The 72,089-nt window shown below is 38.4% G+C and overlaps 2 protein-coding genes across 3 annotated transcripts in view; one reads left to right on the plus strand and one right to left on the minus strand.

Moving 5' to 3' along the window:
- The first annotated feature begins 11,104 nt into the window (after window positions 1-11,104).
- On the plus strand, window positions 11,105-36,794 carry dos (daughter of sevenless). Of its 2 annotated transcripts, none has more exons than XM_071683176.1 (4): window positions 11,105-11,301; window positions 19,702-19,827; window positions 24,408-26,159; window positions 31,716-36,794. In XM_071683176.1, exons 1-4 carry the CDS (start codon window positions 11,224-11,226, stop codon window positions 31,929-31,931), a joined length of 2,172 nt encoding a protein of 723 aa, XP_071539277.1. In that variant the 5' UTR covers window positions 11,105-11,223; the 3' UTR covers window positions 31,932-36,794. The 2 variants fall into 2 exon arrangements, with proteins under 2 accessions (XP_071539277.1, XP_071539276.1); XM_071683175.1 differs by having other exon boundaries at window positions 31,698-32,351.
- A 15,585-nt stretch (window positions 36,795-52,379) lies between these two features.
- The window catches only part of LOC139760251 (ras-related protein Rab-33B-like), a 33,507-nt gene continuing 13,797 nt past the window's right edge, over window positions 52,380-72,089 (minus strand). Inside the window, exons 4-6 of the mRNA XM_071683177.1 lie at window positions 69,332-69,451; window positions 67,710-67,859; window positions 52,380-64,249 (exon numbers count right to left, since the gene is read on the minus strand). Coding sequence (XP_071539278.1) covers window positions 64,037-64,249; window positions 67,710-67,859; window positions 69,332-69,451 — 483 coding nt within the window. The 3' untranslated portion in view covers window positions 52,380-64,036. The remainder of the gene's footprint in view (window positions 64,250-67,709; window positions 67,860-69,331; window positions 69,452-72,089) is intronic.

The raw sequence follows: 72,089 nt of genomic DNA on the forward strand, positions 1-72,089 counted from the left end.
TGACATGGATTGGTAAGGGGCTTCGATTGGCCTGTTAAAACAATAGAGCATCAGTAAGGGACGCCAGAGTGCAGATACAGGGTGGTAGTTAACCTGAAAAAGGTAACGGATGCAACTCATTTGACGGCTATGATGTTATTTTCTTTGCACTCATACTATATCTTCTCAAAGTCTTCTTAAATACCCACTGGATAGTTCATTGGGAATTGGAGATATCCGAGATTTCCCTCTGAAGGGGTCGAAGGCCGGGGACGTGACATCTGCCGGATTCTGATAACCCGCCACACACACACTCATATGTGTCAGAAGATCTTGTACCCGAAAGAACGGGACGTGGATGGCTGCAAAAGTGATCACAAAAATAAAGGAGATCCTCGCCACCCGATATACTTAAGTGGAACTCTGTTTGCCACTGGTCAAAGATTTGTCGTAGCTACTTCTACAACTGAAGACTTCAGAATGATGGGAATTCTTGAGTCAGGCTTTACGAGTTTTGTTACGTCAGAAACATCGATAAGGCCCCCCCAAGTTCTTAACGGGTACTACTTACATTGGCGGTGCCACATTGACTGGAGTGGCTACATTTCACTAAGATCCCGTTGCAAGGTTGGGAGGTTACGTGCCAGTGAGGAAACACCGGGAGACATCAGAGTCGTGATGCTCAGCCCAACCCCCGGTCATGAAGTTCAGGGATCCCAAGAGAAACGCTGGGTCTCATAAAGAGATTCACAATCAGATTGGTCAGGGGTGGATGCTGGCCACAGTGAGCGTGAGGCATCAATGATAGGGTGGAGGAGGGAGGGAGGGAAATGAACCTTTGGTTACTCTGATCTACAACGATGAGATGAACGACCCGGACCACAACGAGAGATTACTTACTGGAAGACGACCTTGTTGTTGGCATGACTCGAGGGTCATGTGGTCCCGACGCGTGACTGGATCTCCCCGTGTTTGCGTCCTTGGTCAGGGTCAACTGGAGATTAAGAAAGGCTTCCTGGACTTCGCCTCAATGGCGAGTATCTATCGATGTACTGTGACACCATCACAGTCATCTGTCGACTCGATGGAATACCCATAAAGTTGAGTAAGTACTCTGAACACACTTGGGGACATCGGTGAGAAACATCTGACCGTCATACCATTAGGTCTAGGGTATGTATGAGTTCGTAGCGTTAACGGTACTTGGAAGATCTATCCTGCTGACCATCTGTTCGTCATTTGATAACCACTGTTTTACAACATGAACCTGTGACGTAGTCGGTGGGTAGTTGCTGACGAAAGAGGTGAATGAAGGCTCTGGAATTAATCGTTTTCTTCGGGCGAAATCACGATTCCATGCTCTCGTGGAGATGCGGTCCATGAGGTTGTGAAGACGAGTCCAAGATCTGGATAATGTCACACCTCCGGATGGTGGCTGGTCCCCTCACACTGGTGGCTGGTCCGTCCATTGCGATCAGATTCTTTAATAATCAAGATATTCACACGAGGTCACTGGAGGAGTAAGGGAAAGGATGGAGTTAGTTGAGTGAGTACGTCGAAAAGTCGATCGCCCTGCGAAACCGGCATGACGCTTGTCATAACACTTATCTCAAAGCACCCACCTTGGCCGAGACACACGACAGCCAGAAGCATCCTCATCCTCCCTAGAGGTTGATCATGGAAGAAGTTTTAACATCTTAGACTGGTAACCCTGATTGTAGGCGACGAAGGGGACGACCAGGAAGGTCTGAATCCAGGAGACCAAGAGCAGATCTTGAGTGGAGGAGATCAGGGACCAAGGAGATGATCAGGAAGGTCTGAATCCAGGAGACCAAAAGGAGACCTTGAATGGAGGGGACCAGAGACCAAGGAAATGATCAGGAAGGTCTGAATCAAGGAGACCAAGTGTAGAAGGAGTGAAGGAGGCCAAAGGTCCCATTGAGACGACGAGGAAGGCATGATGGAGGAGACCAGAGGGACAACCATGTTGGTCTTGATGCCAGAGGATCAGAAGTCAAAAAAGTTTTGGACCAAACAATGGTCTGATGGTCACCTCAGGAGGCACTAGTAACGGGGGACTTGGGGGGCCTTATCTGAGACGAAAACCTTTGCCCTTCAAGTACGACCGACACTTAGTTCAAGAAATTTCGTAAAGATGTCTCAAGCGGTTCAGGTGAATTAACAGAAACCGAGAAAGTATATTAGTAAACAGACCAACTGGAAAATGTACATTTCTTAATATGAAATGGGAGGTCACAGGGAGTCTCAGGTAAATAGGATGTTAAGAAACTTAACGAAAGTTCAAGGGGAAGATAAAATAACTACCCGGGTTTACAGTCGAGAAATATATGTGTTCAGCGTTAGCTGACTCTTGAGAACCGTCGACACTGCCTGTCCTTCTCGATGTAGTCGTGAGGTGAAGGAGAGACCATAAGATATGAACTGGGATGACCACCTGTGCTGGGCCTCGAGGTGGCGTTTGAGAGCACGATGAAGGAATTTATCATCCACCACTGTTCAAGGACGCAGGGGCTGAAGCACTTCATCATTCCAAAGACCTTAACGGCAAGGCCATTCAAAGCTAACGATTCCTGGACCTTGAAGCTGAGGTTTTGGATATGATCTCCGGCAGGAGTGAGCACTGGAGTGGCTAATGCGGAAGAGTCCTTAAAGCTCCTTGACTAAAGCTTACTAAGAGTGCATCTGACGGTGGCCAAAAACTGCTTCTAGCCTAGCTCAGTGCAGGCGAACGACAAATTCTCCCCAGCCAACAAACATTTAACTAACGCTTTACTTTCTTTTGACTTCGGCGGGGACGAAGCTGATCGACATTGGAGAAAAATAGAATCGTATCCTTCTACAGAAAGGCCAGCCACGATCTGAAGCAATAGAGTTACACAAAATATAAGAGAGGCTTAATGTCAGCGGCAGCGGAGGATGGTGAGTCAGGTGGTGAGGACGGATGGCGCAACAAACATCAGGAACGAACGCGGACACAACATGATAACGGGACACTACTGTCCTGCCCGCGAGCCCGCTACCCTCTAACTGCACATATTGTGTTGTCGAATGTTAGGGATAGAATGGTTGCTTTAATTATATATATATATATATATATATATATATATATATATATATATATATATATATATATATATATATATATATATATATTTTTTTTTTTCTTTTTTTGTCGCTGTCTCCCGCGTTTGCGAGGTAGCGCAAGGAAACAGACGAAAGAAATGGCCCAACCCACCCCCATACACATGTATATCCATACGTCCACACACGCAAATATACATACCTACACAGCTTTCCATGGTTTACCCCAGACGCTTCTCATGCCCTGATTCAATCCACTGACAGCACGTCAACCCCGGTATACCACATCGATCCAATTCACTCTATTCACGTCTCTTCGTTGTATATCAACTGACTCATATCTCTTTCTTGTATCTTCCCTGATGATGTGATTATTGTGATTATTACACGAAAGTGCACTTGGGAACTTATCGTGTTTTATTTCCCCGTGGAGGTTTATATGCTCTGTGGAGGTGCACATTCATATGCACTTTGTTCGTATATATATATATATATATATATATATATATATATATATATATATATATATATATATATATATATATATGTATATATATACATATATATATATATATATATATATATATATATATATATATATATATATATATATATATATGTTATCCCTGGGGATAGGGGAGAAAGAATACTTCCCGCGTATTCCCTGCGTTTCGTAGAAGGCGACTAAAAGGGGAGGGAGCGGGGGGCTGGAAATCCTCCCCTCCCGTTTTCCTTTTTCCAAAAGAAGGAACAAGGAAGGGGGCCAAGTGAGGATATTCCCTCTAAGGCTCAGTCCTCTGTTCTTAACGCTACCTCGCTATCGCGGGAAATTGCGAATATGTATATATGTGTTTATTTATGTATATTATTTATTTATTATACTTATTCGCCTTCAACCGCATTAGCGAGGTAGCGCAAGGCAACAGACGAGGAATGGCCCAACCCACCCACATACACATGTATATACATAAACGTCCCATACACGCACATATACATACCTATACATTTCAACGTATACATACATATACATACACAGACATATACATACATACATATGCACATATTCATACTTGCTGCCTTCATCCATTCTAGTCGCCACCCCGCCACACATGAAATAGCATCCCCCCCTCCAGTATGTATATGTGTGTGTGTGTGTGTGTGTGTGTGTGTGTGTGTTCAAGTAGATTACTTGCTAAATTGTACGAATATATACCATGATAGAATCAATATTTTAGGAATCTATTTTTTCCATTTACAAGAGGGGTTACTTACTGTAAGTCGAGTTGACAGCTGAAATTAAATGGCTTCATTATTTACGCTTCATTGCCACAGCCTGCTTCAGTATAGCCATTTATCACCGTTCTTGATCGTTCCTTTATATATAGAAGCATTTTAGACTATTTTTCGTTAAGTGTACCAAAAACATTAGGCAGATGATGTGTTTCCTACCCTTCCCCTCCCCTCCCCCAACACACACACACACACACACACACACACACACACACCATAAGAATGAAATGTAGTGGTCAAAAGGTACGAAAGATTGTGAACTAAAGGACTTGTTGAGCAACTTTGTCCCCTCGTCTCGAAAGGAAGACGAATGACGTCACGGCGTTATCAGGCCAGACAGGGCCGGGGAACGTTACTCCCGTTTCATCAGATCCAACAACAGCAACAAACAACATTAACAAGCGCTGATACAATCTCTCCATGTTTCCAAAAGATAAGATTCCATAAAGTTAAATTCATAGAAATATACGACGATTAAGGACGTATTTGCCTATCTTACTTCTTACGATGCTGGGAAAGGAGACAGGATTGAGTGGAGCAAAGATTAAAAGTAGTTTGATGAAAATCAGTAAATGATTCTAAAACACCAACAAAGGTCAAGATAGTGTTGTGTAATTTCCTCGAGTTAGCCACTTAATTTTGCTTGCGTCGAAAGATCTCCACAACATCAGCATTGCCTTATCGTTTCAGAAACTTTTAAGGTTATAAACATAACTCACCTTAATTTCAATATATACAAACTCACCTTCGTTATTTCTTTCCTCCTCTCGTTAGCTCTACCGGATCTGCGTAATGCTGCAAGTGAAGTGACGAATAAGGTTATCCATTTTCCTAATTCAGTTGCCATAAACATTTTTTTCCTGACTATCTTTGCCACACACACACACACACACACACACACACACACACACATGCATATATATACCGCACACAAAGATATCTTTGAATATGCTGCACACAATGTTTATGAGAGTTTGACATCAGCTAACATATGACACCGTAAATATTATCTTAATGTGTTGTTTTCTTTTCTCGGGGGTGGGAGGCAAAAGTACCTTATCAACCGTAAAACAAATCGAGTTTATTCTTTTAAAATCCTGCAGTTTCTACCCAGTAATAAAGCAGGTTTGACCTTCGTATCATCTTCAAACAAATTCAGGTATGATGCAAATGCATCTAACAAGTTCTTTATAACTATATCAAGATTAACACCGGCCCTAAGACTGAGCCCTGAGGGATATCGTTTGCCACACACACACACACACACACACACACACACACACACATGCATATATATGTATATACCGCACACAAAGAGATCTTTGAATACGCTGCACACAATGCCGACTTAGGAAACTAATAAATACACAAAAAGATGGGAAAGACACAAGGCAGACCGAGGCAAGGTTGTCTGTAGGTGTACGTGGTCTCGCACACATACACAGACACACACATGCCCGACTGTAGGAAGGATGTTCATCTGCATACGTACTTACTTCATCTCCAGCCTTGGAGGGGCAGAAATATCGACAAAGTTGGCATCTATCTTTAAATCATTGTGTTTTCTTAACTAGTTTACGTCTGAGACGAAAGATGTAACTAACTTCAAGCCACAGAGAGAGAAAGATAGAGCAACCGTAAGAGGACAAAGGGCCGAGTGTAAGCTAGGCATATGCCCGCCGAATACAACAACAAGAGCCGAGCAGTCACATCGCCTACTGTAAATAGCTCGTAACAACGGAACATATCACATTCCACGGATTATTTTTAACCAGCACCACGGCAGCAGCAGCAACTGCTTCTCAACAGTGTATAAGTAGCCACTCCCGATGTCGCCTTCGTCCACGGCTGATGACTTTAGGTTGAGAGATTCGCCTGGGATGATTGGATTGGCATAGGATCCTTCCTTGTCTTATCGAAGGGCCCCGTTCTTTACTGCTTGTGCATGCAAGTTAGTCTTCGTTTTTGTAAACTGTGGGAGCACATCAGTTTCCTTATAGCAATCCACATCCCGGGTACGTTTGAATGTCAGGTGGTAAACCTAACTTATTCACCATCATCATATATGATCATTGTTATCCATAACAAATGTGAAAATAGCAAAAGTGTAACGCTTCGTGATGAGATAGTAGAATTCATTTATCGTTTCTCTTGGTTAGCGTGACTATTTTGTAGCCAGACTGTGTGCTGACCACTTCCTAAATAACCTGACCCCAGCACCAGGGCCTGCATGTATATAGTGTTCTAACCTTGTATAGCACCCCAATTTATACTAGAAATACATTTACTGATTAGTCTCAACGGAGGAGATGAGCATCTAGGGTGGATGTTGGGCCTGTTGCCCTGTCTAGGCTCGAACCTGAATCTCGTGAGACTCTTGGTCCGCAACGATTACGATATGTTGTTTTCTCTCATTTGTTGCCCTCTTTCCTTACAGTATTACTTCAAAACATTTCTTTAACCTTTTCTGACTCTTATCTTGTTCATTTTATTGTGTTCACCGTTGTCTTTGCCATTCCATTGAGGAGTTTGAAACTTAGAATCTTTTTTCTTTCTCTTTATGCAGAAAAAAATGTAGTTTGAGTCTGATATAAACTCTAAATATTTTTCTGAGCGGCGTATTGTCTACCTTATCACTTCTCGCTGTGTTGTCTTCAGATGCCAGAATGTGTTTCGTCAATCATTACATCCTCTTTCAGAGAGAAACTCCAGTACTTTGCTATCTGCGAGATGAAAATTATGGCCTGATAGTCATGTACGTCTGCAGTGGCTTGAGCTGAATGTCATTAATCAAGTATCTTAACCAATGCTCGAGTCTGCCAGAATGCCCCTCATTTCTAAGTTTAACGTTATTTAGGTATTATCTGCCTCCCTTTGGCAAATTACCGACATAGATCCGCTTTTAGGGTCACTTCTATCCCTGAACTTCGTCAATGAGTTGCCAGGACTCGGATCATATGGTGAATGCGTTCACGGAACATGGTAAACTCATATTCTATAATGATACTGTCCTTCCTTCCACTCACTTTGTTTCATCCACGTAAGGATCCTTCTTCCCATGTCTTTTTGTATTTCATTTTTTTTTCTACACCAGCGCTTACTCTCTTGTACGAGTCGGGGTTGTTGTAGCGTATGATCTGTGCCTTACTTATGTAATTTCTTTGTCGCAAATTCTCATCTGTTTGCATGTTGATTTATATTTCCTGGTGGTTTACAGACCTTGCTTTACTGGCCTTTCGATTAGCGCATTTCTCCATCCCCCTTCTTAGAAAATAGGTACAACATTCACTCACTTATACTTCCTTGGCAACCGATCCTTCTGTTGAGTTACCCTCACGAGGTTCCCTTAGCCTCTGTCTACCATTCTCAGCAGTTACCCTTGGCCTCTCCGTTCCTGTCTCGCCACTTTCCCTCGCTTTCTGATCTTTTCCTCTGCAGATTCTCTTGGTCTCTGTCCCTGCCTCAGCACCTTCTCTGGGTTTCCGATCTTCCTTAGCAGATTCTCCTCGTCTGTTCCTCATTTCCGGCAATTCTGCTTGACCTCAGTCTCTTGGAACCCGTCTCGGACCCCGTAACTTCTCGATTTGCTTTTTTTTCTGAGCTATTCCAGCTAGTCTCCCTTGACTTCTCTTCGTAAATGTCTAATTCTCGTGATGTGCATATATTCTCTTCTCTATGTCTGCTCTTTATTCTCCCTACTTCCCTAAGTCACTTCAAACTCGCTAACATATTCTTTTTATCCGTTTTTAAATTCCCTCTATCTAGTTGTCCTATTAACATTTCATTTGTTCCTGTTTCTGATTAATTATTATCAGTCTGCATACCTTCGGTCCCTTCATTGTCCCGGTACGATTTGCCAAACAGTCCCTCTCCGCTGTCTTCTCTTACGACCAAATCTTATCAAATTTTCTGCTCATTAAGCTTCTTTTGGGGGGTCGTTAGGACCCAGGGCCCGATATATATATATATATATATATATATATATATATATATATATATATATATATATATATATATATATATATATTGGGGAGGAAAACAAGAAAATTCTATTTTCCTTGTGTCATTACAGGGTCTGAAAACCTAAGAGGACCATGAAAATAAGAAAATTCAAATCATTTCAGGCATCGATAGTTTAAGGGTTTCTGAAAATGAGAGGATTCGACTTTTGTTGAATTTATCCCAGGGAGTGTGGTTCGAAAACGACCGTAGTCTTTTCCAGGGAGGCGATAATATTTTGGACCTATGGCCCGAAAATCCCTCATATGCCACCGGTGTGCACAATTATCCATATGTAATCACATGATTTACAGCATGGAAAGAGAGTTCTACACTTGGGTGATCCTTCATCTAAACCTTCATTGCCTAGCAACTATAAGAAATGTTGTATATTAGGTCAACGCTGGAGTGCCAAAGTGCTCTTTTCTGGAATCATTGCTCTTCTTGGTCTATATAAATGACTTCCCAAAAGGACTGGACACCTAACAATATGTTTGTAAGTAATCGGGATCTCAACGTCATGAGTGAGGTAGAGATAGAGCCTGTATAAACTTACAAAAAGATCTCCACAAACTCGAAATTTGGACACGTACTTTGGTTGAAAAGTCATTTCGAGTAATAAGGAGATATGTTGCAGGAATCTGTACGTGAGACAGATTTGGACGTGACATATTACCAATCCCATCGCAAACGCTCCACCTGAGATGGACTTTGGAGACAAACTGCCTTGAAGCAGGATATATTCAGTAGACTATAATGTTTCTTAAGCATGGTCACCGCAGCTAAGGAAAACGGAAAGATTTGATTGAGAAGGTCCAGAGGAGAATAGGAAAGATGCTACCCAAACTCATAGGGCCGGGTTTTAATGAGAGGTTAGAGGTGCAGGAATTTACCCACCACGCTAAAATGAGGGTAAGGAATAATTCCTCAACACTCCCTTCAAGTTTCTAAACCAGTTTGATGGTCCTTGAGAAATGTAAAGATAGGGCAACCAGAGGCTATGGCAAGAAACCAAGTAAAGAAAAAATCTTAGAAAAGACAAGATATAAAGAATCTGTCTTCATAATGATCAAAGCAGTGGACGAATAGAATAAACTGTGATGAAACTGTAAGATAGCGCCTAAGATACGAGTCCTTTAATTCTTTCCACGAAAAGAATCGTCTGTTCATCGGAAGTTTCCCATTATTTCGTGCCCGAAGATCTAGCGGCTTTACAAGCCTCGTACGGGAGTACAATGTTGAAAGTCTTGTGTTTGACCAAATGCGTAATCACAATATTTGTAATCAATTTCCCTTGTCTCTTCTTTTTCCATTTTCAGTAACCTCTCTATATATCATTTAAGGCCCGGCCTTGATGTGGACTTTTGTCCGTGACTGGAGCCTCCAACATATAAAAAAGTAATTATGCACATAGCGTAAAACTTTTTAGCTCCTATTTGTAATGTGCAGTGAGGGAGTTTCACACCCGTGGGACCCCATCTCTACAGTCTTCACTATCATACAACTTATTGAACTTCTGTATACTTTCCGCACTCACTTTATTCCATTCGTCTACCACTCATTCTAAAATAAGAATACTTCTTTACACTCTCTCTTACGAGTTTCATCATAAATGTCATCTTATTGCCTATGGTTGTCCTCTCCTTCCATCTTTCTAGGACCATTCACTGTCTTCATCAACATGCTTATTCAAAAACTTAATGGTTGTGAACAGGTCACCCCTCACTCTTCTCTCTTCCATGGCGGGTAAATTTTAGGCATTTATCATTTTTGTAAAAATTCGGCTTTCGTAATTCCGATAACGTCTGTGTTGTCCCCCCTTTGGAACTCCGCTGATAGTTCTTTTGTGATTCTTATGCACGTTGACCAAACTTGAGAAGTGTTTCTCCTTTTGGCCTAAAGTAGAATGTAAAGTAGCTTGCTGTTTATTCCCTTATCCGGATAAATGAACGCTGTTCTAATATTTACCAACATACAGTTTGTCTCCTTTACTATCTTCCTAGTAATGGAGGGACGATGTCAACTCTTAAAGTCTCTCGCACTCAGATTCATGTAACTTATAGCCTTGCTAGATATGTCTCTCTGTCTGCCTGTCTGTATGTCTGCCTGCCAGCCTGTGTGGTGGTTGAGTTGTCTACCTGCTTGTCCACTCGCTTGCTTATATTTCTGCCACCTCTTCTGCATGCTTGCTTACATGCCACCCCTCCCTGCCTCTCTCTCTCTCTTGCTTGTGTCTCGAGAAATCAAGTATCTGCCATTTCTTCGCTTGTTAATCGACAATTAGTTTCTTGCAAGGATTTTTAAAAAGAATGATTTAGAGTTCCTTCATATGAATCGTAGGAACCTTACTGTCATCCACTAAACTGCAGTTAGGTTAAATTCTTGACGTGTAGATGTAGACATATCTTTTGCATGAGTGAAATGAATGATAAGTTGATAACACGTAATCCTAAGATAATCGCCAAATGAATTAAACCAACAAAAAAGTTTCACAGCGACCCTCAGTTTTGACGATGTAACATAGTTTTCTTCGATCTACAAACATTGGGGTATTCTGCCTTAATGAATTAAGTAATGAGATGGGGGTGCAACATAGCGAATTATAATTATTTACTAAAATAAAAGTTTTACGCTCGTCTGTTTCCATAGAACGATCTCATTGGTAAAAGTTTCGTGTTTGGCCAATCAGTGCCGGCGTTACTCGCGGCTTAGGTGCACTCCAGCCAATCCCTGCAGGCCTTGAGCGTAGTCATCGTGTCTGTAAACTGAGTGTGGGGATGGTCTGTGATAGTCAGTGTACAAGCCTTATTTGACGGAGGGGAATATGTTTCTTCACGTCACCAGCCGGCAGAGATGGTTCATGGCAGTATGGAGATAGTTCATGAAGGAATGCTCAAGAAATCGCCGCCGCCGAAGCGGCTCTGGCGAGCGGTAAGTATTGGCTGGTGTGGAGCACTAACTTGACAGACCCAGCCAGCGACGTAACCTCAACCAGTCTGTCTTCACTTACTTCAATTTTGATACCCAGGGTAACGGCTGTCTGTCAGAGAGGTTGATATATAACATTGAACAGGAGAGAATTTCTTATAAGTTCAATTATTTTGATGATTGAAGCTTTATTAATCACCTGTTTGCGTTTGTATTTAAAATACTCGTGGATGTTTATCCTTCTGAATCATCTGTGTTGACCTTCATGTACAGCTGAGATCTACTGGAAGTTGCAGTCATACACAGATTTGTTATAGAATGACTAGCCAGGTTGCTTCTGGTGTGTCTTTTAATAAATTTTTGGGTGTCAGATAGCTTAAAGGACCACCGCCACTCAAAATATTTCATGGAATTAGGCGAAATTTGTCAGTTTATTCCTTGAACTTTGTAGAAGTGATTTAGAGGATGGGAAATGATGCATAACAAGAAACACTCACAAGGTTAAGTTGCCACTAAGCGGGCTGAGCCTTGAAGCAGAGGGAAAGTGTGGGGTAGAGACACATGGGACCTCCTAACCCAACAACCTCAACAGATTTAGCTTAATTTGATATATCCTGGATACAGTGAATTCAGACAAACATAATATAAGCATAACATTAATTTTGTTTATATATATATATATATATATATATATATATATATATATTATTGTCACAAATGCGATCTAGAAACTTAAAAGCCCTCTTTTCTCAAGGTATCAATATTCTAAGCTAACAGGAGAAATAGAACTAACAAGCTTGATATTATATTTTGGTGTGTATTCACATCATCATAAAGACCTGTATATCTCATGACACAGTCTTGTGGTCAATAGTAACAAATTAAACATCTCTATTATAAATCATCATTGACTCCTATGATAACGTGAGATTTTCTATGGTTCTTTCTGCATGTGTTTCTTCTTAATTTTACATTTTATACGAAACTGTGTATACCAAAGCTGTTTGAGTGGCAGTGCTAAACTGTTATATGACTTATAGTGAGACTGTTAGCTTTGTTTGGCATGTTTAGTTTTATCACATGATGCTCATTAAGATAATGTGAAGATCAGGGAAAATGTGGAGTTAAGATGGTAAACAGCAAATTGTATGAAAACCTTGCCTGGTTTCCCCTAGCAGCCAAGATTTACCAAATATTCAATGTTAGAAAATTAGTTGATATGGTCTTCATTGTCAAATGTTTTGTGCAGTTATGGCATGTGTTTTCTCCCACATGTTGAAGAATGTTTGTTAGAACTAACTGCATAAGCTAGGTTATGGTGTGTGTGGAAGTAAATGCATGTGTCATACAAAACTACTAACTAATAATCACTGAACACGAGACTATGATAATTTCTTATACCTAAAATCAGTGAATGTAAGGTAAATCTTCGATGCTAGGGGAATTAAGGTTAGGTTTTCATAGATTTTGTTGATTTTTATGAATGATTCATCTGATCTTTGCAGTAACTCCTCTCATTTATGTCTTATCCATTATTGGTCCGGAACATGTGTTTCTTTGGTATAGATTGCTTCTTCAGAGGGTCAGTTGTCTGGTCATACTGGGGGTATGGTTTTCTTCCATATTTGGAAGTTACTTTGAAACTTTATAGATACCAGATTATTTCCTTATTGATTAGTGCAATCTCTAGTTGACACTTATAACTACTTTTCTTTCACGTATAATTGTCGGTAAAGATTTATTGATAAATTATGGTGTGATTAATCACTTGCGCCACTTTTTTTTTTCATACACTTTGATATTTCAGCTGGAACTCTTTATATATATACACACACACACATATATATATATATATATATATATATATATATTGTTGAATGTGTTTGATGATAGAGTGGCAGATATAGGGTGTTTTGGTCGAGGTGGTGTGCAAAGTTAGAGGGTTAGGGAAAATGATTTGGTAAACAGAGAAGAGGTAGTAAAAGCTTTGCGGAAGATGAAAGCCGGCAAGGCAGCAGGTTTGGATGGTATTGCAGTGGAATTTATTAAAAAAGGGGGTGACTGTATTGTTGACTGGTTGGTAAGGTTATTTAATGTATGTATGACTTATGGTGAGGTGCCTGAGGATTGGCGGAATGCGTGCATAGTGCCATTGTACAAAGGCAAAGGGGATAAGAGTGAGTGCTCAAATTACAGAGGTATAAGTTTGTTGAGTATCCCTGGTAAATTATATGGGAGGGTATTGATTGAGAGGGTGAAGGCATGTACAGAGCATCAGATTGGGGAAGAGCAGTGTGGTTTCAGAAGTGGTAGAGGGTGTGTGGATCAGGTCTTTGCTTTGAAGAATGTTTGTGAGAAATACTTAGAAAAGCAAATGGATTTGTATGTAGCATTTATGGATCTGGAGAAGGCATATGATAGAGTTGATAGAGATGCTCTGTGGAAGGTATTAAGAATATATGGTGTGGGAAGCAAGTTGTTAGAAGCAGTGAAAAGTTTTTATCGAGGATGTAAGGCATGTGTACGTGTAGGAAGAGAGGAAAGTGATTGGTTCTCAGTGAATGTAGGTTTGCAGCAGGGGTGTGTGATGTCTCCATGGTGGTTTAATTTGTTTATGGATGGGGTTGTTAGGGAGGTGAATGCAAGAGTTTTGGAAAGAGGGGCAAGTATGAAGTCTGTTGGGGATGAGAGAGCTTGGGAAGTGAGTCAGTTGTTGTTCGCTGATGATACAGCGCTGGTGGCTGATTCATGTGAGAAACTGCAGAAGCTGGTGACTGAGTTTGGTAAAGTGTGTGAAAGAAGAAAGTTAAGAGGAAATGTGAATAAGAGCAAGGTTATTAGGGTACTACAGTAGGGTTGAGGGTCAAGTCAATTGGGAGGTGAGTTTGAATGGAGAAAAACTGGAGGAAGTGAAGTGTTTTAGATATCTGGGAGTGGATCTGGCAGCGGATGGAACCATGGAAGCGGAAGTGGATCATAGGGTGGGGGAGGGGGCGAAAATTCTGGGGGCCTTGAAGAATGTGTGGAAGTCGAGAACATTATCTCGGAAAGCAAAAATGGGTATGTTTGAAGGAATAGTGGTTCCAACAATGTTGTATGGTTGCGAGGCGTGGGCTATGGATAGAGTTGTGCGCAGGAGGATGGATGTGCTGGAAATGAGATGTTTGAGGACAATGTGTGGTGTGAGGTGGTTTGATCGAGTGAGTAACCTAAGGGTAAGAGAGATGTGTGGAAATAAAAAGAGCGTGGTTGAGAGAGCAGAAGAGGGTGTTTTGAAGTGGTTTGGGCACATGGAGAGGATGAGTGAGGAAAGATTGACCAAGAGGATATATGTGTTGGAGGTGGAGGGAACAAGGAGAAGAGGGAGACCAAATTGGAGGTGGAAAGATGGAGTGAAAAAGATTTTGTGTGATCGGGGCCTGAACATGCAGGAGGGTGAAAGGAGGGCAAGGAACAGAGTGAATTGGAGCGATGTGGTATACCGGGGCTGACGTGCTGTCAGTGGATTGAATCAAGGCATGTGAAGCGTCTGGGGTAAACCATGGAAAGCTGTGTAGGTATGTATATTTGCGTGTGTGGACGTATGTATATACATGTGTATGGGGGGGGGGGTTGGGCCATTTCTTTCGTCTGTTTCCTTGCGTTACCTCGCAAATGCGGGAGACAGCGACAAAGTATAAAAAAAAAATATAAATATAAAAAAAATATTCCTGGTAAATTATATGGGAGGGTATTGATTGAAAGGGTGAAGGCATGTACAGAGCATCAGATTGGGGAAGAGCAGTGTGGTTTCAGAAGTGGTAGAGGATGTGTGGATCAGGTGTTTGCTTTGAAGAATGTATGTGAGAAATACTTAGAAAAGCAAATGGATTTGTATGTAGCATTTATGGATCTGGAGAAGGCATATGATAGAGTTGATAGAGATGCTCTGTGGAAGGTATTAAAAATATATGGTGTGGGAGGCAAGTTGTTAGAAGCAGTGAAAAGTTTTTATCGAGGATGTAAGGCATGTGTACGTGTAGGAAGAGAGGAAAGTGATTGGTTCTCAGTGAATGTAGGTTTGCGGCAGGGGTGTGTGATGTCTCCATGGTTGTTTAATTTGTTTATGGATGGGGTTGTTAGGGAGGTAAATGCAAGAGTCTTGGAAAGAGGGGCAAGTATGAAGTCTGTTGGGGATGAGAGAGCTTGGGAAGTGAGTCAGTTGTTGTTCGCTGATGATACAGCGCTGGTGGCGGATTCATGTGAGAAACTGCAGAAGCTGGTGACGGAGTTTGGTAAAGTGTGTGGAAGAAGAAAGTTAAGAGTAAATGTGAATAAGAGCAAGGTTATTAGGTACAGTAGGGTTGAGGGTCAAGTCAATTGGGAGGTGAGTTTGAATGGTGAAAAACTGGAGGAAGTGAAGTGTTTTAGATATCTGGGAGTGGATCTGTCAGCGGATGGAACCATGGAAGCGGAAGTGGATCATAGGGTGGGGGAGGGGGCGAAAATTTTGGGAGCCTTGAAAAATGTGTGGAAGTCGAGAACATTATCCCGGAAAGCAAAAATGGGTATGTTTGAAGGAATAGTAGTTCCAACAATGTTGTATGGTTGCGAGGCGTGGGCTATGGATAGAGTTGTGCGCAGGAGGATAGATGTGCTGGAAATGAGATGTTTGAGGACAATGTGTGGTGTGAGGTGGTTTGATCGAGTAAGTAACGTAAGGGTAAGAGAGATGTGTGGAAATAAAAAGAGCGTGGTTGAGAGAGCAGAAGAGGGTGTTTTAAAATGGTTTGGGCACATGGAGAGAATGAGTGAGGAAAGATTGACCAAGAGGATATATGTGTCGGAGGTGGAGGGAACGAGGAGAAGAGGGAGACCAAATTGGAGGTGGAAAGATGGAGTGAAAAAGATTTTGTGTGATCGGGGCCTGAACATGCAGGAGGGTGAAAGGAAGGCAAGGAATAGAGTGAATTGGAGCGATGTGGTATACAGGGGTTGACGTGCTGTCAGTGGATTGAATCAAGGCATGTGAAGCGTCTGGGGTAAACCATGGAAAGCTGTGTAGGTATGTATATTTGTGTGTGTGGACGTGTGTATGTACATGTGTATGGGGGGGGGTTGGGCCATTTCTTTCGTCTGTTTCCTTGCGCTACCTCGCAAACGCGGGAGACAGCGACAAAGTATAAAAAAAAAAAAAAAAATATATATATATATATATATATATATATATATATATATATATATATATATATATATATATATATATATATATTTTCCTATGAGTCCATGGGGAAAATGAAATACAATAAGTTCTCAAGTGCACTTTCGTGTAATAATCACATCATCAGGGTAGACACGAGAAATATAAGTCAGTTGATATACAACGAAGACACATAGCTAGGACACCATTTGGTAAACATGCAATTGTCCAAGACAATCACATGTTTACCAAATAGCGTCCTAGCTGCGTCTCTTTGTTGCATATCAACTGACTTATATTTCTCTCGTGTCTCCTCTGATGATGTGATTGTTACGCAAAAGTGCACCTGGGAACTTATAGTGTTTCATTTTCCACATGGAATCATGGGAATATATCTTTCTTTCTTTCAAACTATTCGCCATTTCCCGCATTAGCGAGGTAACGTTAAGAACAGAGGACTGGGTCTTTGAGGGAATATCCTCACCTGGCCCCCTTCTCTGTTCCTTCTTTTGAAAAAAAAAAAATGAAAGGGGAGGATTTCCAGCCCCCCGCTCCCTCCCCTTTTAGTCGCCTTCTACGATACGCAGGGAATACGTGGGAAGTATTCTTTCTCCCCTATCCCCAGGGATATATATATATGTATATATATATTCCACAAACCTCCAACAGCCAGGATCAAACCTGGGACCCCTGTGTAGCAGGTGGTATGTATGTGTGTGTATGAGGGGTTGGGTCATTCTTCATCTGTTTCCTTGTGTTAACTCGCTGACAAGGGAAACGGCGATTAAGTATTATAAAGTGAAAATGAATATATTTGTGTGTGTGTGTTGTGTGTTGGGTGGAGGGAACAGGGAGAAACGGGAGACCAAATTGGAGGTGGAAGGATGGAGTGAAAATGATTTTGAGCGATCAGGGCCTGAACATACAGGAGGATGAGATGCATGCAAGGAATACAGTGGATTGGAATGATGTGGTATACCATGGTCGATGTGTTTTCAATGGACTGAACCAGGGCATGTGAAACGTCTGGGGTAAACCATGGAAAGGTCTGTGGGGCCTGGATGTGGATAGGGAGCTATGGTTTCGGTGCATTAAACATGACAGCTAGAGACTGAGTGTGAACGAATGTAGACTTTTTTGTCTGTTTTCCTAGTGCTCCCTCGCTGAAGCAGGAGGTAGCAATGCTGTTTCCTGTGGGGCGGGGTGGCACCAGGAATGGATAAAGGCAAGCAAGTATGAATATGTACATTTATATGTATGTAATGTCTGCATATGTGAGTGTATATGTATATATATGTTGATATGTATACGTATGTATATATGTGTATGTGGGCGTTTATGTATATATATGTGTATATGAGTGGGTGGGTTATTCTTCGTCTGTTTGCTGGCACTACCTCGTTGATGTGGGAAACAGCGATTATGTATAATGAATATAAATGATATGGTTGTTTATGTATACATGTGTGTATATAGGTGGATAGGCCATTCTTTATCTGTTTCCTGGCAGATGGCAATCTAGTATAAAGAATGATAAATATACATATAGGTAAGAGTAGGAGTTTTATGCATCTCACACTACTTTTTCCCTCATAGGGCTAGGCCTCACAGAAGTCTTTATTCTGTAACTTGAGCCCACAGTGTTAGAGAAAAAATGAACTTGTTTTAGTCTTACAGAAAAAAAACCGTTTCATCTGCAGGCCATTCAGGTTCAGTGATATAAGAAAAATCATTTTGCACCAGTTATTCTTCATTTATGTTACAAGTTGGAGTGAAAAATCCTGTTATTCCTTTCTCAAAGAAGATGAGGAGGAATCTATACTTGTAATAACAACAATGATGTAAAGATGTAGGATACTGTTGTGAAAGATACTAATCCTGACAAGGAAGTGAAGAGAAGGAAGCCAGTTTAGAATAGAGGATCCAAACTTTGTGTAGAATTAACCCTTCAAACCAGAATTCTTTTTAATGAAAAATTTGTGGTTGGGACATGTTAATTTTCAGTTTTGTAAAACCTCAGTATTATCAGAAACACTACAACGGATGATGAGGCTTTTGGCAGCATCTACACTTTCATTGTTTCTACAATCCGTTCCTACATAATTATTTTAGTTGTAAGTTCTTCAGTTTTCTTCAACACTTTTCCTTCAGCCTCATTTGCTAGGATCACTCCAATACTTGTTTCATGTAGATGATAGACGAATATGAAAATATTTTTATTGTTCAAACAGTAGTAAATATACCATGTTCTATATCATGAGGAGAGTCAAAGTTTGAAGCAGCATTGATGTTGCAGGTACTTTTGAGATTTGGAAGTCCATATTTCCTTTTAAAATGCTAGGTAAGGATTGAGGCTATGTATGACCACTTTGAGAGTCTCATATGTACCTGCTACACCTTGTGGAATTAGAAGGGTAATTGATGATGGTAGATGAACAGAAGAATATTTACTGATATGCATTCTGTTCCTCTAACGTTTGTGAATATTGACTGGTTGATGGGATGGGAAGAGAAACTTGCTTGGACCATAAAAATTGGTATTCCAGATAATCCTTGTTCTTTAGAATACCTGTACTAAGCTGGTTACAGCTCACATACCAAACAATCACTCTCAAGGTGGGGTGAAAATGGAATTAATTATTTTTACTTTAAAAACTGGAAGTAAATCCAATAATGGTAATGATCAGAGCACTTATAGTCACTTGATTAGATTATTGATTTATAGTAATATCACTTTTATGTATTTTTACTTTACATAATCCTTAATATTATTCTGGGAGCTTATTTTCCCCTCCACGTTGTGGTCAAGGATGAGTGTGTGGTTTATCCTTCGTGATCATTCAGGCTGTCACTGGCTGCATCCCACCGGGTTTTGAGTGTGGTGCAAGACCCCAGGAAACCACCTGGAATGCTTTGTCTTCTCACAGTTTGGTTTGTTTGAATTGTTGATAGGGTCTTACAGTTAGCAAGCATGAAATCCAAGGCATTGTTGAAGAGAAAGCTTTGGACCAAGTGTCAAGGTGGCCAGGTTCTTCCACAAAAGAATTAGTTCTTACATAACCTGCATAGCATCAGAAAAATGAACAGGTTAACTTTCAGTGAACAGGGAACAATTTAAAAGGTTTTCAGAATAACTTTTCTTACTTTTTGAATAGGAAACATTCTGTATTTTTTAGATTGACAAGCACAGTGCTTTAACTAATTTAAGAAACTCATATTTGTAGAAATGGCGCATGCGGTGGTTTGTGCTGCGATCTGGAGAACTACCAGGTCAGTACTTCCTAGAGTACTACACAGACCACACCCGTCGAAAACTGAAAGGCAAAATAGACCTCGACCAGTGTGACCAGGTGAGTAATGAAAGAATAATGTGAGCTTGTTGGGTTAAAATGGGGAAATGTGAATGAGATAACCAAACTAATACTCAAGATTATTTCAAAAGATAGAACAATCAAGAAAGTATATAAGACTTGCAAAAGGCAGGCAAAAGCTGAATCCTTAAGGAAAGCTATGAAAAATCATTATGAAGGAATGATTGAGCCCACTTCAGGATATTGAAATTTAATACATTGGTACTTAGAGGATGATACTTTGTCGAATGCACAGAGATGTGTGTTTTTAGAAGTTGGATGAGGAATTCGGAGGAAAGTGAAGAATGAGGAAATGAAGGAAGAAAGTAATGTGGAAGGGAGTGATAAAAAGATAGGGAGTGTGCCTCTAGACACACTGACTGTGGAGAGAAGCATTAGAAAAGTATAGCTGAAGTGGATGGATTTAGTGGGGTATCACATGTAAAATTTTTGGTTTAGATGGATATCAGGAACTAAACACTATAATGCTGTGGTTGATGGAGAGTCTGTTTCGGTTTCATTGCTGTGTAATGGAAGTAGAATATATGATGAGCATAGTGGATCTACATTATATATAAGTCTTCATTTGATTACTGTTTGATGAAGAAAAAAATTAGCAGACATCTGTAGACCATGTGAATCATGATGTGCAAAGTAATGAGAATATTTCATGACATACAGAACAAGCTTGTGCCAACAAAATCTCAAGAGCTGTGTGGTGGGCCTTCAAGTATTGAAAACTGAATAGAAATGCCTGAAACATGCACAGGTACTCTACAAATTAGTATAGATTTGGTATACATGAAGCAGATGCAAGATTCTAATATTAAGAAAAAAAAGTGTTTGAAGGCACGAAGGTTTCCTTAGCTGTCATACACAATAGTGGGAGTTTTATCTAAGATGTAGGAAAATACAAGAGAGCAAAATTAAGGGAGATAACAGTAAAGAGAAAATTGAAAAATGGAATATTTGTTGTGTAGCTTAGCATTTGAGAAGTTGACAGAACAGCAGATGATGTGTGTAAGAGAAGGCAATCCCTTTACTATCTTAGCCCAGTAGTACTTAGGTGATCTAATGAGGCCAGCTGGCATGTTCCTACTAAAATCTAGACACATTAAGTTATTTTGAAAGAGAAAGTAGCTTTATCTCTGGACAAAACAGAGTCAGCAAAGAAAAGAGAAATGTATAACACTCTGTGCAATTTCTTCTTACTAAGCGCTGCAACAAATTTGAATGGTTTCATCTTAGGTTGTTTTAAGTCGAAGAATCAGAGTTGTACCATTCATTATATCTGTTAAGTGAGCAGAAATTCCAGCTGTACCCCATTTATACTATTCCTTACCATGTTATAGTCGAACATTTCAAAGTTGGCAACATTGGCAGTTCGTTAGGTTCATGGAACAGAATTTCATCTTATTCCAAGAGATGAAGACTGTTTACAGGATTCTTGAAAGATTAAGTAAAGAAATGAAAATTACATAAAGCAGGTGCTTCTGGAAGAAGTTTTTAAAAAGTTATCAAAACTTTGTAGATGCCCAGGTACAGCAACTCCAACCCTTTCACCAATCCTCTTGCCCAATTCTCCTTAGCCTAAGCTGAGTTTTGGTCATTCCCCTAGCACATCTGCAGAAGCTTCTATGATAGTTGAAATGCAAGACATGCCTCCTGCCTCTCCTGAGGTATCATCTATATGAAAGCAAGATGATACTCGTCATCATGCACCTTCAAAGCTCAGTTGGGCCAGATGCCAAACCTGGCACTTGATAAGTAATCACATGTAGCTACTTTAGTATTTGTGGGATAAGAAACGAGGAAAAACTTTTAATAGATAATGTCGATAATTGCTGTTATGATGTTTAATAAATGTTATGAAAAGTTTGAACTGCTATTTGGTCCCCTTGGCATAATAGGTGTCCAAAATCTTAAAATTCCAGAATCCATAAGGTGATTGACCCCATGATTGCCAGATTTGAGATTTTTTACTATAGCAAAATATGCTTGTTATTAGAAAAGTCTGTATTTGGCAAAATATGATTTTTTTAATGCAGTGGATTCATCACAGTTTTGCATTTTAACTACACCCAATCCTTGAAAAATGCTCTGTTTCTGTTCCTGAAAGGGTCCTAGTATGTGGAACATGCATAATTGGAATTGGTTATAACATGATTCCAGTGGAGATATGCACCAGCACCCTTTGACAAACCCCTGTATGACTCAAAAAAATATTTTTTGAATAGTTTCTAATAGGATTATGTGAATGTTTTCCACTACAATAGTGACTTTTTCATACGTATTCACCTTATCCCATGTTAGCGAGGTAGTTTTAAAAACAGAGGACTGGGCCGTAGAGGGAATATCCTCACTTGGCCCCCCTTCTCTGTTCTTTCTTTTGGAAAATCAAAAACTAATATTGCTTGTACTGCCTTCACATCCAGTTTGTTGTAAGGGTGGGAAATTATTTTATTATTATTATTATTTTGCTTTGTCGCGTTAGCGAGGTAGCGCAAGGAAACAGACGAAAGAATGGCCCAACTCACCCACATACACATGTATATACATACACATCCACACAAGCAAATATACATACCTATACATCTCAATGTATACATATATGTACACACAGACATATACATATGTACTTATGTACATAATTCATACTGTCTGCCTTTATTCATTCCCGTTGCCACCCCGCCACACATGAAATAACAACCCCCTCCCCCTCATGTGCGCAAGGTAGCGCTAGGAAAATACAACTAAGGCCACATTCGTTCACACTCAGTCTCTGGCTGTCATGTAATAATGCACTGAAACCACAGCTCCCTTTCCACATCCAGGCCCCACAGAACTTTCCATGGTTTACCCCATACGCTTCACATGCCGTGGTTCAATCCATTGACAGCACGTCGACCCCAGTATACCACATCGTTCCAATTCACTCTATCCCTTGCATGCCTTTGACCCTCCTGCATGTTCAGGCCCCAATCACTCAAAATCTTTTTCATTCCACTGCATGGACTTAAATAAGGTTGATGTATGTGTCATCCTCAAGAACACTGTGATCACATTACATTTCTTTTTTTTTTTTTTTTTTTTTTTTTTTTTTTTTTTTTTTTTTTGCCGCTGTCTCCCGCGTTTGCGAGGTAGCGCAAGGAAACAGACGAAAGAAATGGCCCAACCCACCCCCATACACATGTATATACATACGTCCACACACGCAAATATACATACCTACACAGCTTTCCATGGTTCACCCCAGACGCTTCACATGCCTTGATTCAATCCACTGACAGCACGTCAACCCCGGTATACCACATCGCTCCAATTCACTCTATTCCTTGTCCTCCTTTCACCCTCCTGCATGTTCAGGCCCCGATCACACAAAATCTTTTTCACTCCATCTTTCCACCTCCAATTTGGTCTCCCTCTTCTCCTCGTTCCCTCCACCTCCGACACATATATCCTTTTGGTCAATCTTTCCTCACTCATTCGCTCCATGTGCCCAAACCATTTCAAAACACCCTCTTCTGCTCTCTCAACCACACTCTTTTTATTTCCACACATCTCTCTTACCCTTACGTTACTTACTCGATCAAACCACCTCACACCACACATTGTTCTCAAACATCTCATTTCCAGCACATCCATCCTCCTGCGCACAACTCTATCCATAGCCCACGCCTCGCAACCATACAACATTGTTGGAACCACTATTCCTTCAAACATACCCATTTTTGCTTTCCGAGATAATGTTCTCGACTTCCACACATTCTTCAAGGCTCCCAGAATTTTCGCCCCCTCCCCCACCCTATGATCCACTTCCGCTTCCATGGTTCCATCCGCTGCCAGATCCACTCCCAGATATCTAAAACACTTCACTTCCTCCAGTTTTTCTCCATTCAAACTCACCTCCCAATTGACTTGACCCTCAACCCTACTGTACCTAATAACCTTGCTCTTATTGACATTTACTCTTAACTTTCTTCTTTCACACACTTTACCAAACTCAGTCACCAGCTTCTGCAGTTTCTCACATGAATCAGCCAGCAGCGCTGTATCATCAGCGAACAACAACTGACTCACTTCCCAAGCTCTCTCATCCCCAACAGACTTCATATTTGCCCCTCTTTCCAAAACTCTTGCATTCACCTCCCTAACAACCCCATCCATAAACAAATTAAACAACCATGGAGACACCACACACCCCTGCCGCAAACCTACATTTCTTCTTACATTAAACTTTTCTCAGTCGAGCTTTACTTCATTAGGGCTTAAGAAAATGTGTCTTGGGTGATTTATTGAATTTGTTGATTGAAACAAAATGTGTTAAGGAGATAGTATCATTCTGAAAGGTATCATTCATGATAGAAAGTGCTGCTCAAGATATTGTTTGGAATGGAGTTTTAGAAATCTAGATTATATTTGTATATTTTATTCTTGCATGGAAAATTTCTCCCATCCCATGCTTTAACTCAAATTTTAATTGATGGAGAAATATAAAATTGAACTATGATTTAGCATAAATTTACAATGTTTAGCTATTGCTTATAATGAAAATCTTTTTTTCTATCATTTCCCAACAGGTTGATGCAGGTATAACTTTTGCAAATAGGAAGTCAGAATATAAGTACATGTTTGACATCAAGACCCCCAAAAGGGTATATTACTTATGTGCAGAGACGGAACAGGAGATGAACCGTTGGGTTGATTGTGTATGCCATGTATGTGGTCTAAAAATATACTCACATGAAGATGAGTATCCAAATTATTTAGACCATTCAACATCAACAACACCCTCTGCCACACCTCCAGCACCTGTTCATAGTTTGCCTCTGGAACACTCGGCTTTAGATTCTCCTCCATTGTCACCATCTTCAAGTTCAATAATATCTGGACCATATATTCCTATTAGTACATGTTTCACTGGCAAACGAACACCTATAACAAACTCAAGTTTCCCCTTTAGTGATGATATGCCTCCACCAGGATCCATCGAAAACCATCGTTCCAGTATACCCAATGAAATGGCTCCCCCAGCACCTATAATGTGTCAAGATAGTCAGCCTCCACTTACACAGGCTCCCCCTGCACCAGTGGTAAACACAGGAGCCATACCACGTGAGTCATATGAAAGTCATCGACAATTGCGGCCATCTGGAACAACATCTGAAGACACGTCAAGTGTGCAGTCTCCACTGGGCACAGAAGGAAGTAGCGTTTTCAGTGATGATGAAGGCATTGGTACTCCACATAAAGTTGAAGCAAAATTTTTTAGTAAAGGAACAAGATCTATAGGTGTGTCACAAGTCAGCAGGGACACTTATTCTAAAGATGGACAGTGGGAAGGTCCTGGCACAAAGGGTGGGTTATCGCCAGGGGCTGGTAGCGTTGTTGCCTCTTTGTCAGGAGATATGCGAGGTCTAAGTTTATCAGATGATGATCATCAGCATGTTATAGCAGCTCCACCTAGACCACCCAAACCTCCTCACCTTGTAGAAATTCCTCAACAGACATATCAAAACTTAGATTCAGTCACAAGAACTACTTTAGTGAGAAAGAACAGTTCACATGAGAAAGTTAAGAATGGCATTGGAGGCCCATTGTCTGTTCACGAGGCTAATGTTGGTTCGTCTGACCCTGAACCTTCACCAGCATCTGTTAGCAGTTCTATACCTCCTTTAACACCTCGTGAATTAAATGATGAAATGCATATTATGGTAAGGTCGCAACAGTATTCTGAATCTGTAAGTCCCCAGGCAGCTGAAAGGGCCAAGCAAAGACATTGCTGTAATAACTTTACTTCAGTTCCAGTGCAGGGCCAAATATTTTCATATGATATACGTCCACCAGATATGCATGACAAGCAGGGAGAATTTGATCCTAGGACATCACCTGCTGGACTTTATTCCAACATCCCACAACCAAACAAAAGTCCAATCCATCCTCCTGTAGTAGATCGAGGCCTGAAACCCAAAAAGACTGTTGATGGTGGTAATCTGAGTTCCTCAGAACTGTCTCCTCCTCCATCTGGTGGCTCACAAGAAGTACTTGGTGCTGTAGGTGGTTCACCAGCTCCACCATCATCAGCCCCACCTATGGTAGATAGGAATCTTAAACCAAATAAGAATCCTCCAGAGCCTGTTTCAAAAAACATGTTTGTGCTCGATCCGGCCCCTATTCGCCACAGGAGTAATGATCAGCGCAAGCCACGAGCTGCACCATCTCCAACACCTCCCTCAGTACGCAATGGTCGTGGTGGCAATGATAGTGGTGATGAGGCAGATCATTCATCAAACTCGGGTAGTAGAAGAAATTCAACAAATGCAGATGAGCAGGTCAGTAATGAAACTTCTTTTCTAAGTTTAAAGGACATAATTGGAACAGCAGTGGTACTCTTAATTGCAGATTACTTTGTTTCACCTTTGGTAATGCTTACCTTTTATTGCATGACATCACCTTTGGTAATGCTTACCTTTTATTGCATGACATTGCTTTTGCTGAGCTTTTGATTTTTTAATTACTGATGCATTGATAATGATTGCGACACTACTGTGTGGGCACCATCACCTCCCATTTCTTATATTAAAAATATCATAATGTAATTGGGTTTCCAATGTCCAGAGAAGTGTCATAGTAGAAATTTCCTTTTAACTTATCAGATCACCAATATTCCCACCTCTTCAGCTGCTGTGCTTAGAACATTTGCCAGAGAATTCTGCAAACTTTTGCTTTCTAGCAATGTTGGTGATTTTTGAAAGAGAATGTAGTGGAAGGTCATTAACTCCAGGGCTAGGCCTGCAGCTTGTGTTATTGCATAATGCTTGCTGAATATATTTTCATCTATAACATTTTCTTTTCTGTGTGTGTCAGTTGTTCATTATTCAGACTTTTACTTATTATTAAAATGAATATGGATTGTGTTTTTACTATTTTCTTTAAGTTATTAGGTACAGTAGATATTTGATCTTTTCACAGTAAGCATATTTAGTTCCATCTGAAGTGACTCTTTATGGAAAGCATTTCCTTCAGATTCATTTTTTTGACTTGATCAATGAGAATTGTGCATTAATCATCACTTCCATTGATTTTCTTTGCTGCTGTTGAAAATGACACTCAGCAAATGCACAAAGAAAGAAATACAAATTCATTCTCCCTTACAGAATATATCTTTTGTTACCAAAGAAAAATGCCCAAAAAAGTTAGTGTACTTTCCTGTGTATTGGTGTGGCAGGTTGTTGAGTTGATGGGGAAGGGACCTGGCTGGTGGCACAGATGCTTTTTCTTTATTAAATATACCATGAATGTGGGTTTTTACCTGGTAATTATTTCATTCTACGGACACTTAAACACTTTATATGCTTTTTTACTTGATAACTAGGAGAATAGTTAAGTAGAACAACTATTTGGTGGGAGGTATTACAGTAGCTTTCAAATATATTGATAAGGAAATATTTAGTGATCTGATCATATCCTACATAAAGCCAAAACCAGGTATGTTTTCAAGAAGCGCAAAGAGCTAACAGAAAATGTTCATAAGAGGGCAACAAAAGTGGTACAAGAAGTAGAGGTGAGTTACATGGAAGGGTTAGAAGTCTTACATTTCCCTACTTTGGAAGAGAGAAGAATAAGGAGTGATTTCAACACATCCTTTAAGATTTTAAAACAAATTTATGACAGACTTTGGATAATTTTTCAAGTAGGGATAGAGCAACCAGAAGGAATAACATGAAATTAAGCAAGAAGTTTGTTAAAAAAAAAATATGGAAAAAATTACTTTCATAGATTGTGTGGAGAATGAATGGAATGAAATTTATTAAGGACATGGTTAATGCAGACAGCATGCACAAATTTAAAAAGTTGTATGATAGTAAATAATGTCCAAGAGACGGAATGCCATGACTGTAAAACTCCCTCCACATTCAGTACAAGTAGGTAAGTAAATACACACACTTAGTCCTCTGCGGTGTAGTGGTTAGTGTTACTGATCATGAGTCAGCAAAGTCACTCCAGGGGTCAGATCTGCATGAGTTCAAATCCTAGGCGCATCAGTCATCTTGCACCAGCTCAGGTGTTTTTCCTCTCCTCAGGGCTGGTCAGTATATCATGGCCAACTGAGGTGACTTGTGTGAGTCACATGTACCAGATGAAGTCTAAACATGTGCTGAAAGAATGTGATGAGGTACTTGCTGGGTCCCTCCAAGTATTGTACAGTAGAACACTGGAGAAAGGGATGATTCTAATGATGTGGATAAGGGCAATTGTCATGTCTATCTTTAAGAAAGGTGATTGAAAAATTAGACAGTTTTGTCAGTGAGTGTGGCTTATAAGACTCAGGAAAAGAAAATAAGAAAGCATTGTAACAACAACATACAAAAGGGAAGCTTTTTGAATGGGATACAAGATAACTTCAGAGAATAGTGGTCCTTCATTATGAATGTTTTTTATGGCAGTGTAAGCCAGGTATAAGAAAAAAGATGGGAAGGTAGATTGTGTGTCTGGACTGCCAGAAAGCCATTGAAGCTGCACCCCATCAGAGGTTGATTAAGAAGCTAGAGGTACTGCCAGAAATAAGGGGTAAAACCTCTTGTTGAAGGGAACAAAGGACATAGGGAAGAGACACATTTTCAAATTAGAGCGAAGTTACAAGTGGAGCACTGCAGGGCACATACACAGACATATATATATATATATATATATTTTTTTTTTTTTCATACTATTCGCCATTTCCCGCGATAGCGAGGTAGCGTTAAGAACAGAGGACTGGGCCTTTGAGGGAATATCTTCACCTGGCCCCCTTCTCTGTTCCTTCTTTTGGAAAATTAGAATTAAATATATATATATATATATATATATATATATATATATATATATATATATATGTGAGTATTTTGAAGGTTTGTTGAATGTGTTTGATGATAGAGTGGCAGATATAGGGTGTTTTGGTCGAGGTGGTGTGCAAAGTGAGAGGGTTAGGGAAAATGATTTGGTAAACAGAGTAGAGGTAGTAAAAGCTTTGCAGAAGATGAAAGCTGGCAAGGCAGTAGGTTTGGATGGTATTGCAGTGGAATTTATTAAAAAAGGGGGTGACTGTATTGTTGACTGGTTGGTAAGGTTATTTAATGTATGTATGATTCATGGTGAGGTGCCTGAGGATTGGCGGAATGCTTGCATAGTGCCATTGTACAAAGGCAAAGGGGATAAGAGTGAGTGCTCAAATTACAGAGATATAAGTTTGTTGAGTATTCCTGGTAAATTATATGGGAGGGTATTGATTGAGAGGGTGAAGGCATGTACAGAGCATCAGACTGGGGAAGAGCAGTGTGTTTTCAGAAGTGGTAGAGGATGTGTGGATCAGGTGTTTGCTTTGAAGAATGTATGAGAAATACTTAGAAAAGCAAATGGATTTCTATGTAGCATTTATGGATCTGGAGAAGGCATATGATATAGAGTTGATAGAGATGCTCTGTAGAAGGTACTAAGAATATATGGTGTGGGAGGCAAGTTGTTAGAAGCAGTGAAAAGTTTCTATCGAGGATGTAAGGCATGTGTACGCGTAGGAAGAGAGGGAAGTGATTGGTACTCAGTGAATGTAGGTTTGCGGCAGGGGTGTGTGATGTCTCCATGGTTGTTTACTTTGTTTATGGATGGGGTTGTTAGGGAGGTGAATGCAAGAGTTTTGGAAAGAGGGGCAAGTATGCAGTCTGTTAGGGATGAGAGAGCTTGGGAAGTGAGTCAGTTGTTGTTCGCTGATGATACAGCGCTGGTGGCTGATTCATGTGAGAAACTGCAGAAGCTGGTGACTGAGTTTGGTAAAGTGTGTGAAAGAAGAAAGTTAAGAGTAAATGTGAATAAGAGCAAGGTTATTAGGTACAGTAGGGTTGAGGGTCAAGTCAGTTGGGAGGTAAGTTTGAATGGAGAAAAACTGGAGGAAGTAAAGTGTTTTAGATATCTGGGAGTAGATCTGGCAGCGGATGGAACCATGGAAGTGGAAATAAATCATAGGGTGGGGGAGGGGGCAAAAATCCTGTGAGCCTTGAAGAATGTTTGGAAGTCGAGAACATTATCTCGGAAAGCAAAAATGGGTATATTTGAAGGAATAGTGGTTCCAACAATGTTGTATGGTTGCAAGGCGTGGGCTATGGATAGAGTTGTGCGCAGGAGGGTGGATGTGCTGGAAATGAGATGTTTGAGGACAATATGTGGTGTGAGGTTGTTTGATCGAGTAAGTAATGTAAGGGTAAGAGATATGTGTGGAAATAAAAAGAGCATGGTTGAGAAAGCAGAAGAGGGTGTTTTGTAATGGTTTGGTCACATGGAGAATGAGTGAGGAAAGATTGACCAAGAGGATATATGTGTCCGAGATGGAGGGAACGAGGAGAAGTGGGAGACCAAATTGGAGGTGGAAAGATGGAGTGAAAAAGATTTTGAGTGATTGGGGCCTGAACATACAGGAGGGTGAAATGCGGGCAAGGAATAGAGTGAATTGCATCGATGTGGTATACCGGGGTCGACGTGCTGTCAATGGATTGAATCAGGGCATGTGAAGCGTCTGGGGTAAACCATGGAAAGTTGTGTGGGGCCTGGATGTGGAAAGGGAGCTGTGGTTTCGGGCATTATTGCATGACAGCTAGAGACTGAGTGTGAACGAATGTGGCCTTTGTTGTCTTTTCCTAGCGCTACCTCGCACACATGATGGGGGAGGGGGATGTTATTCCATGTGTGGCAGGGTGGCGATGGGAATAAATAAAGGCAGACAGTATGAATTATGTACATGTGTGTATATGTATATGTCTGTGTGTGTATGTTTGTGTGTACATTGAGATGTATAGGTATGTATATTTGCGTGTGTGGACGTGTATGTATATACATGTGTATGGGGGTGGGTTGGGCCATTTCTTTCGTGTGTTTCCTTGGGCTACCTCGCAACCGCGGGAGACAGCGACAAAGCAGAATGAATAAATAAAAATATATATATATACACATGTACATATTCATCCATTCCTGGAACTACCCAGCCCACAGGGCACAGCATCGCTACCTCCTGCTTCAGCGAGTTAGCGCTAGGAAAACAAACAGAAGAGCCACATTCATTCACACACAGTCTCTAGCTGTCATGTATAATGCACCGAAACCACAGCTCCCTATCCACATTCAGGCCCCACGGGTCATTCCATGGTTTACCCCAGACATTTCACATGCCCTGGTTCAGTCCTTTGGCATCATGTTGACCCCTTAAAATCTTTTCCACTCCATCCTTCCACCTCCAATTTGGTCTCCCACTTCTCTTTGTTCCCTCCACCTCTGACACATATATCCTCTTTGTCAATCTTTCCTCACTCACTCACTCCATATGTCCAGACCATTCCAACACATCCTCTTCTGCTCTCAACCATGACATTATTTTTATGATCTCAGAAGGATAGCATGGCTATCTAACCCATGCTATTCCATTAAAAGACAAATTTTAAGCATGAAAAGAATTGGGATGCTCTCAGCAGACATAACTTAATGAATATGGGTAAAGGAAAGCATACACCATAACTTATTGGATTATAGTCAGAGAATCTGTTGGCTTTAGTGATGAAATAGCCATAGTGAAGCTATGTCAGCAGGAGAGGGATGAATGTGGAAAGAAACTTCATTTCAACAATTTGCCCTTCTCCCATAATGGATTTTCTATCTGAAACTGTTTGGTAGCTTTATTTATCATGTAAGGGTTTTTATCTACTGTCATAAATATCCCCTTGCTTTGGTCCCACTGCATAATTAAAAACGTACCTGATGACACCTTTAGTGCATTTTCACATGCATGGAGTATATGCATGTATGTATGGGTTGAACAACTAATGCATGTATGCCTCTCTCTATTTCAGATTTTCTTTCCCTTACAGAGTCCATGTAGACCGCAACATGAAATTCAGTATTTGGATCTGGACCTTGACCTTGAGGCTCGACATAGTCCCAAAGCTTTGAAAGTGCTGTCTAATAAAAGCTCTGTTGTTGCTTCGGCCCCTTCTGTTGTGTACAAAAAGGTTGATTTTGTGAAGACAAATGCTTTTAACAAAATGAGGATTAATGTAGAGGACACATACCGTAAGAACCAGTAATAGCATACTAGTATATACAGTGATAAAGAGCAGTTTCGTACTACTTACATGTATGTAAGTTTGAAGGGTAAATTGGAAAGAGAGAGTACTTTGAACTGTGCAGTTGTTGTGGCTATGATTACTTTTGTATATATTCATAACTTGAGGCATCAAAGTAAAGTAGCATACTCTAAATATATTTGTGGATGATCCCCATCCAGATTTTAAAAGGATATGAATTATTATTATATTTATCAAATACATATTCATTTGACATTGCACATAGCATAGTTTATAACATTATCTATTTAAAGTAGGTGAGAAACTTTTTTTTTTTTTCAAGGTGTATTAGACTGGCCTTGTATCTCAATATTGGGGCTTGTCAAGTATTTAATGAGATGGCCCTTATGTAATTTGCAACTAAAGCACAGCATAAATTTTCACCAGTGCATAAAGCTTATAAATCTAGAGGGAGGTGGAAGAGTTCTGTTTTGTCTAACTTGAATGAAGTGAGGTACTGGTTTGAAGAGGGAAGAAATTGGAGAAGAATACTTGAGTACTTTGTGAAAAAGTTTTAACTGCATCTGTTGTCAGTTTTATCATACAGCTTACCAGAATACCTCTAGACTAGTACCTTGCATTCCAGTTTGAAAATGGAGTTTTTTGCACTAATAACTCAATTATCTCTTTCACCAGATTTATAAGAGGAATGAATGTATACAAGAGTTTCATGTGTAGTCCTTTCAGTTTTGATTTTTTGGTGCATTATGAGTTGGTTAATTCTCAATTGATCTGAGGATATTCATGCTGAGGACCAAGGTTTTTAACTAAGTATTTTAAGATATAAACCAAATGCTAGGTCAAATGTTAATTAGTATTTAGAGGTAATATGTTACATTACTTCATATCATAACACCTCATGTATTGCATATTGCAGTTTTATCCATGAGTATGTCCATTAATTCCTAGATATAGGAATGTATACGGTAATAAGGTTGCCATGAACAACCCAGTTAAACGGTTACCTGTCTCTCCTCCTCTTGAACCACAAGGGATTTTTAGGAGATGCCTTACCAGCTATATTGAGGAAACACAAGCCAAGCCAGACATGTGGTAGTATGATCCAGTTCACAGTCAACATCTGATGTATCCTTGTCCTTATTATTATATCTTTTATTTTATTATGATGAATGCTAAATTTGTGAAAATGATAAGTGAAACCTCTAAGCACCTAATTTAGGCATTTAAAAATGTTGCTCGACTTTAATACAAATTGTAAGTGTTGTCTCCAAGTACGGAGAGATATTAGCCAATAATTAAAATTATTAGCTTTGGGGCTGAATTTCATATATTTTGTGACTGATTATTGTTTTCAGCATTTTCAGTTTTTATTGTACACCAGCTCTAAGGAAACATAAGGGTTGATGGGATTAAGTTCCTGCATTCTTTTCTTGCTATATCTGTCCATTTTTGTTGAGGATGGGGAGCAAAGATTTTGAACACAAAGGGTACTTCTACCTGATATCCATACTCATAACATGCTTGTGGATCCATTATCATTAGTAATAATGTAAATATATGTACAAACATTTCATACTCAAAGCATCTGATTACTGTACATGGTTTCACAGTGAATGAGTTGTCATTCTGCGGAATGAAAAGATACTACCTGGTATTAGCGTGATGTGATGGTGAAACTATCGGAGCAAATTATAACATACTAACCATACCTATCATCAAGAATCAAACTTGGATCATTGAATTAATGATATTCTTAGTTCTTGTTCAATATTTAGCTTTTGAAAACAGTTTATTTTCACAGTTTTTGATATTGTGAATCATACGCAAGTGACTGGAGTAAGTGAATTAGTGGTTTAATAGTTATGGCATTCTTTGTATAATCAAAGAAACTGTGATAATAATTGCGTAATTAGGCATGTATAGTCCCTTTGACCTTAAGATGCCAGAGAATGAGAAATACACTGGTTCATTTACCATCCAGGCCATTTAGTTTTGATTACTGGGATTCATTATGTGTTATATGAATAAGTTGGAGATGTGTTTGTATATATTAGTCCTGATATGATACCATAGATTTCTTGTGTTAATAACAGGTAGTCTGTCTTTCTCATTATTTTCAGATCTTTGGTATATTATACTTTGTTAAATTTTATCTTTGTTTATTTCTGTAAATATTGTGAATTATGTAGTAATCATACTTATCAAATACTGTATTTCATTGCAGCTTGTTTTATATACATTATTTCTTGTTAATGTGAAGATCAGTATATATGTCTTGCAAATATTTCATGGTAGGTTTCACCCTTATTCACTGTATATTACTCACCGTCCAATACTGTTTCACTAATCATCGTTTGATTCTCACCATTATGTTAATCATCCTTGTGACAGTTATCCTCATTCCACAGACTTAGCACATACCTTGCAAGCAATTCATATCTGGAAAAATTAAAGCAGTTTGAATCAGGAAAAGGTCAGTTGTGCTAAAACTGCTTAGTATACATATATATTTTTTATAATGTTCTGAAAGGGTAGGTACTTTGAATATTGAATTTTTATATATGCCATGATGTAATGCTAGTGTTCGTTTCTTTAACAAAAACATAATAATATTCTTGGACTGCAGTGCTTATCTTCTTAAGGATAGTATTTTTTCATGAGGACTAACTAGAATACCAAAAAAAAAACATACTAATTCAGAAATTTTTAAACTAAAGCACAAAAAGTATAAAAGAAAACCATGATGGTGTATATAAAAGACCGGCAAGAGCTCCAGTACTTTTAGTCTTTGTTGAGACTAAAGTAAATTGCCATGCGTGGGTGTATATCTTCCCTTGTTGTGCATGAGTGTAAATATGTTGACTATTCTTAATAACAGTGTCTTTTTTTCTCCTGTAATATTCAGGAACTTCTTGCCTTATGATGAACTGTATACATATGATACAGTTCATTTCCGTAAACTTGATGCCTTGTCTGGATGTGTCTCACTGCATTTATGTACTGTATCATAATTTTTTACTTTTATGAGTGGTAGTAAACAGTTTTGCAGTTGGTAGTACACAGTTTTGCAGCAAAGAGTCCAGATAGGACATTGTTTTTACAGCTTTGAAGGTTTTTCTAAATTTTAATATGATAAAGGAGCTGTGGTGCAATGAAATATATCAGTGTAAAGCCATATCAAATGCATTATACAGATGCCTCAATGTTCAGGGACCAAGTTATTGATATCGCTGAGTTTAACGATGCTCTACATATCACCCTATGAGTGACTTGAGATTCCCAGTTCATTATGGAAAATTTATTCTTGCTTAACTAGGTCCTTGATATTGAAGGGATTAGTATTGTGTTTAGAAGAAATTTATATGCTTGGAGTATTTTGCAATATTACTAGGTCATAATTGTGATAATATATTTATTGGAGGGAATAAATTTTTGTAAATTACCTTTTCAGATAAATAACTTTTAACAGCCTTGTTTACATCACATTTAAGGATATATTTTAACTAAAATCAAAAATTAAAGACTTTGGTGAAATAGATTTAACCTTATAAGCTTAGCATTTTAGAAAGGAAAGTTGTTGCAGCACAACCAGTTAATGAGTCATAATTGTTTCATATGTATGTATATATATATATATATATATATATATATATATATACAATATTATATATTATGCAGTTTTATGTCTGTAGGAATTATTCACATATTACTGTGCAGACCTGGCTATTCATTATGTAGGAGAATGGCTGTGATCCCTCACCATGATCTTGCAAGACAGAGGGAAAATTAAAGTCATATTAAAGTAATTTACATGTGAATAGCAAAATCTTGTCAATTATGATATTGAATCCTAATACTACCAGTCATGCAATTGATGAATAACAGATTTGCACAGCAAAGATTGAATTAGTCCTGTGAAAACAAATGAAGAAAAATTTCAGAAAAAGCCAAAGGCTTTCATTTGAATTAAACTTCATCTCAGGATTCACTAAACAGTTGGACTGTAAGGGTGTGTTAATGTACAAGGACTAATTAGTTTTATTGTTGGAAGCAAAGTTAGGCTCATTATTATAGCTCTTGGGAACATTTCTTTATTTAAAGGAATACTTTGTTCCATTACACTGCAGTGATATGAATGTCTTTTTAAATCGTGCCTTTCACAGTGCTAAATGTAGATGGAAAGATTTATTTCTAGAGAATTGCACTGTTTTAAAAATTGAATCATCGAACTTGCCATGTAGGTAATCATATCAAATGATTCAGTGATCGCAGTTTGTTTGGTAGCCATAAGATCAGTGATACAGTTGTATATATTAGGAAGAGAACTGGAGTTTGTTAAAAGAGCCATCTTTATACTAAAACTGAGGCACATTGTCCAGCTTGAATGTTAACCAAGAAAAGAAAATGGGTGAATAGAAGTGTTTGTAAAATCTTTATATTTGAACTATAGGGGTGAAAGTGTTATGCATAGTTAACAGGGATCTGCCACAAAAAAAAAAAACCCTATGTTGAATATTAGGCGTTACTTTATGTTATGTATATCCCTAGTGCTGTGTAATTCTTCAATGATATATCTAATTATGATGGGTTGATCAATTTTTACACAGTAATATGCATAAAGTACTCAAGATTTCTGTTATGTATTGGAAATGCTTTAAGAAGTGTTGATGAAAATATTTTGATTTTGTGCCTGTTCATGCTGGCTTGGATATTAAGTCTAGAGGGTAAGACATATTGTTGCATACTTGGGTTAAATGGGTAAAATGAAGTGGAACTATAAGCCAGTAATGCAATGGTACCCATTTTAGTTCTTAGATGTCATTCTTGCTCAATAGTTAAGTTGAATAAAGTATATGTTGCAGAGCTTTATGGTAATTCCTTATCCTATATATGAATATGGAAACTTAGTGTAGGCCTTTCCAGTATCACTTAAAAGCCCCAATAAATTCTTACCCTTGAAATTGTGGCAGAAGCTTGCCTAGATGCCCATATGTACATGGATGGGGAGGGTGCATGCCCATACATACACGCACACATTTTTTTTGTTTGTTTTTAATAGCTGAGATGGCACAGTAAGCTGAGGCCCTAATCAAGGCTATTGCAGTGGAACATTCACTTTCATCCTTGTCTTTATAGAATGGCACTAGAGAGGCATCCTGCCAATCCCTAGGCACCTCACCATGAGCCAAATTTATTAAAAATCTTAACCATCAACACAGACCCATCTTTTTCAAGAAATTCAACAAATCCCAGCTGTCTTGCCAGACTTCATATTACACAAGATTTTCACCACCTCTCCCTTTTTTTCTTTCTTTTTTCCTAAGCCTTGTTGTGATTGTGTCACCACATGCTTCCTCGACAAAAACACCCAACATCTGCATACCCTACAATCAAACATGTTTAACAATCTCCCCATCACCTCATATGTGCATGTTATTACTTCCTCCTTTGACCCCTTCACCAATACTCCTGTATGTTCTATTTTTCTCAAGTGTAACATTTTCTTATTCTTTCTGATGTTAGCTTATACTCTCTCACTCCAACTCTGATTTGCCCTCTTTCATTCCTTACTCCTTCTTATGGTCTTCCTGCGGCTCTGTCTTAAACATTCTTCCAGTAATTTGCACTCCTTGCATATAAATTAGTACACCTTTCTCTTTTCTTTTTACCCACTCCCCTGACTTCATTCAGTATCACCTTTTCCCTTCCTACGCTCATTCATTACCATATCGTTTCATCTGAAGCCTCAAACAAACGTTTACCCTCGCCTGCACCAAGAAACAGAGATGCCCCAATGGCTACCCATCTCAGAATGTTCACATACAAAAGCCTGTTCTGTACGTCAGGTGAATGACAATGGTGGCTTTACGATTACTTTTTTATTATTATTTTCGCTATTCCTTTCTTGGCAATGAAAACGATCGCCATATGCTGTTACCAGAATCCTAGCATGTGTATCTTTTTAATGACTTACCCTTGTTTTTTCCTCCCGTGGACAAATAATTTTGGGAAGTAATCCAAGCATGGATTAACACAAAAATTTTGATATTTTTTTTTCAATTGTAATGTTCCTTTTCTTGGTACTAACATCTATTAATGAGTTGCACTTGCTTCTATCTTATTCAGTATAGGCCGGTAGTGGTGATTGAGCCTCAGCAAAGATAAACGAGCAGTTGTATTTCTCAATTTATAGACATTTTCAGATCAAAAAAATGCCCAAAAGGAAAAAGTTATAGGTAATACAGATCCATGACGGACAGAAGCAGATAACCTAGTGATGTACAGTACGGTGTATGGAAGTGTGAAACAATATAGCATTGCACTCCCTATTTTTGGTCTGTTTCAACTCCTGCTGATTATCTTCTTTTAAATTAGAGAGATGACCCGTTTTTAACTTCACAGTGTTTAGTTATTTTATTGTTTCGTCATGTCAGAGACCTTTGCATCACTGACCACCTCACACAACCCAGTGAGTTGGGGCCACGCAGACGTGATTGCGCTAGGGGGGTGTCCCTAGTTATAAACCTAAATTAGTTATAAATTAATGGAAAAATGATTACCATTCACTGTTGGCTATAAAAACCGTTAACTGGACGGGAAAATCGAGACACCCAGCCTAAGTTCTATAGTTGTTTATAGCGAACCAGCTAAACTACTGGTTAGATGACCCCTCCCTCTCTGTCCTCGACCAGGACAGCAGCCAACAGTCCTTCCTTGACCTAAAAGGCGGTAAGACGTGTTTTGAACACAGTGCATTATGGACGGAGTGAAATATATGGCTATAATACGTGAAGTGAAGGTAAACGATAATACCATTGTGACAAAGATAACGTTCATGTGATCATATAGTGCTAGAAATCACTAGAAATTTAAGATATACGAGATATACATTCAAAAAGAAACAATCAAATTGTGTCACAAGTTGTAGAAATATCCGGTTACATTTCAGGTAATACAAAGATATATAAAAAGAGATTGATTTGTACTTTGTGAATTAACGTGACTGGTTAAGGAAGTGGTGATACAAACATTGTGTTCAACATTCAGCTCTTGAGGCTGGTCAGGTCCGAGTGAGCGTTAACTCAGCTGTCACTCGTCTACCAGTCATTAAGTGAAAGCAAATTGAAGTGAGAAATCAGAAAACATCTAATAAGGTAAACGATTTATATATATATATATATATATATATATATATATATATATATATATATATATATATATATATATATATATATATAAAACTACTGGAATGTACTGTTTGTTAAACTCTGATGAATATTGTTGTGGAGAGTGAAGGTAACGCGTTATGTGCAAAGTAGCCTTTGGAAATGCATTCAACACCTGAAAACATTGTGATTAACTGGGAAATTTGTGAAATTGATTAACAACAACTCGACAGTCTGGCTGTATGGTGGGCGGATGGTAAGTAACCAAATTTACTTATTCATCAACTTCGTTGGTCAGGTTTCATCTAGGTTCACTTAAAATGACAAGACGTCTCGACTTAGGTGGGACAATCCTGCTTTGGAGGTCAATGTTCCGTTTTCCCATGGAGATTTTCAGGAGCGCAAAATTGTCCGGTTTTAAATGAACTTAAATGTCCCGCTTTATCGAAGCTACCACCAATAAAGTATATGACTGCATGGAACATTTGCTGCCGCAATTCAAGTATTCGTAAATATCAAACATAGATATGATTCTGAATTGTAAATGTCCTTGTTAATTGTGGTAAGGAGGGTGACATTTTGGCTAAGGTTTATTCTCATATAGTATCCTTTATTTTTACATAGTAAATTCGAAATATGTAATTTTGAAACCATAATCATAGTGAAAATCTATCTGTGAAAGTTTGGTGATTTAAAAACATCATTGGTCGCTCCCGTTTCACCACTGTACTATGAAGTCATATCTTGTTGTTCACTGTATAATACTGTGTTTAGAGTATAATACTGTGATTAGATAGTCATATAATCAACAAAACAATATTTGAAGTACTTTGGTTTATATGAAGAATGTCCATCCTGATGACTCTTACAAGTAACCCACTTAACTCACACAGCCACCAAAGACACTTACAAACTACAGGAAAGCTGACGAGACAGCATGTACGTAACACAAGGAAACTAAACTCCATAACTTCATTGCAGATCATTTCACATCCTCGTATCATGCCAACTCACACTTTATCATCACCACCTTAAGAATCATGTACTACCTCAAGGACATTAAAAGAAATACAACCCAAATAATACTTTTGGTATAACTTCAAACAGGCGGAGTCCTGTAACAGTGAAGCGTCTTTATATATATATATATATATATATATATATATATATATATATATATATATATATATATATATATATATATAATATGTGTGTGTGTATGAGGATAGGGGAAAAGGAATACTTCCCACGTATTTCCTGCGTTTCGTAGAAGGCGACTAAAAGGGAAGGAAGCGGTGGGGGGGGGGAGACTGGACATCCTCCCATCTTGTTTTTAATTTTCCAAAAGAAGGAACAGAGAAGGGAGCCAAGTGAGGATATTCCCTCAAAGGTTCAGTTCTCTGTTCTCAACGCTAATTCGCAAACGTGGGAAATAACGAATAGTATGATATATATATATATATATATATATATATATTTTTTTTTTTTTTTTTTTATACTTTGTCGCTGTCTCCCGCGTTTGCGAGGTAGCGCAAGGAAACAGACGAAAGAAATGGCCCAACCCCCCCCCATACACATGTACATACACACGTCCACACACACAAATATACATACCTACACAGCTTTCCATGGTTTACCCCGGACGCTTCACATGCCTTGATTCAATCCACTGACAGCACGTCAACCCCTGTATACCACATCGCTCCAATTCACTCTATTCCTTGCCCTCCTTTCACCCTCCTGCATGTTCAGGCCCCGATCACACAAAATCTTTTTCACTCCATCTTTCCACCTCCAATTTGGTCTCCCTCTTCTCCTCGTTCCCTCCACCTCCGACACATATATCCTCTTGGTCAATCTTTCCTCACTCATTCTCTCCATGTGCCCAAACCATTTTAAAATCACCCTCTTCTGCTCTCTCAACCACGCTCTTTTTATTTCCACACATCTCTCTTACCCTTACGTTACTTACTCGATCAAACCACCTCACACCACACATTGTCCTCAAACATCTCATTTCCAGCACATCCATCCTCCTGCGCACAACTCTATCCATAGCCCACGCCTCGCAACCATACAACATTGTTGGAACTACTATTCCTTCAAACATACCCATTTTTGCTTTCCGGGATATATATATATATATATATATATATATATATATATATATATATATATATATATATATATATATATATATATATATTTTCTTTTTTCTTTCAAACTATTCGCCATTTCCCACGTTAGCGAGGTAGCGTTAAGAACAGAGAACTGGGCCTTTGAGGGAATATCCTCACCTGGCCCCATTCTCTGTTCCTTCTTTTGGAAAATTAAAAAAAATAATGAGAGGGGAGGATTTCCAGCCCCCGGCTCCCTCACCTTTTAGTCGCCTTCTACGACACGCAGGGAATACGTGGGAAGTATTCTTTCTCCCCTATCCCTAGGGATAACATATATATATATATATATATATATATATATATATATATATATATATATATATATATATATATATATATATATATGGGATAGGGGAGAAAGGGAAGGGAGCGGGGGGCTGGAAATCCTCCCCTCTCGTTTTTTTTTTTTTTCAGTTTTCCAAAAGAAGGAACAGAGAAGAGGGCCAGGTGAGGATATTCCCTCAAAGGCCCAGTCCTCTGTTCTTAACGCTACCTCGCTATCGCGGGAAATGGCGAATAGTATAGAAAAAAAAAATATATATATATATTCCTTGGGATCCTAGTGTTCTTACTAGATACGATAACTCATTTAATGGTCATGGGGGTCCGTGTTTGTGTAGGGGGGCCTGTGAAGTCCCCGAGTCTGTATTACGACTTGACAACACACTCACGCCATCCACACGGCAGAACTGTGACGTTAATGTTAACATTAAAAGAGGATTATGTTAATCATGTGTTATCGCTAGTCATAATCAGTTACATAGTGTCGTATAAGATATGAAGGTTCGGAGCCCATTCGATGTTTCAGTTTTCATTCAGTAAGTGAGTAGTGATGACGGTGGTGCAGGTCGAAGATGCATTCGAACAGTTTCGAAATTTTGCTTCGTATCCGCATGGATAACGTTGTAAACCATTAAGCGCTAAACGCACATAGTATCTGCCATTAACGTTATCCATAGGAGTGTCACACGATCCCCTGCATTCTGAAAGGTTGATGTTTGCCCTCGTATTTGGAGGATGAGATCCTTATTCTCCCTTGATCCAAGTGCAGTCTCATCGAGGGCAGACGTTGAGTCGCGGCAGCAGTACTCGCCTAGCTAGCCCTCTTGTGGAGGTAGGGAGAACTTCGGGTGTAAACAGTGGCCATTTTTAAAATGTGTGGGTGGCTGAGAAGATATCTGGGAACCCCTTTCACGGTTTGAGGTAAGAAAGTAATATTTCACACTCATCTTAAATAGATTTTAGTACTTAATATATCTAAGGTGGAGAGGCAGCATTCATTTGAAGAAAGATTAATTAATCTGGACTTCGTAGCTATGTGTTATGATAGCCGGACGAGCGCTTAGAGCTATTGCCCTTCTCATAGCTTTCTTAAAAGGCTTTGGCCGTTACGACCCATCTATTCAGCCCTTAAATCCATATCATGACTCATGCCTCTTAGAAATTTTGTGACATTGGACAAATTACGAAAGCCGAAGTAAGATTGGGAAATCAAGTTTGTTTTAAACTCCCCGCCGGGAGTGGGATAACAAGCCCAACCCCATAGGCCCAGTGCTTAGGTCCCTCACCACCGGTGGGTCGCCCTAGAGCGTAGGGCCCGCACTTTCTGAGTTGTAGGGAGGCTTAATATCAAACAACACCTTCAGGAAGTGAAGGTGTGTACAACCTTAAATTATCCTCTCGAGCAAAGATTCGGACACAGAGTTGCCAACATAGCGCTTTTGGCGCTAGATCTAGCGCTTAAATTTCGTATTTTGCACCTTAGTGGTATTTCGATGGGGGGGTATTTGGCGCTAAACCTAGTGTTATTTCAATATATGAGGAAATTCAGACATTAGTTAAGATATGTTTATGTGGTTTAGGAAGTTTAATCGAAACCTATTATGGTAACAATGAAAACAATACAAATATTGCACGTAATTCATTTTCATCGAAATGAACATGTTCGAAAAAATTTAGAACAGATTCAGTTCGGGTGTATTCCCCCTCCTCAAGGACCTTGTTCGGTTCAGGTTCAGTCGAAGTCTCGGTGGTGACAATATCTGTGGACCATGAAGGACTGTAACATTGCAGGTTATGTATATGCAGGCCACTACATTTAACTAACACAACAATGAGTAAGAAATAGACTCAGCAATTTAGAGCAGAGTGGTTGTTGAAAAACCCTAAATATGTAAAAGTGGCGAAGAAAATTAGTGGGGGACGACACAGAATGTCTTGACAAGTACTGTCATTGTCCAATGTTTGCCAAACTAAGTGACATTGAAAGACACAGCTGAACACGAGAAAGCTGAAGAGCCATTCAGCACTCAAAGACAAACCACAATGCCGTTTGAAAAAGTGAGTCATGGCGCACGGGAGACTGGACATTTATCACTATTCATTGCAGAACATTGTTCATTACGTGTTGTTGATCATCTCAGCTGTTCATTACGTGTTGTTGATCAGCTCAGCTGTTAAATGTGATTGCTTCGCATTTTAAGTGACTTCAAAAGTGATAAAGACAATTAGAAGTTTAGCCTCTTAATTGATGAGTAGTAACATTACGATTACGAAATTATTGGGTGTCGCTATCCGGTTCTGTTCTGAAAGTAAGTAGAAGATTGTAGTGACTTTCGTGGACCTTGTTGAGCTGACTGACTGTAATGTTAATGGGATATGTGATGCCATCAAGAAGTCATTGAAAAATAATGGGTTGGAGCTACAAAACCTTGTTGCAAGTGGCACCGGCAATGCTTCTGTGATGACAGGTGTTAACAATGGAGTGTTTGCTAAACTCAAGTTACAATTTCCTCATCTGATCCTGATCAAGTGTGTATTTTGTGTGTGTGTGTGTGTGTCATTCTCTACAGTTAGCTGTGTCTCATGCTGCAGCAGAGCGTCTCCCGAGGAACTTGGATTTTATGATCATACCTAATTAGTTCTCCCACTCTGCCATTCGCCAAGCAAGGTACATACAAAGAGATCTTTTCTTTGATCAGTGATGGTCAAACTCCATTGAAATTGATACAGCTAAGCCTGACTTGATGGCTGTCAATTGAATCAGCAGTTGTCACAATACTGCAGCAGTGGGTTGAAATTAAGACTTCACTTTGACATGGCAAGAAATGGTGAAAGGTGTTACGGAGCTCAGATCCTCTACGACTTGTTTTGTGACAATTAAAACTATGCCTTCTTGATATTCCTGAGGGATAATCTTGGAGAAGTTCAGCGTGTGAATGAGAAATTTGAAGGTGAGGTGAGGTAGAGGGTCCAACAATACTGTTACGTGACCTTATTCAACTTATTGCTTTCATAAGTTTCATAAGGCAGAAAATCAAAGGAAGGGGATTCAGTCTAGAATTACTTAGGCCCACATCCGTACTTGGGGTACGAGTTTGAAAAGGAGATGACACAATGTAAGTGTCGTCATGAAAAGGATATTCGAAGAAGATGCATACAGTTTGTAGTGGAGTTGGTGAAACAGCTTCGTCAACGTTTGTCAGACAGTTTTCATGTGTCACAGTTCATGTCATCACTGAGTGCAAGTGGATGCCTGCAACCCACAAAGCCTGGAATACTGGAATTAACAAAGACGTTTACTGATAACGAAGAAATCACACGCGCATTGAGTTCCAGTGGAGGAAGCTTCATCGTGTATTGTGGAAACAGAACACTATGTCACCCTAGCACTCTGGGCTGAAACAGCCTCGTCCAGGGATGCAACAGGAGAAAATTCCTTCAGTGACCTTTCTGAGTTGGCTTTGACTGTGCTAACACTGCCTCACTCCAACGCTGATGTAGAGCGTATCTTTAGTCATATGAACATCGTGAAGTCAAAGCTTCGAAATAGACTGAGGATCAAAAGCTTAAATGTAATAATAACTATCAAGTATGGACTAAGAAGAAATGGAAACTGCTGTTGTAATTATAAACTGCCTTAGGAAATACTGAAAAACATTGGGTCATTGAAAGCATACGAGTCATCGCAACTACAACTAGGACCCTCAGACCCTCACATTGACCGCCACAACCCCAGGACACCGAGGACGTAGTGGACTAGGAATTAGCAAATCTGGAATAATAGCGAGTATATTAGTTTTATAGCAGTCAGTCGTACCGTTAATTAATAATTTATTACGTCAAAGAGCAGAAGTTATTCGAAGAGCATTTTTTTTCGCTTTCGTTTTAATAAATTTAGCGCTTTCCGGGAGTGAATCTAGCGCGATCTGAAATGTTGCGTTGGCAACTCTGCAGAATCGGACGATGTCGTGGATGGTGTCAATTGTGAAGCTCGCGACAAATCCCGTGAAGCTAAAATGATAGATAGGAAGGATAAAAAAGCGAAAGAAATAAACTTTCCTGCAAATGAAGTACGATATGGTGACGATAGTTACGGAGGGATGTAGTACCAGTGCGTAATGGTAATCATAATGGAATGATTGTAGTGTAAGCATAGCTTCAATAATGTAGAATTCATAATTTTAATTGCAAGGCCAGATGGCCTGTTTAGGTGGGGGGGGGGATAATCTGAGTTTATGAAGCATATTATCAATATCACACATTGTGTTCTAGTTGGTGGATTTTGAAGAAATCATTGGATTCTTTACATTCTATAGAGGTAACATTAAGTGTGGATTGTAGGTGTAACAACTTCAGATAGTGTAAGTTCTTGTAAAGTAGGCAGGGCCGTGAAGTTTAGGGATACTGGTGGGTAAGAGCACTATATATCAATAGTCGAGAGTGTAAAGAATCCATTGAAAAACTCTCCCAGAGAAGTCTGTGAACTACATCACTAATCTATGGCATCCTCACATCATTTTCTAATGTTCTTGCTGGGAGTTTAGAAGAGTGGACATCCTGTGTATGACTGACATCAAAATTCATTTGGCACTTTTTTGGATTCTAGAGAGCTTCTATATGTCGTATAAGTTGACATACAAAGTGACTGAAACTGTACTACATGAAAGCTTGCTTGTAGGGTGGAGAAATGCTTGATTCTTATGCATCATATCTGAGTCTAACTGAATCCAAGACTTGCAGATATGATTAGTGAACTAGATGTCTGTGATAAACATAGGGATCAAATTAAAGCTTAGAAGGACTATCCCACACATGGTCAGGTTAGAGCAGGCAGGCTATCATTGTTTTTATTTTTATTTATTTTTTTTTTTTTTTTGCTTTGTCGCTGTCTCCCGCGTTTGCGAGGTAGCGCAAGGAAACAGACGAAAGAAATGGCCCAACCCACCCCCATACACATGTATATACATACGTCCACACACACAAATATACATACCTACACAACTTTCCATGGTTTACCCCAGACGCTTCACATGCCTTGATTCAATCCACTGACAGCACATCAACCCCGGTATACCACATCGCTCCAATTCACTCTATTCCTTGCCCTCCTTTCACCCTCCTGCATGTTCAGGCCCCGATCACACAAAATCTTTTTCACTCCATCTTTCCACCTCCAATTTGGTCTCTCTTCTCCTCGTTCCCTCCACCTTCGACACATATATTCTCTTGGTCAATCTTTCCTCACTCATTCTCTCCATGTGCCCGAACTATTTCAAAACACCCTCTTCTGCTCTCTCAACCACGCTCTTTTTATTTCCACACATCTCTCTTACCCTTACGTTACTTACTCGATCAAACCACCTCACACCATACATTGTCCTCAAACATCTCATTTCCAGCACATCCATCCTCCTGTGCACAACTCTATCCATAGCCCACGCCTCGCAACCATACAACATTGTTGGAACCACTATTCCTTCAAACATACCCATTTGTGCTTTCCGAGATAATGTTCTCGACTTCCACACATTCTTCAAGGCTCCCAGAATTTTCGCCCCCTCCCCCACCCTATGATCCACTTCCGCTTCCATGGTTCCATCCACTGCCAGATCCACTCCCAGATATCTAAAACACTTCACTTCCTCCAGTTTTTCTCCATTCAAACTCACCTCCCAATTGACTTGACCCTCAACCCTACTGTACCTAATAACCTTGCTGTTATTCACATTTACTCTTAACTTTCTTCTTTCACACACTTTACCAAACTCAGTCACCAGCTTCTGCAGTTTCTCACATGAATCAGCCACCAGCGCTGTATCATCAGCGAACAACAACTGACTCACTTCCCAAGCTCTCTCATCCTCAACAGACTTCATACTTGCCCCTCTTTCCAAAACTCTTGCATTCACCTCCCTAACAACCCCATCCATAAACAAATTAAACAACCATGGAGACATCACACACCCCTGCCGCAAACCTACATTCACTGAGAACCAATCACTTTCCTCTCTTCCTACACGTACACATGCCTTACATCCTCGATAAAAACTTTTCACTGCTTCTAACAACTTGCCTCCCACACCATATATTCTTAATACCTTCCACAGAGCATCTCTATCAACTCTATCATATGCCTTCTCCAGATCCATAAATGCTACATACAAATCCATTTGCTTTTCTAAGTATTTCTCACATACATTCTTCAAAGCAAACACCTGATCCACACATCCTCTACCACTTCTGAAACCACACTGCTCTTCCCCAATCTGATGCTCTGTACATGCCTTCACCCTCTCAATCAATATCCTCCCATATAATTTACCAGGAATACTCAACAAACTTATACCTCTGTAATTTGAGCACTCACTCTTATCCCCTTTGCCTTTGTACAATGGCACTATGCACGCATTCCGCCAATCCTCAGGCACCTCACCATGAGTCATACATACATTAAATAACCTTACCAACCAGTCAACAATACAGTCACCCCCTTTTTTAATAAATTCCACTGCAATACCATCCAAACCTGCTGCCTTGCCGGCTTTCATCTTCTGCAAAGCTTTTACTACCTCTTCTCTGTTTACCAGATCATTTTCCCTAACCCTCTCACTTTGCACACCACCTCGACCAAAACACCCTATATCTGCCACTCTATCATCAAACACATTCAACAAACCTTCAAAATACTCACTCCATCTCCTTCTCACATCACCACTACTTGTTATCACCTCCCCATTTGCGCCCTTCACTGAAGTTCCCATTTGCTCCCTTGTCTTACGCACTTTATTTACCTCCTTCCAAAACATCTTTTTATTCTCCCTAAAATTTAATGATACTCTCTCACCCCAACTCTCATTTGCCCTCTTTTTCACCTCTTGCACCTTTCTCTTGACCTCCTGTCTCTTTCTTTTATACATCTCCCACTCAATTTCATTGTTTTTATATTTATATGTATTTGGATTACTTATTATATAGTAACCACATTTTCCCTCTCCTTCATTACATTACCACTGAAAAGTTATTTAATAAAAAAGATAGACTTTGATAGTGAAGAAGGAAAATCTAACACTCTTGAATCACTTTTTATAGTGGCAGCAATGGTTTCATAAGAGCAGAACACAGATCATGATCCTAGAAAATGTGCATTTGGTAACATAAATTACCACTTTGTGTGAATTCTTACGTGGATCTGGTAGATATAATCTTTTAGAGATGCAATTCTGCCATTTGAATGACTCACCATGCTCCACAAATTTGTATTTGGTGAAAGAAAATTTACATATAGTCTTAGGATTGATTTCTTATGTACTTCTGATTCTCTACTAGATAGGCAAACAACAACCAGGAAAGGTGTACCACCAGTACTACCTGTCTGGGTATTGGAAGGGTTAGTGATGGCTTCGGTGGCTGTGGTGAGCCAGCACTTCAGTGGTTGTCATGTTGCACTCCTCTGACCCAGGTAGCTGTCTTTTCTTTCTGTCTCAACACACGTGGGCTACTATTCTGTCTACAAACATAGAATCTCTCCTTGTCACACATAACACTTGACAACACTGACTCACACAGCTCATTCTTTGTAACTAAATTTTCTTGTGGTGCATGCTATGTGCTACCCCTGCCTTTTGAGAAAATGGTAGGAGCAGTAGATAAAGTAGTAGGTAGGAACATGTAGTGGAAACATTAGGTAGAAGGAGTCAGTACAAACATCAGGTAGGAGCCTATGCAAACTGTGCTAGGCATGCCCTTCTGCCAGAGGCCTGTTAAGGGTGAGGCAATAAAGGCTAAGAAGCAGCACTGGAGTTCACTAGTTACGGAGAATCTATTGCTGTGGCAACCCTCTTGAGGGAGTTCCAGAAAGGAACAGGTGTCAAAGATATAGATAGATAGATAGAACAAACTGTCAGCAACAAAAAATTTAAGAATGACAACTACTTTTGAAATCAAATTTGTGAGCCACTTTCCTGCTTGATTTGATTAACTTGATGCACAATAAAAAATGAAAAATGTTAACGATAAGATTAAAAGTATTAATGAAATTGATAAAAATCTATACCAAAAGCTTGGAGATAAACTCACAGATAAGAAATGAAAGAAAACAGTCTAACTTTGAAGTTCCACAAAAATGACTCGTATTATTAAGGAAGTCACACCCAATTCATCATGACTAAGCAGCTCAATATAATATGGAATGAAAGAAAAGCACATACTGTGTGTATTACAGAAATATTATCCTAAACTTTCAGTCCCATGGTGGAATGAAGATTGCTCATTAGCTAAAGCTTTAAGAAGAAAAGGAAAGAGATTACTGAGAAGACATTACAATGATGATTTCTTTTCATACATATTCAACACTTCCTGCGTTAGTGAGGTAGTGTTAAGAATAGAGGTCTGAGCCTTAGAGGGAATATCCTCACTTGACCCCTTCTTTGTTCCTTTTTTGGAAAAGTAAAAAAAAAAAAAAGGAGGTGAGGATTTCCAGCCCCTGCTTCCTTGTTGAAATTGGTGTATGTATAAAAGATTATAACAGCTCTGAAGCATTTGGTTAAAAGAAAATTTTTCTTGACTTTTGTTCATGAGGAAATTCACAAACCCCAAATGACAAAGGTTGGAAAACTTTCATTGGTATTCAGGCAGAGCATCCCCAGACAATATTTTCCTTTCAGCTCACCTTTTGCTGTGGTCACCCTTTTAGCAAGTTCCTGGAGGGAAGAGGTGTCAGAGATATAGATAGCTATATAGATCCCAAGTTACCCTCAGCCATCACGATAAAGCAAATGTAGTGGCTGATTATTATGGTTGTATTTTAAGACAAAGATTACACTTTGATAATGAGCAGAAAGCTCAGAGAAATTTTTTTCCACCATCCAAAACAGAGGTGATGACTATAACATTAAATTTAGCATTCAAGATCTCTGAACAAACACCATTAACCTTACCCATACATAATACAGCAGGTAGTAAAAGCTTTGCGGAAGATGAAAGCTGGCAAGGCAACGGGTTTGAATGGTATTGCAGTGGAATTTATTAAAAAAAGGGGTGGCTGTATTGTTGACTGATTGGTAAAGTTATTCAATGTATGTATGACTCATGGTGAGGTGCCTGAGGATTGGCAGATTGCTTGCAGTGTGCCATTGTACAAAGGCAAAGGGGAAAAAAGTGAGTGCTCAAATTACAGAGGTATAGGTTTGTTGAGTATTTCTGAGAAATTATATGGGAGGGCATTGATTGAAAGGGTGAAGGCATGTACAGAGCATCAGATTGTGGAAGAGCAGTGTAATTTTAGAAGTGGTAGAGGATGTGTGGATCAGGTATTTGCTTTGAAGAATGTATGTGAGAAATACTTAGAAAAGCAAATGGATTTGTATGAAGCATTTTTGGATCTGGAGGAGGCATGTGATAGAGTTCAAAGAGATGCTCTGTGGAAGGTATTAAGAATATATGGTGTGGGAGGCAAGTTGTTAGAAGCAGTGAAAAGTTTTTATCGAGGATGTAAGGCATGTGTATGAGTAGGAAGAGAGGAAAGTGATTGGTTCTCAGTGAATGTTGGTTTGCAGCAGGGATGCATGATGTCTCCATGGTTGTTTGATTTGTTTATGGATGGGGTTGTTAGGGAGGTGAATGCAAGAGTTTGAAAGCTGAGAGTAAATGTGAATAAGAGCAAGGTTATTAGGTACAGTAGGGTTGAGGAACAAGTTAATTGGGAGGTAAGTTTGAATGGAGAAAAACTGGAGGAAGTGAAGTGTTTTAGATATCTTGGAGTGGATTTGGCAGTGGATGGAACCATGGAAGCGGAAGTGAATCATAGGGTGGGGGAGGGGGTGAAAGTTTTGGGAGCGATGAAAAATGTGTGAAAGTCGAGAACATTATCTTGGAGAGCAAAAATGGGTATGTTTGAAGGAATAGTGGTTCCAACAATGTTATATGGTTGCGAGGTGTGGGCTTTGGACAGAGTTGTGCGGAGGAGGGTGGATGTTCTGGAAATGAGATGTTTAAGGACAATATGTGGTGTGAGGTGGTTTGATTGAGTAAGTTATGAAAGGGTAAGAGATATGTGTGGTAATAAAAAAGAGTGTGGTTGAGAGAGCAGAAGAGGGTGTTTTGAAATGGTTTGGTCAGATGGAGAGAATGAGTGAGGAAAGATTGACCAAGAGGATATATGTGTCAGAGGTGGAGGGAACGAGGAGAAGTGGGAGACCAAATTGGAGGTGGAAGGATGGAGTGAAAAAGATTCTGAGTGATCGGGGCCTGAACATGCAGGAGGGTGAAAGGCATGCAAGGAATAGAGCAAATTGGAACGATGTGGTATACTGGGGTCGATGTGCTGTCAATGGATTGAACCAGGCATGTGAAGCATCTGAAGTAAACCATGGAAGTTTTGTGGGGCCTGGATGTGGAAAGGGAGCTGTGATTTAGGTGCATTATACATGACAGCTAGAGACTGAGTGTGAATGAAATGTGGCCTTTGTTGTCTTTTCCTAGCGCTACCTTGCACACATGCAGGGGGGATGGGGTTGTCATTTCGTGTGGTGGGGTGGCGACAGGAATGAATAAGGGCAGACAGTATGAATTATGTACATGTGTACATATGTATATGTCTCTGTGCGTATATATATGTATACGTTGAGATGTATAGGTATGTATATGTGCGTGTGTGGACGTGTATGTATATACATGTATATGTGGGTGGGTTGGGCCATTCTTTCGTCTGTTTCCTTGCGCTACCTCGCTAACGCGGGAGACAGCAACAAAGTATAATAATAATGTTGCTTAATTAGGATTCTCTTTCTTTTTTCTCCATTGATACTGATCAATAAACCATGTTTCTGTATAGGCCATTTATTGATCAGCAACTACAAAAAGGTTCGCTCTAAACATGACAAAGTTAGCTCTAATCTGCACATCATCTTGCAAATATCATGTAAATATCTTCATATGTAAGAGTCTAACTGGTAAATCCAATTGATGTGTTATGAGTGGTGAGTTTTCAAGAAGTGTACCAATGAAAGGATAAGCATGTATCTCACATTCAGTGTTGAAGTTATATTATATAAGGAAGAGATAAAACATATATCTTTACATGGAATATTAATTCATAAACTTATGTATAAAAATATGGAAATGTTATGAAGTACAATACCTTTTTATTTTTTCATGATATGAAAGTTCAGCTATAAACCACTATATGAGTATATAAATCTACAAAATATCACACATTATAAATGAACATATTACACAATTTGCACTGAAAGTAGTGGGAATCTGGGCAAATTTTAAAACTGACATACAGCATTTAGATTATTTCCTCTCAGTTTTCCATCTTCCCATATTTCACAGCCTGACCCCTTCCTCATCACTTTGCTTTTAACTGCATTTCTGCTCAGTGTTGCTTTTTAATCAGTTAATGTGGTATATTATACATAGTAGGGGAAAACCTGTCAGCCATTTTATGTTACATAAGTGGTTCATTCTGAACATTTAAAAAGGCAGGTTTGTTCATTCAACTTAGCTTCTCCCTTTTGCTACTCCTTTTCACCTCTCTAGGGATGCTAATTCTTTCAAGGGGAAGTAATATTATTTATGAGACTCCTGCAACTTTGAGGCTGTGCTGCAGTTAAAAGCAGGGAAGTGATGGAATCCTTTAGAGTGAGTTCTACAGTGTGATTATACTGTACACCCTTTCATCAATTAATGATGTTAATGATATACAGCCTTGTTGAAGGTGACTTTTCACTCATGGTGTAACAAAAAGCAGGCAGAGACCTGCAACACCTACCTACAATGGAGTTCCCAAAGAGTAATTCTTTATCCAACTCTCTTCATTCTTTTCCATCATGACCTTACATTACCTCCTGCAGGCCAGAGAGTGACACTATGTGAGCAAAAACAAAACAGTGTCATGTAAGGGTAAAGATGGGTATTCTGGTCCCAACATTGTGGGTAGTGATGTGAGATGAGTGCCTGAAATGAGAATAGACAGAAGGGAGAAGTGTTGGAAATTAAATACTTGAAGTGAGAGAGAAAAGGCAAATAGTTAGGTGAAAAAAAAAGGTGGTGAATACCTTGTGTCAGATGAAGTGTGGCAAGTGGCTGGAGTGGATGGCATTGTGGTTGAATTTCTCAAAAATGAGAGTGAAAGTGTTGCTGATTGGTTAGTTAGGATGTTCAGCACATGTTTGGCACAAGATGAGGTACTAGACGACTGGAGAAATGCTTGTATAATGCTGCTATATAAAAGGCAAGGCGATAAAAGTGAATGTTTGTCGAGTATAGGTGTTAAGTTGTATTGGACAGTGGTGACTGAAACAATGATGTCATGCACAGAGAAGTAGATTAGGGAGGAACAATGTGGTTTCAGGAGAGGAGGAGGATATGTGGATCAAGTGCTTTCCTTGAAGAATGGATGTGAGAAATATCTGGAAAAACAGATGGATATGTATGTGGCTTTTTTAAGAGAAATCAGGATCAGAAATATATTAGGGTTGATTGAGATGCTTTGTGGATGGTGTTACAAATATATGGTCTGAGAGAAAAGCAACAAGAAACGGTGAGGAGATTTTACTGAGTAAGGCATGTGTGTAAGTAAGAAGAGAGGAGGGTGAGTTGTTCCAGGTGAAGGTGAGTCTGCTGTTTAATATGTTTATGGTTGGTGTGGTGAGGAAGCTGGTCAGGGGTAGGGGGCCTTGGGAGGTGAGTCAGTTACTGTTTGCTGATTCATGGCACAGGTGACAGATTCGAGTGAGAAATTGTAGAAGCTAGTTTCTGAGTTTGGGAGAGTGTGTGAAAGTTGAAAGTGAATGCAATGGAGAGAAACACTAGCTGGAGTAGAAGTCTGAATGGAGAGAACTTGGAGGAAGTGGAATGCTGTAGATATCTGAGAGTGGACATGGCAGTGAATGGGACAATGGGAGCTGAGGTGAGCTTTAGGTTTCAGGCACAGTGAGGAAAGTGTGGAAAGAGAGGTCACTGTCTTAAAGGGCATAGATGGGTATGTCTGATGGTATAGTATTTCCATTGGTGTAGTATGGATACAAGGCAGAGGCCTTGGATAAAAATGTAGAGGGTGGATGTGCTGAAAAGGAAACGTTTGCAGACAATATGTGATGTGAGGAGGGTTGATTGAACAAGTAATGATAAGCTAAGAGAGATGTGTGTTAATGATTAGAGTATGGTTGAGAGAGATGAAAAAGCTGTGCAGAAATAGTTTGGACAGTTGGAGAGAATGAATGAGGAGAGGTTGAAAAAGAGGATGTACATGTTATAAGTGTACAAGGTACAGGGTACAAGGAGAATTTGGAAATGGAAGAATGCACTGAGGAATATGCTCCAGGCCTGAACATGCAGGAGGGTGAAAGGCATTCATGGGATAGAGTGAGTAGCAGCGATGTCGTATACAGGGGGCAACGTGCTGTCATTGGACTAAATCAGGTATATAAAGCAGCTGGGGGAACCATGGAAAGTTCTGTGGGGCTTGGTTGTGCATGGAGGGCAGTGGTTTCGATGCATTACTTAGGTATAGAATAGATGCGAGCAAATGAGGACTTTCCTTTGTTCCTGGCACTACCTTGCTCACATGAGAAACAGTGAACAAGTATGAAAGAGAAACAAAGAAAATAATAATAATGATTATAATAATGATTTAGATATAAAAATTTGGAACTTAATGTATATGAATCAGAACATTTACATTGTTACACATACTGTATGAATACATAAAAAATTTGGAAATAATATATTAGACCACTTACCATTTTATGAAATTATAAAAAAAACCCATCCAAATGCTTGAATTTACAATATAATGTGCTACAGAAATCAACATTTACCATTTATCACAAAAGTGGTGGGTAACAATGCCATTTTTTAAATTCATACATGTGGTCATCCTTGCCATATAATGAAACATCAGTTTTACTGGAGAAATGTCTTTCTCATGTGTTATACACCAGAGTTTAGAAAGTGAATGACTTGTCAAATAATATTAATTTCTGCTGAATTTCCTAATGCATGGGAAAAAAACAGCAAAGTGATAGTCATTTAACTCGAACCATCCTTCCGATATTGATCAGTAAGACTAAAGTACAGTATGTAACAGCAGCAATCCCAAACCACTTTCACCATAATATCAAACAATCCTAGCTTTCACTAAAGTTACAGAATAACCTTATGTATGTGACAATGGAGTTGGCAGGAAAGACAGCTCAATCTTCTCAGTTTTATTCAACTGCATATTAGAAAAACTTTGAGGTAACTTTTTTTTGTTTTTCTGTTGTAATGGACATTAGAACATGCTCCTCTTTCATATTTATGTTTTGAGAATAGTGTTGAGAAGATTGATATCAAACCCTTTTAGAACAGCTGGTGGTCCCTCTGTCCACATATTATGGCACAGGTTCCCTACCCAGGAAAGATACTTTTGTGAAGTATAATATCAGAAGCAAAGAACAAATGTCATTACTGGAAACAAAGGGTTTAATGTTTACCAGTTTTGTTGTTCATTAAGATCAGAATTACCTGCACTAAATGAAGATCGACACATTATGCTTACTTCAAAGGAATAATCTAACAAATGGAATGACATAATAGGTAGAGATTCTCCATCTGCAATTAATATTGCCAGCTGCTCCTGCATGACCATCTGGAATCAATAATGCTAAGTGTTCAGATAACATGTCAAATTTGCTTGATGAAATTAACATCCAAGTGAGAAGGTAAGGATGTTAAACCTACCTTTGAAAAGATGGAGAGTAAGGAAATGTCATATTAAAATGATTGTGATCCAAGTGTATGTTAAAAACAATTTTTCAAAAAATATTTTTTTCATCACTGGCATGCACAAGATGAGAAAAATCATAAAAAACCATAAATCAAAAAGGTCAGAAAATCAGCTAATATGTGAACCTTTCAGTTTTACGGAAAAGTAAAAAAACAAAAAAAAGGAATAGGAAAACTATTTAAATGTTATACAAATATGTCATTTTCCTACATCTACCAAATAATAACAGGATTTGTAAGAAATGAGAACGAAAATTTTAATAAGAGGAATTTTCTTAACTTCTGGCAAAAAAAAAATCTAGATTCCACAAACTAATGTGTTTCCAAACATAATGGAATCTTGATATCTTTAATGAACTCAGTGCCTACATAAATACTTTAGGTTTTGAAAGTGAAAGGGGAAACAATGAACAAAGTATCATGGGACAAACTGCTGTATGTGCAAACTAAATAATCATGAAGCATCAGTAATTTGGATGATTCTTTACTTTATCGAATTGTACATGAGCTAAGGATACATGTAAATGGTCTGTTTAACCCTATATGCATGATCCAATCTAAGATTATGCAAATGTACTGATGACCCAGCCATGAAAATTATAACAGTAAAAACAGCATTGCTGCAATCATTGACATTGACGTACCATATAATCTTACAAATCAATTAATGAACAAGAAAGATTAAAAAGGTCATCATTAACTAAATGTATCATTAAACAGTTGAAAGTCTTTTATAACAAATCTTAAAAACCTATACTATATTCAGGCTTTTCTATGACGAAACAATATTATAATACCTTCAATTTTTGTACAGGTTTTTGTGAGAGTTCATTACACTTACTGATGTCATGTATAAACTTCAGACTTCTTCACTTAGAAGAAGGGTCAAGCAATGGAAACATTGTTTTGTATCTTTTTTGCATCCATCTTTTTTAAATCATAACATGAACGAACTAAAGCAAGATCTTGTAAAGGAAAAACAAATACAAACCAAAGTATTATATGAGGGGTTTCCATTCATAAAATAATTTGAAATAAGCATATCAACCTCCTTAAAATGTCAGGAGTGTGAAAGACCACATGAAATGGATAACTTGTTCCTTAAACAGCGGCTAACATGTACCGATGTTCTCTTTGGAAATGGCAGTAGACATCAGCTGATGTTCTCTTTGGAAACAATGGCTGATATCGATTGATGTTCTCTTTGGAAACAGTGGCTGACATTAATTGATATTCTACCTTTTCCTGCCTCCATTCAAATATCCAGCTGACTTTTCATACCATTATTAATCCATAGAGGTCTCTTCCATGTCGAGGAAGGCATGGGAAAAATTCTGCTATCATTACCTGTGCAACCGCCAAGAAAAGTGGACAGCTGTCCATCTGAAGGTCTTGTGTACACATAGACTGTGAGAAAATGTATTAGATAACCTACATTACTAGGAAGAACATTTATTATGTGTATCAGCTGGTGAGGAATATTAAGAAGAATTACACCAGAGATGTGAAGATATCAGTTACTCGGAATATAATTTAGTGGAATTTTTGTTAGAAGGGAGGGGAGGCATCCTTGGTGCACTCAAGTTTATTAAAGAAATTACACATCAGTTGTGTCAAATTTTCTCAGTGTAATGGAGGACTTTGGCAACATAGGACAGGCTGAGGCCAAACCTTCAATATCCTCCCATAATGCCAGCTGCTCAGTCCCCTCTTATTTATTTGTAGTGTGAAAAGTTACATATCCACATACAGTACACTCATATTGTTCTCCAAAAGTGCTATGCCTGTGTATGAATTATAAGTATATATAAAATAACTGAGTGTGAATGAATGGGGCCTTTGTTGTCTTTTCCTAGCGCTACCTCGCACACATGAGGGGTGGAGGGGGTTGTTATTTCATGTGTGGCGAGGTGGCGATGGGAGTGAATAAAGGCAGACAGTATGAATTATGTACATGTGTATATATGTATATGTCTGTGTGTGTATATATATGTATACGTTGAGATGTATAGGTATGTATATTTGCGTGTGTGGACGTGTATGTATATACATGTGTATGTGGGTGGGTTGGGCCATTCTTTCGTCTGTTTCCTTGCGCTACCTCGCTAACGCGGGAGACAGCGACAAAGCAAAACAAATATATATAAATAAAATAAAAGTAGATATTTTAATATTAAGAAACTTATCCTTCAATATCCTCCTCAAACTTACTAGCCAACCTCTCTCATACTGTATTTTACTGTGAAAAGTGTATTATTTCTAATTATTTACTTCAACACTGTGCCTGTAATGAAATGAGGTGCAGTAAGAAGACAAGCTGTCTAACACGTGATTCACACCTATTAGGGTGCTCACTTAACACAGGACCAGCCCCTAAGAAAGGTAGTGATATAACTTTTGGTACTTTTGATTGTATGGGAAAAAGTTTTTCAGTTTCATTTTTTGTGTGCTCCTCAATATAAACATTTAAGGGTTAAACTTTTGAAAAGAAAGCAGGCAATGATCCTGTATACTCATGCACAGTGGTTATGAATGAATTATTTAATTGGCCTCACCTCTTGAGGATGACCATAAAAATCCCTGCATTAGACATTGGCCTAACCTGCACCCATTTCAACCAAAAACAAAGAAAAAAAATGAGTTTATCTTTAAAATGTTACATTCTACATATGATATGCCTCTTTAACATTGCAAGCTAGGGATGAGAGAGTTCTTTAATTCAGATACAGGTTTATTATGTAGCATCTGCTAGTGGTTACACCACAAGGAAGAAGGCACCTGTGATGAGGCTTTATCATTGTCCATTGACAGAAAGAAGTGCAGTTCAGTCAAAGACCTTGCTCCAAAGGAGTCCATTGTTTCCTTGCTCCTGAATGGAATGGAACCTTGAAGTTGCTAGGGCCCCATGAAAGGAGTCCTGGGAATGTATGATAATAATGATATTTTTTCATACATATTTGCCATTTCCCGCATTAGTGAGGTAGCGTTAAGAATAGAGGACTGAGCCTTAGAAGGAATATCCTCACTTTGTCCCCTTCTCTGTTCCTTCTTTTGGAAAATCAAAAAACGGGAGGGGAGGATTTCCAGCCCCCGCTCCCTCCCCTTCTAGTCGCCTTCTATGACAGGCAGGGAATACATGGGAAGTATTCTTTCTCCCCTATCCCCAGGGATAAATAGATAAAAATAATAATGATAATAATAATAATAATGATTTTCCCCCTTCTAAGGCTCAGACATCTGTTCTTCACACTACCTCACTAATGTGGGAAATGGCGAATATGTATGAAAAAAATGATGGTAATAATATCTAATTTTGTGATGTTAATGCACAATTATCAGTATTTTCAGCAACAATAGAAGAAAGACAAAGAGTTGCTGACATCAGTGAAATGTATTATGTTTATAGAAAATAAGCTGTTTTTGTGTACACTTAGTACATATCTATCACTATCTATGAATATCTGCAAAACCATGGTGCTTACAAATGATTTTCATCAATTCTTTTACCTATTTAGCAGCAGCAATTCTTGGCGTAAACATTTTATATCCTTCATAAACATTTTATATCCTTAATTCACTAACATAACAGTACACCTTGCAGCCATCAACTTCCAATATTCATGTTTCATAATCAAGGAACATCAAGAGAATAAGTGTTATTAAATTTGATGTTGCAGCAAAATTATTCGAACAGACAAATGCCATATTTCACAGATGTGGTTGCACACCTGAAGGCCACCAACTGCTAACATTCTTGTTTCATAAGGAACATCACCATGAAAAGCATTCCTGAACTTGAAGTTTTGCCAGAAAACATCTCTGTGAATGACACTGAATTATCTATGAATGGCATTACTTGAAGTTTTGCTAGAAAACATCTCTGTGAATGACACTGAATTATCTGTGAATGGCATTACTTGAAGTTTTGCTAGAAAACATCTCTGTGAATGACACTGAATTATCTATAAATGGCATGACAACTGCCTGATTCCTCAGTGGATAACTTTAACACACAAGATAGTTCTTCATATCGATGTGCCCCAAGTTCAAAGCAGAGTCTGAAACTAGAACCACTTTTTGGAGGGCCAAAAAGTCCCTCTTACAGGAAATGAGTTGGTTTTTCAAAATCTGACATATGTAAAGGAACCATATCTTTAGACACATAACCAAAGAGACATTAAGCAGTCAATTTACTTCAATTCACCACATGCAAACAAAAAATTGTACTTATTTACTTTTACCAGTGCATAAATACAAATTATGTAGTATACATTGTAACTAGATCATACAAAAATATAATTCTGAACATATTTCTGTATGACTCAGAACTATAAGAAGACTGCTTTGAAGTTTTAATGACATTTCTCATATCAAACATACATCCTTATCTAGATACAGAATCAATTATTTCTCCGCCAGCAGACGGTGTACATATCCTTGCTAACCAACAGTGTCATAAATTAGAGTGTATGAAGAGAATACAAGGGAAATCTACTTTGAACAAGTTCTCTAAGTATGTCTCATTCACTTAGTACTACTAAAGGTAGCAGAATACAAGTATCACCTGTATCAGACAGCCAAATGCTGATTCCCAACAAACCAAATCTTTTCCAATATGCTTAAAAAAATTGACAGAACATTCTGTATTATAAGGCTGTTGTTAGCTAATGGCTAGTAGAAGCCAGTAAGGATAACACTTGGTTTTCAGCCTCATCCCACACTGCCATTACCAATATTCATATAAAGGCAGCCAATCATCATAATAACCAACATCCAGGCTTGAAAAAAAAAGTACAATTATGTTATTCAACATCTAAGCACCCAATTTTCTTACCCTGCATAAAGATGGACTTGATTGAACTTCTGCCGTTATTTTATATGAGCTATAAAGTCAGCTGGTCAGCCAAATGATGCAAATATTGCTTCAGCTGCAATATCAGTATAAAATTCAAATAATTCTAGGTTTAACCAGGGAAAAAGGTATTGAAGAAGCACTTTCTGATTAGATGCTTTATCAGTATCACTTACTTTAATAACAGCATAAAGCTCACAAAGGTTCCTCTACTTAAATTACAGCAAATGGTACTTTCTACCAAGGACTTCTGACAGCCTGCAGTCAAAAGTAGAATACAGTACTAGCATCAGGAAATATAAATTCGCAAAACAAAATACCGTATATACTCGTCTATAAGTCTACCTCGTATATAGGTCGATCCTTGATTTTTGGCCAAGAAATCATTAATTTATGGTATGCCTCATGTATAGGTCAACCTAAGTTTTTGAGGGTAATGGAATAATAAATTAGGGAAATAAAGAACCACATTTTATGGCATATAAAACTCATTTCAGGACATCCTCACTGAAAAACACTCTACATCCTTTAAACTGAGGGTTGCTGAGCCTGAAACACTGAGCACCGAAGGCAAATTGTTTACCATTTATTATTACGGCACTTTACACTGAAACGCAGTTAGTTTCGGCAAAAATATTGTATATTTTCATTCAAGTATCTTAAGTCAATTAGGATAGAATGTTATTGTAATACATTTTTTTTTGACTGAAAATAATTCGAAAAGTGATTATGGTAACTTTTTGAACAATGAAAGAAAGCAAATGTCAATTGTTTTCATCATGATTTTCTTCCACTTTCCACTGTAATATGTGTGTCATTTCAGCAAAAATATTACATATCCATGAATATATTATGTCAAGCACAATATTAATAGAATATCATTGTAATTTAACAGTATTTCAACTAAAGACTATTAAAAAAAGAGTAACATCTCTTGAACATCAGAAGGTTAGGTAAAGTCTATTGTTTTTTCATGTATCTAATCCTATTCTCTGTTGAAAGAAATCATATTTCAGCAAAACTACTGTTTATTTCTGAGAATGTCTTCATTTAGGCATACTTAAGGTAAAATATACTTGTGATGTAACATTTTTTAACTGAAAATGATTTGAAAAACGTGTTTCGTCTAGCTGATATGGCAAAGCCCTAGTTGTGTAGGCTTTACCTTTGCATCGGTCCTCTCTAAGCAGTCTTTAATATTACCATAAGCTGAAACTGTGTTTATACTCATTGTTTTGTTTCTTGTTTTCCTGAAATATGACATTTTTGTATGTAGTACAATGTTAGAGTAAATTTAATTTGCTTGACCCATATTCTATTCAGCATGGATTCAAGAAGAAACACCATCACAGCAAAGTTCAAACTGTGAGTGAGTGAATATGCAGAACACACTAACAATTGTGCAGCAGCAAGGGAATTTAAGGTATCGGAAAACAATTTCAGAGACTGGAGAAAGCTTTCTGCACAACTCAAGCATATGTGCTAACAGAGGAAATTGTAACAAGTGGGTACAGTTGGAAGATGAGGTGGCAAAGTATGTCAGTGAAAACTGACAGAATGGATATGGTGTTCTCGAGGCTCATTTTGAATCTGCCTTTAAACTAGCAAGAAAATCAAGCATCCTAGATTTTAAGGCAAGCCATGGTTGGTGCACAAGATTTATGAAGAGAAATTATTTTTTACTGAGATAGAGAATGAAAATGTCACAGCACTTTCCACAAGAACTTGATGACAAAGTTATTGAATTTCATAGGGTTATGTGTGAAATATTGAAAAGGTTTTTATTACCAGTATTTTTTGTAGATCTATGGGTACTGTGATACAGTATATGATATAATAAGTTAGCTTGAGCTAAGAACTTCACCATAGACTACTGAAAGCACATTGTAAGATAAGTTAGCCTTATCTGCTGTAGGCACTGCACAGCTTTTCATTACTAATTGGTACATACTTTGTTTCCAATGTTTACTGGCAGTAATTGGTAATATCTTTCATGTCTGAAGCTAGAAGTTGCTTCTAGCCCTTCTCATCATGCATGGATTTCAACCTAACGAAACTATTACCCATGTACAGGTCGACCCCCAATTTTTTGCTTAAAAATTTGGTCTTAAATACTCGAACTATACACGAGTATATACGGTAAGAAGACTGTATAACCTGTTTGGTTGTGATTAAGGCCTAGATGGTATGGCAGTGAAGATGTTACTAACCATGCTGCAGATGTGCCGCTTCAATGCAAAAGCACAGCTTGAGCTAAAAAGCAATTAATTGATTTATTAAAAAGATTCAATCTTTGGTCTGGAATTTTCTGTAGCAATTATACTGCCATAAAGAGAAGCTGGTCTTCTAAACCACAAACCCTGATGAAGAAAAAAAAAAGATCACCCTGAAAATTCTGCCAAACTCAGCAGTTACTACCTTTCTCCTTAGATTGGGAAGTCAATGTTACTTTTATGATGAATGCTACTCTTATTCCATGGTGCCTCACTAGACCATTACCATAGATATTTCAAAAGCTTCCCATAAAACATTTGTGAAGATCTTATGAAACTCATCTCATATACCTAATCTCGACAAAAATAAAACATCATATAAATAAATCAATTTCCATCATAGTCTGACTATGACTTGCACACACACAAAAACAGTTGCATATGGGCAACTTCGTATTATCTGTACTTAAACTGTCCATGGACGTGTTCATGAAAATTTTTATTATTTACATGACTAAGTTGCTCTCATTCATTAATCAATTAAATACAATATATGAATAATTGTAAACAAAACACTGCTATAGCATTACCTTTACAATTTCAGGTGCAATGAACCCTGAAAAATTAATACCTTAATATATCAACAATAGCATGGCTGTGAATCCTTGACTTCAACACCATTACGCTCTCTACCAATAGACATAACTTCTGCTCTACAGATGTCTTCTGGTGGAAACTGAGAAGGATTGATAGGCATCATTGGCTTGGAAGCTTTTAATTTGTGAGCAAGCGTCATAAAGATGGCCTCTACATGGTCACAGTCACTGTCATCTTTAGCAGAAGTTTCAAAAAGCTGAAATAAAGAGTAAGCATTTAAAAGATTAAGCTACATATTACTGCCAATCTTCATACTCTTCTGGCTCATAATTTCACAGCCCATGAAAAATAGTTTTTCACGAGCAAAAATTCTATGCTGTACTATGTTTCCTGTGAACAATAATGGAACATATAGAATAAAGAATTTGATACAGTGAAATATTTGTATTAAGGTTTTAACAACTGAGAAAATAGTGCTGGGAAGTACTGTGGAAGCAGTTTAAGACTGTCTCGTTGTAGGCTACCACGGTATGGGTTGTGGAAAGAGGCACAGCAAGTGGAATAAGATTTGAGAAAGTTGGTGAAAAAACTGAATACAAAAAACAGAAAGTTCCTAATTCTTGAAAAGGAAGGGTGATAATATTGTGAGCTCAGTCTGTGTTGTAAAAATCTGGGAGTTGGGGATGAGTTTAAATATTTGAGTTGAAGTTTAGTAAGCATGGTACTGAGAAAATCGAGCTAAATAAAAGGATAATGAAAGGGTGAAAAATTGGGGTAGCACTGCAGGATGGAATACTCATCCGAGTGTTGACCTTGGCAGAGACACCCAGGTATATACAGGTCAGGAGAGGCAAAAACTATGAGCAGCCGTAAGAGATAATTTGCACAAAATAACAGGAATTAGAAGGATATGAAGCTTGAAGATGAGAAGGATGCATGGTGGAAAAAGGTCATTAGAAAGGCAAACAATGATAGGCATTTAGGATGGCGTTGTTATGTGCAATGTATGGAAGACTGCAGGATGGTCAAGAAGATGTACTAAAGTACAACATAGAAGGTCACGAAGATGTACTAAAGTTCAACATATAATAAAAGGAGGAGAAACAGGCCACAGAGGAGGTGGAAGGATGTAGTGAGAGAATTGGTCAGGGACAGAGACACTCCAGATGAAGATGTTATGAGAATGTTTGGGGATCAGATGCAATTGAAGATTTTGTATATGGAAGTGATTTGAATGGAGAAATTGCTCTTGACTGATGGATAATCTTAGTGTGTTAAGTGGAAAAGTACCATAAAATCTGGACATTTTTTACAGTTTAATAGTTACCAAGCATTTTTATGTGTATTTTTTGGCCTCGGGTCCCTAACCTCCCATTGAACATGCAAATGCATGTTGCATGTTAACATGTATTACATGGATGTGCCCTTTTGTGCATAAGCATTGTATGTTTCTGCCATATAAATGTTTTAATGCTATTTGCAGAAACCCTGGACTGAGGCTACATTCCAAAAGATTGGATATATATACAGTGATTAGGATTTGTTCAATAAAAGATTTAAAAAACAAAAATAAAATAATAAAGGAATTAGTCTTCTAAATGTGTAAAAAAAAAAAAAAAGGTTAATGTAAAAAAATGGGTCAAGGAAGAGATAAGCATGAACAATTTCAGGAAGGATTTGGTGATATGAACCAGATTTACATTCAGTAATGCAAGTTCAAAAATGTTAAAGGTACAAAAGAATGTGTGTAACTTAAATTAGTTTTGATAAATCATGGGATAAGAGTTTAAATAACAAAGAACAATGCAAATCCTGTACAAATTAAGCTGACATTTATTACTCTTTTTAAAATCATTGTTTCAGAACATTGGAACTAAAACACTTACCAAACATCAAATTTGCAGGTTCGAAGGAATCTCATACTAACATCACTGTTTTGTCTTGAATAATTGTGAAGGTAAAAGGTGTTATGACATTTGGAATATTTTGAGGGGTTCTTAACAATATTAGTTTCCTTTCCTCAATGGGTGTACTATAGTTTGCCTATTCTAAATTATCTATAGTACAGTATCTGTACAGTAAAGGGAGAGAGTTCTACATTTATAGGGCCTCCATCTCTAGATATTTCTCTGATATCAAATAACTTTGTATTCTCTTGTCTTCTACCTATCTCACATTCCTACAGCTGTAAAATCTGTCACAGGTAGTTGCAGGCCCTATATTGCTAAGGACTTGTATACCTATATCCACTGATAATTCATAGAGACAGGGAACCAGAATGTGAAATAAGGTTAAATGTGCAGAGGACATCATTTATTCATTCATCTCCATAATGTAATTTCAAAAAAGTTTAAACAGGTGCTGATAAGGCCTTACAAATTAATGAAAAAAGGGTATACACAGGTAACCAGTATGGAAAAGCTTGCTGGTAAAAGCAGTGAAACCTATTGTTAAGTGTACTAAAGCTTGCTGGTAAGAGCAGTGAAACCTATTGTTAAGTGTACATGTAAAATGTAGATCTGTTGAGACAAAACACCTGTGAGAGTGAAGTAAATGAGATGGATTTTAGACTAGCAGAAGGGACAGGGTAAGGAATGAAAAGATTAAATGGAGATTATGAAAGATGTCTTTGATGAAGATAAAGTATTGACGTGGTATGGCATGTAGTGTGTAGGCATGAGAGATGAACGATTATCAAACCTCATTAGAGAGAGCCAAGTGGAATTAGAAATAGAGGGTGACTGACAGTAAGGTAGAAAATCAGTATAAGGGTGTTGTGTGGGAGGGATGTCAAGGAGGAATGGGTAGCAAGGTGCACAGTCCAAAATATTGGAGAAAATTTTGGATTCCCCTTGTACAGCAGAAGAACCATGTATGGAACTGTACAATGAGAGGACAGATGAAACTGCAGGAATTTTATAACCAATAATCAGTTAACTGGAACATAACTATGTAATGAATACCATGTAACTCCATTTTATTTTCTCTTAAACTGGGCTGATAGATGAAACTAACTAAGCCACCTAATCATAAACTCTCAAACAAAATACCATGTAAATGGTAAAGAAAAAAATACAAACATTTACCCAGCATTTGAAAAAATGATCATTTTTCAATACATTATCTGTACTCATATTTCCTGCCTCAGCAAGGTAGCATCAAGAGCTTAGCCATTCTCTTCCTTACCTTATAAAAATTGAACCTATTTTTCATGTGAAGATTAACAGCACAGCATATGAATGAATAGCCAAGCTCTTTAGCAAGCCCTTTAACTCTAGGACTTTAGACATTTAAAAATGATAGCAGTGATTGCAAGATTTAGAAACAGCTATAAAACATATTTCACTTAAACTTGTCTTTCTTTTATCCTAAGCTATGTTCCTGACCAAATAGAGTGGAACAAGTGTATAAAGCTTCTCAGTTCACTTACTGATCTTCATCTAATTTTTTCACTGGAATTTGAGTTGCTTTTTCATATGAGAAAAACATCTTTGCACCCAAATGATCCTACTCCACTATCAAAAATCATTCTTTTGGCACCACTTCTCAACACAAATAGTTTACTCACAGCATTAGTCTATCTATTTGATGGTCTGTGTTGTCTCCTTGTAGTTTCAACTACACTGCCAAACATTGCTTTTACCAATTTTCTGACTACTTTGCATTGTACATGGCTATACTACCTGGAAAATTCAAAATAAAATAATGATGTTTACCGGCATACTGTGATGGTCGGCAAATCTCTGTGCTACGTTGGTTGGCACTGCTAATTTATCTTTACAGTCACATTTGTTTCCAACCAGAATTCTTGGAATGTTGTAACTAAGACTGTGGTTGTTGCACTCTTCAATCCACGATGGCAAGGACTGGAAATGAATAATCATGCAGAGGACTTATGCTTTCATTATAATTCACAAAAAGAGACATCATCTTTAGACCCCAACATATGGTTAAGAACATAACAAAGCTTAATTAGCCAACACAGGAAATTTGAACATGCAACTGGCCAAGTGCAATTTACAAAGTTTGATCTCTCACAGTGCTAACTGGGTTTTGCATTTTCATTCATAACACTCTCGGTAAACTTTTTTCTCATGGTAATATTAATGCAACGAGAGTAACATTTAAGCATGTATGTATAATGTAGTTCTAACCATCTGATTTTATCCTGTTTTGGATGTTGCAGATAGCGGAGCATTTCTTGAGGTTTATTTGATGCAAACATATTGCTGTACTTGAAACACTGTTTTGAAGTATTGTACAAGTTGAAAACCAAACACTGAAACTTCCATTTTACACATGCAGTTTCACAGTCCTAACCACCATGTTGTTAACTAAGTTTCAGTATTTAAACAAAAATGCTATTTAAACTGAATTTCTTTCCCTTCGCTGTCTGTCCCATGAACATTGCGAGAACATCTCTTGGTACTATACTTATAGAGGCTTGTTCAGCCTCATGTCCATTGAAGAGATAGTAACCTACCCTACACTTTGAGAATGACTCATAAGGTCTAAACAACTCTTGTCAAGAAAAGAAATTCATAAAATATTTGATCATATGACCGCCCCTGATTTCTCATTAGTCTATAATCAACATACCATTATGATACGGATAAAGATATAAGCCACATTACTTCCTGCTGTCTAAATCCTTTCCTCTTTTGTTTTTCCAGTTTTAGAAAAAACAAACTTACCTTTAGCCTTTTTCTACCCTTAATATCTTCATATGTAAGCCATTTCAAAGTATCATAATAAACCACTTTCTTTACTTCATAAGCCTATTACATTTTCAAAGAGATGACACAATACTGATTAATAAATATCTATGAATGGCATGTTTTAGTTTGACATCAGCAGTTTCAAAAAGATTAATAATCATAGTTTCTCTAACTTTTTTCTTGCCAAAAGTATATTTTCAAGTAAATAAACTTACATTTGGGTGGATAATGAAGAGACTTTCTTTGGGTATTAGTGGATGACAGAAAAAATAATTAGATTTCCGAGTTTACCAAGACTCTGATTGGCATTTTTCCCTCAGCACAGACTAAAAATGTTAACCAAAAATCTATGATATATAAGGCCAGTAAAACTGAACATCCCTCATTTTAGAATAAATTTCCTGGTTATCAAATGATTTTTAACTCGATTATACAGTATGTGGCTTAAATAACAGAGAAGAATATGACAATTAGTGCATATATGCTGTCTTTACAGCTTATATAAAAATGCATAGCTACAACTGAGGTTTCAAAACTAGGAAACGATATAAGGCAACTAACAAAAGCTTCATGAATCCCCAAAGTTTAATTTCACATTATGTTACATAACTCATTCTCACCTGAAATGAAGACATTCTGGTGACATCATAGACAAAAACTACAGCATTGACATTACGATAGTAATGCTGAACCATTGATCTTCTGAATCTCTCCTGTCCAGCAGTATCCCAGAGTTGCAACTGTTAGGAAACATTTATTGATGGTAAATTTGAAGCATGGCAGAAAAAGAAGAAGCAATATTATCATTGATAATAATCAGTTTTACTTGAAACAGTTATCTTCTCCTATGGGACAAAAGAGACTTGAAAATGAAAAGCATATACACACATACCATCAAGAGGTTCAAGTGAATTTAAGAGCAGCTTTTTTCTTTTTTTTAAAGACGAATAAATAGTGGTTTTAACAAATGTAAGTGAGTGTAAGGAGGAGATAACGGAGAGGCCCTTTGAAGAAATATTTCTTAGAAGTTAAAATTCATTGAGTCAGATTAAGGTATGAAGACAGTACTGAGTATGAGAAAGAGTTGTCTGCGAATTATTTCAACTGTGTAGCTGATGAGAGATTTCAAGGATATTTTTGTCATTCTATTGCGAATTATTTCAACTGTGTAGCTGATGAGAGATTTCAAGGATATTTTTCTTTGTCATTCTATTGTGCTGTAATCATTAACAAAGAACTAGAGAGCATAAATAAAATAGAATAAAATAAAATAATTGTAAAAAAATGTTTACCATAAAGTTTTAACCACATCAGCTAGAATAAAGTTGGATGAAGGGAATTTTGAGGGTTCTTCAACAGGGGGGGAAAAATTAGAAAAAATTTGAAGGATGATACATCTGCAGGAGCCATAACTGGAACTTGGCCAAGGGGATTGCTTACTGAAAACCCTTCAAGCTAATGGTGATGAGCTTAAAACATGAATGATATGTGAGAACAAATGTACCCAGGAGAACTTGGCACATTTGGAGTTCTTTGTATGTTAAAGTTAATCTCTAATATTAGACAAATGCTCATGAAATTTGTTACAGCTGTTGTAAAGAATTTAATGACTATTTTTGATTGAAGATGAATTTGGTATCTGATAACATACAACAACTGATAGCCATAATCAAGGGAGTTATGTTTAATGAAACAAATCAATACATTTTTGCAAACATAAAATTTTACCATAAACTTATGTCAGTGTTTGAGGAAGTTCTATTTTTTTATATTAGCTGAGATTGTAGGGGTATCTCATTAATGATATATTTTTTCATTATTCATTTATTATACTTAAATGCTGTCTCCTGCATTAGCGAGGTAGCGCAAGGAAACAAACAAGGTATGTCCCAACCCACCCACATACACGTGTGTTTGATGTCTCCATGGTTGTTTAATTTGTTTATGGATGGGGTTGTTAGGGAGGTGAATGCAAGAGTTTTGGAAAGAGGGGCAAGTATGAAGTCTGTTGTGGATGAAAGAGCTTGGGAAGTGAGTCAGTTGTTGTTCACTGATGATACTGCGCTGGTGGCTGATTCGTGTGAGAAACTGTAGAAGCTGGTGACTAAGTTTGGTAAAGTGTGTCAAAGAAGAAAGCTGAGAGTAAATGTGAATAAGAGCAAGGTTATTAGGTACAGTAGGGCTGAGGGGCAAGTCAATTGGGAGGTAAGTTTGAATGGAGAAAAACTGGAGGAAGTGAAGTGTTTTAGATATCTGGAAGTGGATTTGGCAATGGATGGAACCATGGAAGCAGGAGTGAATCATAGGGTGGGGGAGGGGGTGAAAGTTCTGGGAGCGTTGAAGAATGTGTGGAAGTCGAAAACATTATCTCGGAAAGCAAAAATGGGTATGTTTGAAGGAACAGTGGTTCCAACAATGTGATATGGTTGCGAGGCATGGGCTATAGAAAGAGTTGTGCGGAGGAGGGTGGATGTGCTGGAAATGAGATGTTTGAGGACAGTATGTGGTGTGAGGTGGTTTGATCGAGTAAGTAATAAAAGGGTAAGAGAGATGTGTAGTAATAAAAAAGAGTGTGGTTGAGAGAGCAGAAGAGGGTGTTTTGAAATGGTTTGGTCGCATGGAGAGAATGAGTGAGGAAAGATTGACAAAGAGGATATATGTGTCAGAGGTGGAGGGAACGAGGAGAAGTGGGAGACCAAATTGGAGGTGGAAAGATGGAGTGAAAAAGATTTTGAGTCATCGGGGCCTGAACATGCAGGAGGGTGAAAGGCATGCAAGGAATAGAGTGAAATGGAATGATCTGGTATACAGGAGTCAACGTGCTGTCACTGGATTGAACCAGGGCGTGTGAAGCATCTGGGGTAAACCATGGAAAGTTCTATGGGGCCTGGATGTGGAAAGGGAGCTGTGGTTTCAGTGCATTATACATGACAGCTAGAGACTGAGTGTGAACAAATGTGGCCTTTGTTGTCTTTTCCTAGTGCTACCGCATGCACATGCGGGGGGAGGGGGTTGTTATTTCATGTGTGGCGGGGTGGCGATGGGAATGAATAAAGGCAGACAGTATGAATTATGTACATGTGTATATATGTATATGTCTGTTTGTGTATATATATGTATACGTTGAGATGTATAGGTATGTATATTTGCATGTGTGGACGTGTATGTATATACATGTGTATGTGGGCGGGTTGGGCCATTCTTTCTTCTGTTTCCTTGCGCTACCTCACTAATGCGGGAGACAGCGACAAAGCAAAATAAATAAAAATAAAATATATATATATATTTTGTTAGGGAGGTGAATGTAAGAGTTTTGGAAAGAGGGGCAAGTATGAAGTCTGTTGGGGATGATAGAGCTTGGGAAGTGAGTCAGTTGTT

This window comes from Panulirus ornatus, chromosome 36 (assembly GCF_036320965.1).
Source record: "Panulirus ornatus isolate Po-2019 chromosome 36, ASM3632096v1, whole genome shotgun sequence".
NCBI lineage: Eukaryota > Metazoa > Arthropoda > Malacostraca > Decapoda > Palinuridae > Panulirus > Panulirus ornatus.

What these genes read in the sequence shown, in the direction of transcription:
- dos (XM_071683175.1), top strand. Translation starts at nt 11,224, where the DNA reads ATGGTTCATGGCAGTATGGAGATAGTTCATGAAGGAATGCTCAAGAAA. An exon ending in ACCTCGACCAGTGTGACCAG is followed by an intron (nt 19,828 to 24,407) that starts GTGAGTAATGAA and finishes ATTTCCCAACAG; the next exon opens with GTTGATGCAGGTATAACTTT. An exon ending in CAACAAATGCAGATGAGCAG is followed by an intron (nt 26,160 to 31,697) that starts GTCAGTAATGAA and finishes TCTCTATTTCAG; the next exon opens with ATTTTCTTTCCCTTACAGAG.